General features: G+C 30.0%; 5 protein-coding genes across 8 annotated transcripts in view; all 5 read right to left on the bottom strand.

Moving 5' to 3' along the window:
• Positions 1-4,701, bottom strand: part of LOC105160894 (N-(5'-phosphoribosyl)anthranilate isomerase 1, chloroplastic) — a 7,331-nt gene extending 2,630 nt beyond the window's left edge. For 2 of the 4 annotated variants that reach the window (XM_020693087.1, XM_011078403.2), the window contains exons 1-4: positions 4,290-4,701; positions 3,961-4,017; positions 1,327-1,691; positions 1,086-1,249 (exon numbers count right to left, since the gene is read on the bottom strand). In XM_020693087.1, the coding sequence (XP_020548746.1) occupies positions 1,086-1,249; positions 1,327-1,691; positions 3,961-4,017; positions 4,290-4,299 (596 nt within the window). In that variant the 5' untranslated portion in view covers positions 4,300-4,701. Of the gene's footprint in view, positions 1-1,085; positions 1,250-1,326; positions 1,786-3,402; positions 3,435-3,960; positions 4,018-4,289 lie in introns of all 4 variants that reach the window. The other 2 variants (XM_020693088.1, XM_020693089.1) reach the window with 2 other exon arrangements.
• On the bottom strand, positions 8,863-11,753 carry LOC105160893 (zinc finger CCCH domain-containing protein 29-like). Its single transcript, XM_011078398.2, has 2 exons — positions 11,599-11,753; positions 8,863-11,195 (listed from the first exon to the last, which is right to left on the bottom strand). Exon 2 carries the CDS (start codon positions 11,187-11,189, stop codon positions 9,168-9,170), a length of 2,022 nt encoding a protein of 673 aa, XP_011076700.1. The 5' UTR covers positions 11,190-11,195; positions 11,599-11,753; the 3' UTR covers positions 8,863-9,167.
• Positions 30,605-37,968, bottom strand: LOC105160891 (probable 2-oxoglutarate-dependent dioxygenase At3g111800). Its single transcript, XM_011078397.2, has 3 exons — positions 37,169-37,968; positions 36,460-36,790; positions 30,605-31,067 (listed from the first exon to the last, which is right to left on the bottom strand). Exons 1-3 carry the CDS (start codon positions 37,651-37,653, stop codon positions 30,816-30,818), a joined length of 1,068 nt encoding a protein of 355 aa, XP_011076699.1. The 5' UTR covers positions 37,654-37,968; the 3' UTR covers positions 30,605-30,815.
• On the bottom strand, positions 47,383-49,236 carry LOC110011901 (protein DWARF 53-LIKE-like). The gene has a single exon (XM_020693504.1). It carries the CDS (start codon positions 49,234-49,236, stop codon positions 47,383-47,385), a length of 1,854 nt encoding a protein of 617 aa, XP_020549163.1.
• Positions 49,590-53,313, bottom strand: LOC105160981 (protein SMAX1-LIKE 7). The gene is made up of 2 exons (XM_020693305.1): positions 51,874-53,313; positions 49,590-49,773 (listed from the first exon to the last, which is right to left on the bottom strand). Exons 1-2 carry the CDS (start codon positions 53,085-53,087, stop codon positions 49,590-49,592), a joined length of 1,398 nt encoding a protein of 465 aa, XP_020548964.1. The 5' UTR covers positions 53,088-53,313.

Here is a 72,089-nt window from a genome sequence, read left to right as displayed (position 1 = left end):
ATAACTTCATTTGCGACAATGGTAGAGCAAAGATCATCATTGAGTGTTTTAAAAGGCGTATGACCTTGAATTTTATATTTTATATATTTAAAACTTAAATTATCATAAAGAATTTACCAGGAAATTAAACAACTAGGTAGAATTAATTGTCAAACAAAAATCTAGGATATAAGGCATGACATGCTGGAAATACGAAGAAACAAAGATTGGTGGCTCTTGAGATAATAGAAAATAAAATAAAGATTATTTCATTAATAAAAAGATCATGAGATCAATAGAAACAATTTTTAGAGGGATATATCATGATAGAAATTAGAGTTTTTTTTTTTTATTAACCTTCATATAAAACAAAGTTTGATAATATAAGCCATAAGGACCAGACAAACACAAGTTACATAAATAGTTAGCTTAGAACAGGACAAACCCTTTCTGAAAATTAATAGGATTGTGAGAATAGCTACAGCCAACAGGAAAAAAGGTCAAAAAACTCGAGAATAACAGAAGTAAGATATGTGCTACTTGTTTATATATTGGTCGGGTAAATTTTGAACATAAAATAGCTATTATCACAGATGAGGATGATTCCTTCTCAAGTTAGGAAAAAAATATCCATCTTCACTTTCCTTTGGAGCATATGCTTAGTGATTTCGGGAACTACAGGGAGTTGCATGCCCTAGTGTCTGACCTTATACCCTCGAATCCACGTATTACGCCCCATAAGACAAAGCCCCAAGTTTTATTGCTCTGAGGAAATCTTTTGAGCACCCCCCTCAAGGAGCTCACCATGACTGCCTTTTAAAACATTGTCTAGAAGGCAACTTATATTGAAATGTCGAGAGAGAGAAGATGAGCATGCAATCCTTCATACATAATAATAGTTACGTTTCATGTTTTAACAAAAGAGATCAGTTTAATGCCCTAAACCTCTAGGAAAAATGTTCAGCAAACCATGTAAGACTCCCATGGCTGCACAAAGCCATTTCCATGAGTATTTTCTGGGATTGAAAAAAGAGTTTTTTATTGCGAGACCAAAATTCAAAGGCGGATTGGGCGAATGAAGCTAACAACAATTAGGATTCTTGTACCTGCCACCTTTAGCACTATCAACAAGGATCCAATCAACTTCAGAGCATTCTTCATCAGAAATGGAATTCAAAAGATCCCCGTCTTCATTTGCATGTAGAACATATATTACTTGGTTTTCTTTCACTATGATCTTAAAAGCATCCCGAGAACCATTTCCATGAAGCTACATGGAAGCAAGAGAAGATATGCTTAAGCAAAAGATATTAAGAATAAAGATGATGGTGGTCAAGAAGCACTAACCTGCACATATCCAAGGTCTGCTTCATCAGAAGCTCTTAGTATTGTTTCTGCATCATCATCAACAAATACCCCAACAGGCTCAGCTCCATGTTCCTTTGCAACTTTTGAAATCTCTTTTGCAACAGAAAGAGAAATAGACCTTTTTGAATTGGGCCAAAGAATCATTCCAATAAAATTTGCACCGGCTTCTGCTGCCATAGCAGCATCTCTAGCTGATGTGATCCCGCACATTTTAACTAAAGGTTTATTTTCTTCATGTTCGTTGTGAACGATAGAAAATTCTGTTGCCTTATTTGATGCACATGTTATCTTCATCCTTTGAAAGTTTTGCCTCCCAGATAAAAGCACTTCATCCCACTTTATGCCTGTAGATTGGTGGCACGACAGACAGATCAATTTTACGTTCAATGCTAAAATCAAGCAACTTCCAAACTTCTGTCCACAAATTGCCTACATCCCCTGATACAAGGTTCCCAATAGCTCCATTAGTTATGCGTCTCTATGTCTTTGGCTAGATACTACCTAGGTTATCAAGAGAAGATTTTGTTGCTTGTGCAATCATTCTGGCTAATTGCAGATAAAAGTCAAAACAAAACACAGTTCTAACAAAAGAAAACTGCATATACTGTACTAGCTATGTTACAATATTATGGTTTCTAGCTGTATAAATGGGCTAAATTGCATATTTGGTACCACAAAGAAGGGTCAGTGCCCTTTTTGATCCCATGATTTACGGGAATTCATTTTTTATCCAAAACGTTAACAAAAGTTGCAGAGTTGGTCCTGTTAGCAACTTTCCGCTAATTTTTAACGGAAAGTTACAAAGTACCGTTAGTTTGTCAACTAACTCATTTTTTGGCTTTGCTGCACGTGGGGTGATGAATTAGAGGGAAACCAAAATGAGCCCCTCTCTCCCTTTTTTGCACTTTCTTTATTTTTGTGTTATTTTATAGTAATTTGTAATGTAAGGAAATATGAATATTTCAACCTGTTTTTCTTATAATAAAATGATGTGATGTTGTGCTTGAAATGAAAGTGCAGAAAATATAAACTGGTACAAAAAAAGAGTATCTGTGATTTTCAATATTATCCATAAAATAGAGCAACATGCTCAATACACATAGAAACACCCAAAAAGAAATAAACAATAGCACAGTCACCTAAACATACAATTGAGATCTGGGTATTGAGCATGCTACTCTATTTTGTGAATAATATTGGAAATCACAGATACTATTTTTTTACACCAGTCTATATTTTCTGTACTTTCATTTCACACAAAATATTACAACAGTTTATTATAAGAAAAACCGGTTGAAATATTCCTATTTCCTTACATTACAAATTATTACAAAAAAAAAGTAAATAAATAAAGTACAAAAGGGGAGAGAGGGAGCTCATTCTGATGGTAGATTTCCCTCCAATTCATCACCCCATGTGTAGCAAGGTCAAAAAAATGAGGCACTTTGCAACTTTCCGTTAAAAAATAACAGAAAGTTGTTAATGGGACCAATTTTGCAATTTTTCTTAACGTTTTGGGATAAAAAAAATGAATTTCCGTAAATCATGGGACCAAAAAGGGCAGCAACCCTTCTTTGTGGGACCAAATATGCAATTTAGCTTATATAAATAAATTCAGATATTCTTTCTCCTTTGATTAACTCTAAAAGCTTCCACTACGAACTTTTCTTAGATTGCACATCCAAGTAAAATGCATAAAATATTGTCGTTCACCAAACTAAATGAGGAGCTTGGCAATTAGCATCAATGAAACTTCTATCGTTCACTAGAAAAGCAATTACAAGTGTAAAGATAGTGGATACCGTTCGCATACATGCATGTAACTGTTTCCAATTCACATATAGCTATGAGGATTGCTATCTAGACAAACTGTTTGGATACCCAATCAAAGCATATACTATTTCTTTTTCTTTTTCTGTAAATCATTCATCTTCTAGGTCCAGTTGTGATTAAGAGTTTCTCTCTATAGTGAAACCATCAATTTTTTTCTTTTTCCCCATGAATGTGTATCCCGTTCTCCCAATTTAAGTACAACCCTGACCCACAATCTTGAACCTTCATTGAGTTTTCACTTTCCTGCTGCATTCCTGGGTAAAATAAGCATATATGTTAGCAGCTTCATGCTATAAATGCCAGAAGTTAGCAATTATGACCTGCTATAAAAGCCTCAAAAAACATCGAAATGTTTATTCGAGCTGCCACTGGACAATTATAATCAAGATTTGTGGTCGAATTCTAAGGATGAATTATCTACATCTCAGAATTTATACTCCAAGAGGGATGACCCAATAAAAGAAAAAGCAATACCAAACAAGATTGGAGGTACTATTTTCAACTTAAAATGACATTATCACATCTAGTGCGCATGTTCTTGAGCTTGGTTAGTAGCATCAATCAAGCCTCTTCAGATAAAACTTCTCAAAGATTTTCATTCTGCCTTATTATCCATTTTCTTCCTAATTTCAAAATAATCACTACCCTCATTCTTTCCATACTATATGACAGAAACAAATACAGTCATCAACGTACACCAAATACAACCATCAGAAACATTATAGGAAAAAGATCGACCAAGGAAAACACTTCATTGATGCCAATATTTTTCTGGAGTACCTGGACACTTATGCACACCGAGCATTTTAGGCTGAAGCTGGAGTCCCATATTTACACCTGTCAAAAAACCATATCAAAATTGTAAAATACAATCCAAAAAAGCATATCAAATTTACGCCCCGCAAGAAAATAGTAGCAATTATTTTCCGGGAATCAGCATAAAAGGCACAAAATCACTACTTCTCCACGTGACGAATTTTCACGAGCACCTGGTGCGCAAATACCAACACAACAACACCCGCGACAACATGCACGCAACGTACATTGCTCAATCGTACGAGTATATATACTTGTCACTTTCTGTCTATAGAGCAGAGAGAGAAAGGTACCTGAGAGCATATTTGTCGGCAGAGGCGGGCGACTGGATTGGCGGAGGGTGTTGGCTGTGTGGAGGGTACGCAGGCAGCCCGGGGCGGCGTGGGCCGGGGAGAGGGCGGCGGACTGTAGCACCGCAGCGGCAGGTGGTGGACCAGTGGTTGGTGGAGGAAGGACGAAAGAACGAAGAAGGAAAAAAAGATAGATTAGACAAAAAAAGAAATGGATTGTGGAGATCCGAACCCGTTACACCTTGTTACTAGGAGCTCGAGCTTTGCTATTTCAATTCATAACTTCATATTATGTCTACAACACTGAACCTACTCTGAATTGATGAATCATTGAGAAAATTTTGTTTATATGATAGTTGTCTTCTATTAAACTGCTATAATATTAATTTAGGCGTCGCATTGCTAATGTTTTTTTACAGCTTTCCTTTTAGAATTTATATTCGATTTAGCCCAACTTAAAAGATTGTTTAAATTTATTGAATCGGTACGTTTTTTAATCACCTCAATGTGTATCAATGAAAACTTATCAATAGAATTAATTTAATCAAAAGAGATTATCTTTAATTTGTGGGGAAAAAAAAATAGATACAATAAAGGGTATTTTCATCATTTTCTTGTTTTTTAATTATTTTCTTTATATTTCATTTTTAGTCTTCACATAATTGGCGATGTTTCTCAATGATAAAGAACTCTCTCTCTCTTCCCCCCCTCCTCCCACAATGTGTGTGTATAATTTGAAATATTTTTATTTGCTATTTAATTTTCTTACATTTGATAAGGGAAAATATTTAATTATTAATAATAAATTATTATAATTAAATAAAAAAAAGATTGCTCTTGATATTATATTTATTAAAAATATATTATTTTGAAATATTATAAATTATATGAATAAAAATAGCAACTGCAATTAACAAAAAAAATAATAAATATATATTTATATTAATATTCGACTGACATGAAAGTATATATATATATATCATATAGTTATATTACTTTGATGCAAAAGTTTAAGTAACAATTCTTCAATTTTTTATATCTATTAAAATTTTATTTAGAATTAAACTAATAAATAATATTTATGAAAGTATTTAGATATAAAATATATTAAAAAATAACTACTTACTTAATCCTAATAGTATGCATGTTTTTTATTCATTATCTTGTCAATAATTTTTTATTATATTTATAAATTTTAATTTTATTTTATTTCGACACTTTAAAAATATATATTTTGAATAAGATTAAATTTCTGATAAACTTATCAAATATTTTATACGATATTAAAATTTATAAGATGTTTTAAATAAGTTCAGACGTCGTACTTCTTTAATTGCTGTATTTTTTTATATATATATATATATAATTGAAAAGTTGAGGGTGAAAGAGGATAATGGGGAACATTAGATTAGATGTGTGTGGGGGAGGGATGAGAATAAAGCTGTGTAGGGCGGCTATGTAATAAAGCATTTATAACAATAATTTAAGGTGGGGAGGGGCTGGGCTTCTAGACGGGACCCACAGATTAAAAGCGATTTTTTTAATTTTATTATAATTATAATTATATATTTTTTATTATTTAAAAAATTATAAATACAGTTTAAATTAGCAGTTGTAGAACGAAAGACTCTAATTATTACGATGAGATATTTTCTAAATTAATATTAAAAATAAATTATAAAAAAATATTTATAATTACAACAAATTTTTCTAAAAATTATCGTAATTTATAAAAAAAAAAAATTAGTATGATTTTGATGGGCAGACAATCATGTCTTTCCTGCCACCGCCAACCCCCCAATTTTTAGTCAAATACCAACACCTAAGCTTTACAATGCAATTCCCCACAAAAATCATCTTCTCCTATTTAATTCATCATTTCTCATTTATAACATGAAATTGTCAATACATGAAATTATTCAAAATAATTTTAGGTTTATTTCAATAACTTCATAGAATTATGTATTCTATACAATTGTCCATGGAAACTGCACCTTTGTACACCAAAAAGGGCATAAATATCTTTTTAATGATATTTAGTAAAAAAAATCGGCCCGAGTTTACGTTATATTTATTATCCGCTCAACTTTGGACTGATTTGCATCCAAATATGGATGGTTTTACAGTGGTCCACAATCATTTTGGTCCACGTGTAATTCATACTTGTAGATGCTCGTCTCCCATGTCCCAAGTGCAACTTTTTTTACCTATAGTATTTGTTACAAAATCATGGGGCAATTCTTGCACAAACCTGAACCAATCACATGTTCAATTTAGAGAAATATAAACTTTCAAGAATTTTTCCAAATTCATGCTATCTCCCTTATAAAATTACTAATTTAAGCATCTGACAGCAATAACCAGGGTCTGTGTACTGTTCTCATGTACTCCTTTATTGCAAATCACTATGAGAACTCACTTAAGTATTTTATATATCTTTCTGTACAAATTCAACTTCTTAAATAACGTCCAAATCCGAACACATTAAAAATAATTATAATATTTTTGACATGAATTCATTTGAAATCCATTTCTCGAATCCATAGGTTGAGGTGTAGTATAAGTTGATCCAAATAAAATGCCAGTTTATGTAGCTAACAAGGTGGGTGAAAGTCACGAAAGAGCCATGCACCTAAAAGAACACAAGTGACAAAGGGAATGATCACAAAGCAGTTCAGAAAAGTAGGAGATTTGTGTTGATCAATATGCATGCTTTTGTGAGGCTTCTTCCTATTCACATCCCCTTTCACTCCATTTTGAGTGACTTCATCTCTCATCAGTATCATCATTAGGGTATGTTTCCAGAACATAAGTATTTTTTTTTATTTTATTTTTGTAAAGTACTTCATACATTAAGATAAATAAAAAAGTAAACAGAATTCTACAACATAGATGCTAGTTAATTTCGTCCACAAAAGGTAACAAAGTAGAATCAGAACTAATACGGGTATGTAGGAGATCAAGATCACCCATCAAGTGGTCCGAATCAAGCTGTTTGAGACCTGAGAAGAAAGAAGCTCGTTAGGCTCGTTGGGTTGCCCCAACAAAGGCCCTTCAATACTTAAATCTATTCGAGAGTTTGTGTGATAGGGAGGAAAGCTTATAAAATTAGTGAGAAAGTAATAAACGACATATCGTTATCTAATATGTTTGAGGGTAGTTATAGGGTCAACTATCCATACTCATACAGATCCATATGTCATCATCTTGAACTCTCAAGTACAACGCCATCAGACGATCCTAGTTCTGAATCGGGTTGAATCGATGTTCGACACAACCCAAATGAAAAGAACGCAGATCTTAGACCCTGCTGAGTATTTTTAGTTCTGGGTTGGGGGGTATTATAGCTTTTTTTTAGACCTTGCTGAAATATATATATCCCCATCAAGAAACCATGATAAAACTAAAAATAGAAAAAACAAAATCAGTAGAAATTAACCCAATCCAGTTTGAGTGATCAACCCTCTAAATGAGAGCATGAACAGTGACGTTTACTTACCTGCTGATATAAATAATCTTTCAAAAAGTTAAACACTATAACCATCTAATGAGAGTATTTATCAAGAAAGCCAACAAGTCTTAACTTGGAAGACCTGTTGTTGTTGCATTAGATAGTGACTTCCACTGCCACAGAGCATGGAGCATTTTTGCACTCTTAAGGCTACCACATTTTCACAATGCAAACATAGTATCCTTTTTGCATGTGTGTGTGTGTAATGACTATTATACAGTGAGAAAAAAATTTAAAAAAAAAAGATTTTATTTTCTTATGTTTCTTCTTCCAAGAAATGTGGAGTGAAAAAACCCCCCACATTCCCTTTTTAAAGGGGAAAGAAGCATACACTATAAAGTATAAACTCATCCAAATCAGTGTTAGGAATTGCTTTTAGTCTAATTGTGAATTATTTTTTTTAAATAATTGCAAATCACAATATTTAAATGTATTCTCTTACGTCCATAATTACTCAAAATCTGTTTTTATTATAATAGTTTCGTGTCAATTAAAATAAAATATTATTCTTTTACTATTTATACTATTAAAATACCTATAAGATATTTTAAAAGTTATAACTTTTTCTCAAATATAACGTTGGGACAAGTTATAGATTTCAAATATGGGGAGCAATGAATGCCACACCACAATATATATACATATATATATAATTCTTCACTGCAATCAACTATTATGGTCAAAGAAAAAATCATGACGAATACCAATTAATCACGGCCCCACAAGAAGCTATTAGCTGTTGTTCATATAAGTGACGTCAACATATCGGTTATAGATAAAATCATAACAAATATTCTGACTGCAACTAAAAACTATGGAAAATATTGCTTAATGATGAAAATTAAGTCACATTGACTTTGTTTGACTATGGTTAATACTATTGATTTATCATAATTTTTAAATCAAGAGCATCTATAATATAGTGAAAAATCATTTTTTTGCAATCTGTGCTGTTTGTGCACAGAAATGGAACATAAACAGTTGCAGAAAAAAACAAGAATAGATGAATGATATGACACCATGGAAACCATATCAATTCAAGATTTCATCTCTTCAGCAATCAGATATTAACATCAACATTCCATTGCAGAATACAAAGAGGAATAATAGATCAATAAAGCTACACAGGAAATGTAGAAATTCCTTCTATTTTATCTTGCATATGAGAATTACAGAAACTTTTTCCCAGAGGGAAGAACACCTGTTTTGAAAAATACAAAAAATAATTAAAAAATTCTTTCTTCAGTCAAATCTTTCTACCAATTCTTGAAGTTGAAGCATGTGAGATTAGTCGTTCATTGATATATCGTATCGACAAGAATATTGAAAGAATATCAAACTAAGTGAAGATTATCTTCAAGCAAAGCTGTTTAAGCCACCATCTGTTCCTGCTCCATGTACATTTGATCAGCCCAGTAAGGCATAATATCATGAACGCCTCCATGCTTCTGCTCTGCACTGAATAGCCGGGTGCGACCGGAAGGGACGTCTTTCACCAGCGAATTGACCCAAGACACGTCTGGATCATCAATGTTCGATGAGATCATGGCTGCCGGTGCAGCTGTGTTACCACTTCGTATACCAAACGAAGCTGACTTCCGGAGTTTGTTGGCCTCGTCACCGTTGAACCCCCAGTCTAACTTCCCATTGGGAGAGCTCCAATCCGAGAGTTTGGATGGCATTAGACTAGGGGAATTTGCGGAACCAGAGAGGCTGGGGCGATAGCTAACTCCAGCTCGGTCGACAAAGCTCTGGCTGCGTTTTGTGAAGGCAGTTGACCTTGAGTTCATGACAGCCGCAGCAACAGCTGCAGAGGTGTCGAACCCATATGCGGAAGGCTTTCTTGCCGGTGAGCTAGAGAGTGGCGGGTAGCTCGCTCGAAGTTGGTTCATGTTTTGGCGAATTTGAAGCCCAGTCGGAGATTGCAACTGGGAGCTGGTTGTGTTGTTGATAGTAGGCGAGAGACCCTGCATATGAGATAGTAATGAAGGATCGAGTGATCCAAATACATCATCAAGGTTAGTAGGTTTTAAATCCGTGATTCTGCTGTACGGGGAAGAGAGGTTAGCCATCTCCTCTGCCAACTGCTGCCTTTGGTGCTGTTGTTGGGTTCGGATTTTCTCCAATCCAAGCATTTCCATATCAAGCTCAACGTCCCTTGCGCTCAAAGTGGTCTTGAGACGGCTGCCCGGGAGCTGCAATGTTGGCGGTGTAAGGTTCACCTTGTTCTGCCACATGCTTCCACCCATAGGAGAAGAACAATTAACAGAAGGGGAAACTGGCGGTGTCGATGTATTGGACAGGATCAACGAAGATGAACCAAGAGACAACGGACTCAATGTCGTTAAATCCATAGAATTAGCTGAAAGGGACTTCGGAGAAGGCATTGCTGAACCTGTAGAAGCATACAACGGGCGCAACTCCTCAGGTTTGTGTGCAAAAAAGCACACTTTCCGCGAGCAACCAGTCTCGTCCTTGCAAAGCCGGGTACGATATTGGGCCGGATGCAGCCAGGATTCAAAAACACCATGAGCATATTCACAAGCATCACCCTTTGCACAATTCCCCTTCTTGAACTCAGGGCACGGCACGCAAGTGTAGTTAAACTTCCTGGGATCGCGCCTCCTTGCGTTCTCACCCGGATGGACAAAAGGGCATTCCGTCCAGTCATGGGAGTAAGCCCTCGAGCAAGGCTTCACCTTGAAATTATACATCCTGAACTCATCAGTTCCATATATTCCAGTGTTGATATCAGGCAAAGATACATCCACCGGATACTCTTTCTTCTCAGCCCCTTCTTTCACTGCCTGAGGAGTCTTGCTTCCTTCTTCTTCGTCACCCTCCTCAGCCCGGCTGCCGGTTCCATTCAAGAGCATCTCCAGCATTCTCCTCTTTGAATTGCTGGAAGACTTAACACAAGGAGCAATCAGGTCGCCAGGTTTCTTCCCACAGGCATCAACAGCGCTGATATCACCACAGGCATCAATCAAGAGCTCAACAATCTCAACCGACGACCACGACCCACCGGCCGCAGCACAGTGAAGGGCCGTAGCCCCATCCGAGCCACATGCTCTGTTCACATCAACCTTGCCAGTTCCAATAATATACTTCAAAACCTCTGTGCTTCCATACAAAGAAGCAATCATGATAGGGGTCCTCTCTTCAAACCCCATCCTCTTAGAACCAAAGCTTCTGCCATACCAGAAGCTCCCCTCATCAAAATCACAACCCCTCTCCTCTACTTCACAAACAAAACCAGCCAAATCATCTGTGGCTGCCAATTCAAGCAATTTTGAGCAATTCTTGTGCAGAAACACGCTTTTATCCTCTTGAAACCCAGCCTCCATCTCCAAATTAAAAGAGCAATCTTCACTCTTGGAACCACTGCACATCAAATCCTGAAAAACAGCCCAAGAACAAAGAAATTCAAGACTCAGATACACAGCAAACACCAAATTCCACAAATATATGTAAACACCAATTACCTAACCAGAAAATATACTAAATCATTACACCTCATTCCAGAGTTGTCATACCCCCAAAAAAACTACTCTTTTTTCCACTTAAAAATCAATATGGACTCTTTCCACCACATAGCCAGGGTGTCAAAAGAAGCACTCTTTCAACAAATTCTTGAAACTTTTAAAAAAACAAGAAGCCCAAAAACACGACTTAAATCAAAACCCACATCACAAAAACTATCAAATCTTTGACACATACAACAAACCAATTCAACACACACCACCCCCTCCCTCAAACCCCACTCATAAAAATCAAGTCTTTAGTGTGAAAAAAGCATACCTCTGTATTCAAAAGGATAATTCTTTGAAATTGCAAAGACTTTGAGTTGAGAGAATCAGTGGGTTGTGGTTTAAGTTGTGAAAGGTGGAGTCTTTGAGATACATATATATACGCGTATATATATATTGCCTAAAAATTTACATAAAGCATGTGTGTGAGGAGGAAGGGAGGAGGAAAGTGTGACTTTTCTTCTTGCTTCTTTCTTTTTTCTTTTTTAAATTTCTTTTCTTTATAATTTCATGCCTTTTTCAATTGGTCAAAGTCAAAGTTCAAAAGAAGGGGTCTCCGTCTCCAACCTCTCACACACACTTCTTCTGTGCCTTACTTACTACTGATTCCATTTCACAAGAATGCAAATGCAAATGTAAATTAAAGTGAAATGTAATGCAAATTCAAACTCAAATGCAAATGCAGAGCGGGTCCCACCTGAATAGTTCTGCGAATCCAATTCCGGACCGCCATAACGGGTTTCTTGAAAATTCCGGCTGGCAGCGAGTGACATCACGCTCCCCGCCTTGTTTTTGTTTTTCAAATAAAAATACAACTCTGGTGATATTACAACCAACAAATTATTTTTTATAATTAAAAAAATTAATAATTTACTCATATATCTTTTAAAATGAAATAATTTATTTTTCTAGATAGAGATAAATTATTTTATTATAATTAACACAAGAAATAAATTATTATTTTTTATAAAAGAATAATATTTATAATATCACATAAAATAAATTGCATTAAACCCTTCAAATAATAGTTGTTCTTACTACTACTTCCCTTGCCGAGTAAATGATTACTTGAAAGAAAATAATAATTGCTACATGGAACTAATGAGTGGTAGTATTTTTAAACAAATAAAATCCATAGTTTGATATTAGAGCGTAGAGTTCATTCTAATATTATATTCAAATTCAGTAATTGCGTATTTAGATTTGTACTGAGTTTTGATTTGTACTGAATTTTGTGTGGACTGATGCAAGGAATCACACTCCTCAAATGTTCGTACTTGTACGAATCTACATATTCGAATTTTTGCCTTCCAGATGTTTAATGATCAATAGTGATGATAACAAGTCATCAAGTTGAGCCGAAACGAGTGCGATTAAATTCAAATAAAATGCGTGAAATTTTAGTTCTATTTGAGTACATAAAATCCTAGGAATGATATATTTGTCCTTTAGATACCTTACTGCCTGGATCCCATCAATATTTAATGGCCTTATGTTTGAATAGATTGAATATTGTTTATTCAAGAATTTAATAATTATAATGTTTTAATTATTTTAGGATGTACGATTTTGTTGTTATGTCTGCTTTTGTCAATGTATAATTGAAGTGGGCTTCACTTTCCAGCACGCCATTATATTATGAGATTTATGGAATAAAATTCTTTTAATTTTGAATTATCTAAACAAATTCAAAAGTTTTCACTTTATTTCATATATAAGAAGTAAACAAAGTTTTTTTTAAAAAAAAAAATCTAGTTTTCATTCATAAAATGACTATTTTTTATCCAATTGCTATATTTTTAGATAATATTTTATTAAAATTACACCCTTTTGATTATATATATATACACTTTACACCCCTAAACTATGCATAAAATGCATTTACACCCCTAAACCATAAAACGTATAAAATAGCCCTTTGTTATAGACACTACTTTTTTTTTATAAAACTGCCTTATTATTTATACCCCTAAAATATCTCTATTACAACCATTCTTCTAAATATAATCTAAATTATTATAAATTTTTTATTTAAAACAAACACTACCCAAAATTTATGATTTTTATGCTAAGTATAGAATCTGTATAAACTCCATAAATTTATAATTTTTATATTTTTTTATATAACTGGTAAAATATTTACATAAATTTTGCTTGTGCTATTATATACATTGATTTTTCTTAAAAATAAATTATCAATACAAATTTAAAATATTACATCGAGCATATATATATACATATATTGTAAAATATGCAAATTTATAATATAATTAATATAATATTCTATATTTTTTAAGTAATGATATGATATACTTTTATTATGTGGACATGTAATTGAATAAAAATTTATAAGTTATATAACATACTTTTTCTATAATATTATTGTCTTATGCATTAACACATATTTACATGTACTTTTTACCATTATTTATTTACTTTGTAAAATAGATTTACATGTATTGAGCTTGTAAATATTTTTTGTGTTCCATAATTTATATAAAAATATAAATTATAAGAATTATTTTTAAAATAAAATGTGACTACAATTTTAAATTTTTAAAAATAATTTCAGGGAGATACTTTGATAAAAATATATTTTGAGAAATAAAATAAAATATACAGGGGTAAGTGAGAAGGGTATTTTTCTCTAAATTATTTTGTCATGGGTGTTTTTGTTTATCTTTTATACTTTAGGGGTGTAAATAAGATAAAATGCATAATTTAAGAGTGAAAAGCGTATTTAACCCTATATTATATTTACCGCCTTATAAATATAAAATTATTATATGAGAATGTCAAATAAGAGATAAAATTAAAAACTTATATACTTTTTTTTGCTGAACATCATCATTTTCATCTAAACCCTAACGGGCACTGATCAAGTATAAATAAAAAATTTTGGAGGGGGTATAAGTAGAAAATTTTAAATTTTTTCGAGAAAAAAATTGCAATTTGAATTTTTAAAGGGGGTCTACTTTGTATAATTAACCCTTACTTTTATTAATAAATTTTCAAGTTTAATTTTTTTAATAAATTTAACCTATTCATTCTTAATTCATATTATTTTCTGATACCAAACAAAATAAAATATTTACACTTCACTCCCCTTCTGCTAATATCAAATAACTGTAAGAAAATATATCTCTATATATGTGTATATTAATCTTCAGTTAAACCAAACAAATTCTTAGGATTCAGTGTTGACATCTATGGTATGACCTCATCAGCGAAAACGAAATCATTGGACAATAAAGAAAAAGACAGTGGAAGTAGTGGACGCGGTGGGAATTTCCAACGGATATGATTGATGCACGCGCTGTTGTGGGGTCCAGCGCCAGCCCCCCAACAGTTTATCACGTACGCGCATATTCACAGTACTATTTCCACTTTGGATCATCATATTCAATTTCTCCCACGTTTTCAATGCGTTTACTCCAAATACACTTCATTAGTGGATAACCTTGAAATTTAGGACAACCTCTGTTTTGTTTATTATGTTTACTACAACTAGAGTGTGTTGGCACGTTCAAACGAGTGTGCATAATTAAATAAAAAATATAGAAAATTAAAGTCAGTAAAAAATTAAAAAGAGTGGGCGATTTGAGGGTTTAGAAGAGCGAATTGAGATGTAGAAGAATGACTAGTTAACAAATAAATAAATTAAATATTTAAAAATATATAAATTAGCGTATCAGAGCATGCTCTTAAAACCAATGTATATTCATAAAATATTTATTAATACAGTCCTCAAGTTGGTAAAGAAAATTGAATTCTCAATCGTATGATAAGAAACGACTTATATTCTTACGAACTAATACCAACAAGTACGGCAGTAAATTCTCATATAAGACCCAATAGGTATTTTTCTGGTGAGGTGGTTTACAAGAAATATAACATTTGATCATGGCTAATTGAGATAGATAAATAGCCATAGCAAAGAGTTATTGATCACATTCACACAATGATTTTTGACCGTGGTTTTTGCGAGGGTGGCTAAAAGTCATGACAAATATTTTTACCATGACTCTTGACTATAGCAAATAATATTTTATAGTGGAAAAACTATTTTTTTTTCTTGGTTGTTTTACTTAATTATGGTTAACAATAGTTATTTATTACAACTTTTAACCATAATTTTCAGTATTATAGTTAATAGTATTTTTTTTTCTAATGATATAAAGAACATTATTTGGCGTGGTATGAGCTTTGGTAAGGTGCTACCTGGCCGTTAACAAACATATATTGATTTTGTGTCAAGAATTGGGACATTTATCATTGGATTTATGATGCAATGAGTGTGTCTTGCTTGACTTATTTCAAGAAAAGATCAAACTCTATTAATTGGAATGATTATTACATCATTAAATTAATATATCAATGATTAAGTTACTAGAACATTAGTTTATAGAGCATGTGCCCAAATACAGGAAACATAAATGGAATTAGCTAATTAAGTGTTCTCATGTGTAATGGACTAGCTAGAACCCATTTATATATATATACTAGTTGTTGTGGTACGTAATTTTTGCGTATATATCATAAAATAAAATTTTTATGCTTTAAAATATATTAACTCAATACATTACATTAATAAAAAAAAAGATAGAAAAAAATAATTTATCGATTAACGTAAAATTTGAAAAGTTGAATAAGTTAGTTATTTTATTATAAATAACATTTTCTTACGTCACAAAAAAATAGTGCAACGGTGTCATTAACCAAAAGACTTTTATTTTTATATTAATAGCTTTTCCAATTTGATTTTATAGATTTCCTCAATAAACTTGTTTCGTTTCACTGTGACAACTATTTCTATAATTTTATATTTTTAGAAATTATTATATCTCTTTGAGCTTTTTAATTCGCATCATTGGAATTGAATATCACGACAATTATTGATTGGGAGCAGTGCTTAAAGTTGGCAGGCTTTATGTCAAATAACACAATTGTGGGATATTTCATGAAAGAGACGTTGATAAGAGATGGAATTATTTTCTGGTATAATTTAATTAAGGAAAATTATATTCCCCTCCCTTAAAGTTTGGTGTAATTATACTTAATTTTTTTATAATTTGAAAAATTATATTTAGCATGCTTGATATTTGTTTTCATTTAACGAATGAGTCCCTCCGTTAGTCAAAATTTACCAAATTTGTTTATACTAATAAAAAAATCAGAAAAAATCTGTTAACCCCTGATTGACTTGTTATTGACTTGTCATATAAATTTTTTTATGATTAAATTACCCTTATATGCCTTCACGTGTCAATGCATTTGAAGAGGTATATCTTCACGTTTTAGACCGAAAAAAAATATTTGACCTGCAATAAGTCAGTTTTTTTTTTTTATTAATGTCAACAAATTTAGTGAACTTTGACTAACAGGAGAACTTATTTGTTAAATGAAACTAAACCTCAAGGGTGTCAAATGTAATTTTTCAAACTATAGAGGATCTACATATAATTAAACCAATCTCAGGGGATGAGAGTGCAATTATCCCTTTAATTAAAGATGAATTTTAATTTCTTGAATTTTTATTTAGAACTATAATCTTTTATGAAATTATGATAAATTTCAAATTTACTCAATGTAAAATTATTTGAAATCCTTTTTCTAATTTTTTCTGCTCAAATCCAAAAATTTCAATCTAAATATAGCATAAAGGAAGAGTACTCCCACTAATAGTGGGAAAAACTCATTATTTATTCAACCAATATCTACGCTATTAATAAAATATGGGTGGCTTTTTTGTGTGTTGTAATCTATATTAATATGACAAGAAATAGCCCTCACATTTATAAATGGTGGTTAATGACATCATTGCATTAATTTTTGTGAATTTGAAAATGCCCTTCAATTCATAAGATAATTAATTTATTCTACTTTTTAAAATTTACATTAACTGATAAATTAATTTTTTTCTTTTTTTAAATATAATGTATTGATTTATAGATTTTACTCTTATTTATGATATATTTTAAAATATAAAAGATTATTAATTATCTATATATCTATAAAAAAAAAAAAAACAATTTGGGTTGAATGCATATGTTCATTACAAACAGTATGGATGAAACAGGCCCAACTAAACTTGGGTTGGGCCTATTTTGGACAATCAGACAAATGGGCTCAAAACAAAAGTAGCCCCTTTTTTCCGTTGATAGTAGGGTAAATTGTAAACATTTTTGCCTTGTTCGTGTGAAAAATATCTCATGAGTTTGAGTTTCGGATGTGAGCTAGAGAACTAGCTTTGAACTGTCGTGAAAAACCAAACAAATTGTAAGCTCCCTTGTTAGTTTATTATCTAGGGTTAAATACATCGTGTATTTTGTTTTCTTGTTCGATTACTTTTTTCCCTTTTTGTCTATTTCTATGTTACGTGGAGGATTGTTGCATTTAGTCTTATGTTTTTGTGTCTTTCTAGATCTTCGGTAATATTCTTGTAAATTTGTAGTCTTACATGTTGTTTTTTATTGTTTAAATTGTTATTCTCTATTAGTATGTACGACACTTGATTTGGATCGAGGTTATATCTGAGCTAGTTAATGACATGGATAGGTAACCTCGATTAGGACATGGATGGTCGACATTTGAGAACAAAAAATCGTTACATTCAATAAGGTGGATAGCAGGCGATAACCCTTTAATACTTAAGTTAAATAAGTGCAATCAATAACGTACCATCTATCATGAATAAATACTGGTACTTATAGAAGGTCCTATATAATACAAATCCTCATGCAATATTTGTGCCTCCCATTGGAGGAGGCGTGATTTACGGTTCTCATAGCAGGCTGTCGGGCCAATTAAATTAAATGTGATCTGATCCGAATAAAAACACGCGGATTTTCTAACCTAATTTTTCATATTCTTATTCCCAAAGATTTTTTAGGGTATTTTTAATAATTTCAAGTTTATTTGTATCTTTAAAGATTTTTTTTATTTCAAGATTTCGCAAAATAGAATATGTTATATTATAATTTCCACAAAGTATAGTTTGGGTTTGAATCCAAAATAGAGGTAAAAAATCCGATCCGACCCGTTTGAGCCCAGCAACCGTAAACATTTCTCCGGATTCAATTGGGTTGGAATTGAAATGGGTCGAAATCATAAGGCAAAAACAACTTCTCCCCTTCTATGGGTTATTCGTACTAGTTATCGTAGCACGTCGTCTCTGTATATATAATAAATTATTTTAATATTTTAAAATATATTATAAATAAAAATAAAAATATAAATTAATATATTATATTTTTAAAAAGAGAAAGAAGAAAAAACCCAACTTAAGTGTATTATCAATATAATAAAAAAGTTGGTGTAGTAGTGCCACAACTGCCATTTGTGAATGAAAAATATCTTTTTTTTTATTTTTATTAACTAAAAGTTATGGCACTCCTTTCCCTGCATACATATAATAAATAAAATATATAAACCAACATATCATATTTTAATAAATAAATAAATAAAAGAAAATTAACTTAGGGATATTATTTACAAAAAAAAAAAAAAACATGGTGGGTAGGGAAAAACCACACCACCGTTTGTGAGTAAAGAGTAGGTGTGTAGGTTTTTTTTTTTTATATAATATTTTCAATTAAAATCCACATTTTTGTAATTTAGCTATATTTATATAGTGCTCATTCATAGTACAAATTAGACGAAATTAAACCCTACTACTTCATATCTTAGTAGCAACTAGCAAAGTCTAGAAATCCACACGGGTTTATCAAATCATCAGGGAAAAAAAAAAAAAAAACCCAGTAAATTACATCAATACCCTTTAAAATTAGCCCATATTACACAACCATAGGCACATCCCCTATAAAGGTATTAGTATAATGTACTACATAAGATGTTTGTGTAAAATTTCGTCACTGAATAAGATGTACTTTATAATTATAACTACAACCTCAAAAGGTATATTTCTAATTTTAAAAATAATAGAAAATATTTAGGGTTAACTACACGTAGACTCTCTCTAAAAATGTGAAATTAGAATTTTCCCCAAAAACATTTTGAAATTATACTTACACCCTTCGAAAATTCACTATTTACACTTGACTCTCTTTTGTTAAGATTTAGACAAAAAAAATGCTGATGTTAGCAAAGAATTGCATAAATTTTCAATTTTATCCATCATTTAATATTTTTATGTAATAATTTCATAAGGAAAAAATATAATGATGTTAACCCCACTCCAGGTATATTATATTTATCCCTTTCTAGGTACAAAAATATACATAAAACTATTAAATGAGGGACCAGAATTAAAAATTTATGTATTTTTCTATACTTTCATCAGTCATTTCCGTTCGAACCCTAATGAAAGGGATTTAGGTATAAATTGAGCATTTTTGAAAGGAATGTAAGTATAATTTCAAATTATTTTAGAAAAAAACATAATTGAACATTTTAAATGGCGTCTAAGTGTAATTATTTCTAATATTTATATAATTAGCCTTAAATTCAGGGGTGTTAATGCAATTTATTAAAAAATTTATCTATTTCAAAATTCAACCACATGTTGCAAATAGTCAACAAGAAGTTGTGTCCTGGAAACCATTTTGATAGCTGATGTCCCAATCAAAATAAACGCTTGACCTCTCACTCCACCAATTGTTATCCAGATCACAACCTTATCTTCCACGCACTGAAATAGACACTTTTATCACACTCACAGTTTTAAAATCAATGCTTTGTCCCCTCCATTCACCACTTCTGATTCGTGCTGCTGTAATTAGTGGCACGCTCGATGTACGTGTAAAAATATTTAAAAATTATATAAAAATTAATTTTGTATTAAAATTTCATTTACATGATTTTTTTTGTAAATAAAATTTTTTAATTGTTTATTTGTATGAAATACGAAAAACGAATATAATTTTAAATTGAATTTTGAGATAAAAATAAATAAATTTTTAAAGGAAAAATGTGAAAAAAATAGAGTAGAAGAGCGAATAAAGCAAAAACTAAATAAATATAAATAATTGAGGGAAAAGTTAAATTTTTTCGATTAAGTATTGTTGGAAGTTGAAAGGCGAGAGGAAAAAAAAAAAAAAAAGAATGCCGGATCTTTGGTCATCAAAATATCTCTTCAATTATTAAAAGAGTATAAATAAATATAAATTATTACCATATTTATGTTTTTCATATGTTATATATATATGTTAAAATATTATTATTTAATGATTAACAGCTTAAATTTTTAAATAATATAATCATTTAACTAAAACCGTTCTTTCTTTTCTTTTTTTTGTTTCTCACATCTCCAATTATTTGATATTTTTTCTCTTCTAGCTATATACACTTTTTAAATTATGGAATTTTTTTACTTATCATAATTTAATAAACACATCAAAATAATATAACTCACATTTATTAAAAAAAAAAAATCTCGATACTCACAACAATGGTTAATGACATTACTGCACTAATTTGTAAATATAACAATTATACTACTAATTAGATCCTTCTAAACTTATAATTATATATTTTATGTTTAACAAAAGTAACTGCACATTATTTTCTGATCCCATTATACCAAAAATTAATAATACCTTAAGTTATTTTTTAAAAATATAATTTATTAATTTATATATTTTATTTTTATTTATAATATATTTAAAATTATTAAAAAATATTTATTATACATAAATAAAAATAATATACGACGACAGCTAATTTTAAAAAATTTAAACACACACATTGAGGGCGACAATGACACTATCGCTAATAAAAGCTGAGGCAACCCACCCAACCACCGGAAAGCTCGTGGAGCACGTGCTGCTATACAATTTTAATTTAAAGCAGAGGCTGACTTTTTTCTGGTCCTCAAATTACCTCTTTATTCCTATTCGGCCCCTTTTTTGTTTAATTCTTCCACTTTTATTATTATTATTATTATTTTTGTCTTTTTTCCTCGTCACAAATGAGAATTTGGTTTTGTGATTAGTGATTTACAATCGAGGTTTCTCTTATATGGTAAGGTTGATATCTTGTAATTTTTTATTTAGTAAAAAAAATTGAGTTTAAATTCCATTTATTTGTTTATTTATACAATAGTTTATATTTTATTGTCACGTTGCTTTATTTATTATGAAATTATTGATGGATATGTATATATATATATATATATATGTCAGGATTTTTAATGTTTTTGATGTGAAGTATTATGTACTTGTGTTATATCGTGTGGGATATTATTTAATCTGATTTCATATGAGTTTTAAATTTTATCTTAAAAAAGACGTATTGTTAGGGAGATGAGGTTACAGGACTTTTGAGTTGTTTGAGCTTTTTGTTTGCTTGTGTGGGATGCGTGGAAGTATCGTACCACCCACCCCCACCCTCCTCCCCGGGCGAGAGGCTTTGGACGGGCGCATGGCGTTGTTCCCATATACAACATGCAACGTGGGATGCAATTAGTGTCCGTTGCGCGATGTACAGTTTTCTAATTTCGTATGAACACCAAAGGATTTTGTCCTGTAAGGAATAGGAAAAGGAGGTTTTTGAGTTTATATATCGTTTGTCTATGATCAATATAGGATGCACGACAACATTATCAAATTCGATAATGTGCCGTATGATTTAACTGATCGATTTTATTAAAAATAAAAGTGAAAATAAGATGTTTGTTGTATGCTCAATAATCACCATCATTAATCCACTTAATTAATCATTAGTCTTATCAGGGAAAAGAATCATTAATTTTCTACTTTTAGATTAGAGTGGGGTTAACTTTTTCAGGTGGATTTTCACTTTTGTAAGTCAGTCAAAGCAAAATAAATAATATTGACATTGTACCTAAATTTTTATTTGTTTGACAATGGGGGAATTCGAATATTTCATTTTTCTTCTTATATATATAGAAATATTATTTTTTAAAAACATTAAAATGCTTATTCGAAATTTTATTTCAAGAAAACTCGTCTGGTTTTTCTCACAAACTTAGACTTAAAATTAATTAATTTAATAAAATATAGCATATTCACTTAATAATATACTGATATGACACTATTGATAATCTAAAATAATATTAAATACAAATATTAGAATAAAGAGTATATTAATGAATGTGGCACCACTAATAATAAAACAAATACATTAAAATAACTGATGTAAACATATTAAAAAGAATAAAAAATCTCACTGTTGGTTTCACATGTTAGTTTTATTTATTACGATTTTCTCATATATATTACATCTTACAAGTTGAAATTTTTCCCCATGTTAGTCCCCACGTGCATAATTGTCCAATGATTGATAAAAAATGTATAGAAATGCTAACAATTTCGTTAATTATTGAACGAAAAATGCACGTGAGGGCTAAAAAACATTTCAAATTATGGAATGCCATATGAGAGAATTTTAACAGATGAGACTATAGAGTTTATTAAAAAAATATCTGATTTTCATGTCGGGTTTAGGAACAAAGCTCTTATCAAATAGACTCCTCTCCATACACGTAATTAATTCAACTAAAGTGAAACGAATAATGATATATGGCGCAACATGTTTCGGAAAAGTCTTATTAGCTTTTGCAACATTCGATCTTGAAAGTCAGCACGATTCATCTATACTAATATAAAAAGAAGAGGTCATATTCACTATCAATTTTTTGTAAAGTCAAAAATACCTCTGACTTATTCAGTTTACATTAACTAATTATAAAGTAATTTTGTTTTCTTTCAGAGATATAAAGCGAGTGCACCGAAAAAGAACGGGAACTGGGTCGATCTATTCTATGGCGAAGCATCCGAAGCATAACTGCACACTCACACGATCTTTGCCGAGAGATAGGAGCATTCGGCTTTTTGTAAGACCAACAATCCGGAGAAAAGGGAAAGTTGCACAATTCCAATTCAAGTTGACGAGGGACAGGGGCGATGAAAGAACTAAACTAGCTCCAAAGGCCTTCCATTGCTTTTTCTTTTTCAATATAATACATTGATATATATTTCATTCTTACTTATAATATATTTTAAAATATAAAAAATTATTTATTATATACACACAAAAACCAAGATTCGTATTTTAATTACGGGATGAAATGCATTCGAATCTGACCGTAGTCCCAATCACCCCATAAAATTGACCATTACCTATAAAATCAATAATTATGATCCACCCATATTTCTGTTGATGCTTCCGTCCAACATAATACTACGTAAATATCACATTGCACGACAACAACATTAAAGACACACGAATTCGTGTTCACATTTATAACTCTGTCCTGACGCCAGTGGTTGAAATATCACAATTCAAATGGAAAACATATGACATAATTGAGATGGTCCCTCTTAATTAAGTAATAAAAAAGTACGCAAAGAATGATCGCCACTTAGTGCTATATATGTTAGTTGGCAGAGTTGAGAGCTCGTAAGTATGTGATAGTAGGACTCAATTTTTACTTATATAATTCTCATATTTTATCATATAATTATAAGTCGTTAGTATCAAATTTATCAATACAAGACTAAATTTATCTAGAAAAAAGACTAAATATAAAATAATCAAGACTAAATTCATCAAGAAAAAGATTAGATGTGTAAATAGAGTAAGTTTTAGGATAAAAAAATGTTAATAACATATAATGTGTAAATTGAGCCGTGGATATAAATTGACAGTGGCCGTTTTCAAAGACTACATATAATGGTACGACTTTCTTGTTATCGAGTAGGATCCACATCATTAATATTTAATATCATTAATTTTAAAATAATTATGATCAATTAAAGAATTAAGAGGATTTGATATTTCCATTTTGAAAAATGATATCCCTACTCTACATTGACTTTGTACTTAAACAATTTACGGTATCGCCCATTACTTTATGAGATAATATAATTTATTAAATAACCACATTATTCAAAAATTTAAAACGATTAGAAAGAAAATTATTTAATATAAAGATAAACTACAACTATTTTTTCAAAATTTAATATAATTACGAATTTTCTCTTATTATTTGAAAAATTATAAATACCCTTCTCAAATAAAAAATAATTGTGTAGCTCTTAGACGGTGAAATGAACATTACTACTTTATCCTTGATGAAATATTTTAAAAATAAATATTGAGGGTAGGTAAAATAAATAATCTATAGGGAATATTAGTCCATATAATAATATTTTAAAAATTTATAATCCAAAGAGCATTTCGATCAATTGATCATATGAAAATTGGCTCGTCGTTAGATGAATATTAAAATTAGGAGAAATTCGTAATTTCTCAAACAACGAGTAGGTATTTGTAATCATGTCAAATCTTATAAGGGGAGGTGGTAGATAATTTACGCTTAATATGAATATCTTAACAAGAGATTCAAACTCAGTATCTCTTATTCGGTCTGGTTCTCATACCATATAAAATGAATATTTTATTTAAAAATTTAAATTGTTAAAAAAATCATTCTATATTAATATAATTGTAGAATTATGCAGCCGACCAAATTTAGCATTATTTAATGAATAGTCTTATATAGAGACTATGCAGTGAGTCATCATATTATCCGGATCTAAAAAAATATCCCAATTCCAGTCAATCATGATCATAACTATTCCAGTTACGATAGAAAATATATGAAATACTCAACGACTCATTATCATTGCAATTTCTGTTGTATTTTTAATTTTATTTCACATATACACTAAACAAAATATAACATTAATTAGTGATAAAATATTAAGTGACGATTTTTTTAAAATTATCACTAAAAATATGTATTAAGTGACTAATTTTAATCTTATTATTATATAATTATTAGTGACAACTGACAAAACTTGTACATAAAGTTGTCACTAAATACAATAAATACTTGTTGTATGTCGTCATTATATATGTGACACTAATTATATTTATGACAACTTTTCGTGCACATTTTTTTGTCACTAATTCTTTGTAACAACAGTTATTACAAAATAATAATAATTATTAAAATCTTAAAATTCATTATTGTGATAAAATAAATAATATCGTCACTAAATATATATAACTAGTGACTGTTAAAATTTTCATTTCGTATTTTTTCCCCCTAATTCTATTTTCTTGTAGGAATATACACGCCATGCACATGTACAAAATGTTTTCTAAATAAGTTTGATGACGTAATGTTTATACACATGATGCATACATATAAAATATAATAAAAGTCAAAATAGAAAATTCAATCCGCTGACAGCTTTCCTTTTGTGTAATTATATAGACGTACATTAATAACAAAGAGGCCACAGTATCCAACATGTGTTTCATAAGCATGTTTGTTTGTCCTCAATAATTATTGTAGTTGGGATTGACCTTAACGCATAAATAATAATAAATAAATAGAAAATATCATATAAAAATAAGTCATAATCGACGGTTGTTGTTGTTGTCAATTTTCTTACAATGTTTGTGATTAAAATAACATTAGTGGTAGTTAGAACAAGTTAAATAATTTATAGTACAATAGGAAAAGTTGAGCACGAAATTATATTACAGAACAAGACGGGCTTGATTTATGGCTTTTGTGAAAGTAATTATCCGAAGCATTTTGAATATTTGACAAATTAATTAACTTTATTTCACAAAATAAAATTCATGGTCATGTTATATTTGATTTACGATTTTTATTTCACGTTCAGTTACTAACATAAGAAATATGATTTTTTATTATGGTTAATTACTATGGTAAAATGTAAAATATTGTGCGGGCTATTAATTAATTACAGCTGCACAGTAACTGTTAATTGTTGTTTTGCAAAGGAGACCAAAAACATTTGATATAGTTAAAAATTGTGGCAAAATATTTCAATCATAGATAAAACTGTAGCGAATGTCGATTAAGAGTGGTCAAAATTTAATTATTCGTATCGAATTTGTTTGGTCATGATAAGTAGTATTGATTTACTACGATAGTGTAAGGGATAATCATTTTCTATTTTATTTTAATTTTTGTAGTGCACTCTCGACTAATCAAAATAAGAAAGAAAGGTTATCATCTCTTCAACTTAATATGCTGCGGGTTAAACAGTTAAAATGACACACAAAGACAAGGTTCAATGTCGTTTTTTTTCGCCCCGACAACTCTACTATTGCAATTATTGATTTTGAATCTAAGTATAGGCCTTGGAATACGTGGATCTATATATCCTCTGACACATTGACCCCTGCATTTACTAGGGACCTCCATAAAAAAAACGTGTGATTTATGATTGTGTATTCTTAAAAAAAACATATATATAATTATTAAGAAAACTTACTCAAATTCCCGAAGGTTTTCACCATGAAAATAACCACAACAAGCCTAACAACTGGTGATGCATGTTATTTCACTATCCAAATCCAGAAGGCATAGATCCCATGTCAGATAGCAGACATTTGGGTCACCAAGCAAAGTTATATATTTATTTCGATTGACTTGTTACTGAATTATTGGAAGTTAAATATTTCTTTTCTGACTAGGTGAAGATATACCTCTTCATATGTATTAATAAATCAAGATGTATAAGGATAATTTGATCATTAAATTTTTATTTAACCTACTATAAATTAATAATAAATCAATCGAGGGTAAATATTGATTTATAACCGATTTTTTTAAATTACTATCAATAAATTTGATAAATTTTAATTAATCAAGTGACTTATTTGTGGGATGAAAGCAAACATTAGGGTACTAGACATAATTTTTTAAATTACAAAGGGTTAGTTCGGTCCATATCCGATGTGGGCGTTAGAGCATTAAAAGGACCTTTCCCTAGTACGAGAGGACCGGAAAGGACGCACCTCTCCCTATATAAAATGCAAGGCGACTTTCGTAAACATGTTTTGGTACTATTATCCTCCTTAACAACCTGCAATTAGAATGTTTGCCTTCAATATTGACTCTAAGACATAATTATAATAAAACAAACTAATGAATAAATAACTCAATATTAAATTTTGTATAAATAAATATATTATTATAGACCGTTGATATTAAATTACGTCGTACTTTTATTTTAATTCAAAATTTAGAAAAATACTATAAAAAAATTATATTTTTCGTACATAGCACGAGTTTCATGCTAGTATTTAATAAATTTTTTTTTTACTGTGTTTATGATTAAAGTAATACTTTTTGGTCTTAGAATATATTAAAAAAAAATAATAATAACGTGAAAACAGGAAAAGTCGGACACGAAATTGCAAGAGACTCGACTCTTGATTGATGGCTTTTGTTAATGTTAATTATCCTCAAAAGCATTTGAAAATTTCGGAAATTAACTTTATTTCTTCAAGATTTTATTTTATTTTATGAAAATGGTGATTATATATTATATTAATATTAATAAGTTGAGAAATATATCAATTCAATTAATAAATTTATAGGCAATAAATATATATTAAGTGAGATAAACACCCGTACGTCTGATGAGACTAGAACACATGATCTTTAACTTATTTATGAGATTTCAATCTTAATTAATTTCTTAAGAATTTAGCGACTTTAATTAATTTCTTATAGTCAAAATCAGCTGAAAGAAAGATAGTCGATTTGTTTTACTTAATTTATGAGAAAAATGCAAGCAACCATCTGTGATATTGTAAATGAGCAAATTACCCTCCTATAAAAAGAAAATATCAACTTGACTCCTTGATTTTCTAAAATACAGCGATTTACCTTTTTAAATAGGGAGGTAAATTGTTCCATTTTAAAAAATAGAAGGGCATAAATTGCTATTCTTTTTTATAAAGGGATAATTTGCTCATATGCAATATCATAAGGGGATAAATTGTTATCACTCCTTAACTTATATTTGATTTGCATTATTAGTCGCAAAAAAGTTTTTTTTTTTTTTTTTTTTTTTTTTTTTTCTGATTGCATAAAAGATTATTGTTTTTTTTCTTTTATATTCATTTACCAATAAATATATGAACGATTTTAAAAATATTTGCATAGAATACTAAGAATAGTGCATTTCTTTTCTTTCGCATTCATACTTATTAATAAAAATAATATTTATTTATTTATATAGTGATACATTAAAAATACTAAAATATTTTTTTTCTTCTTAACAGATAAATGGGGAAAAAGCAAAATAATAAATACTTTAGTATCTAAGATAATAAATTAAAAAATAATATAATAACAATATGTCGTATAAGAATTAAAAAATAAGCAGGAAAAAAATCCAAAAAAAGACCAAAAAAAAAAAAGAAGAAAATATTTGAAGGACGAAAAAAAAAATTGTATTATATATGTGGTGTTGTCGTAATTTTCAATGTATTTAAGGGGTCAAAACGACATTGTTTTTGTTGATATATTTTATTCTATTTTTTAGATATTTTAAAATATAAAAAATTATTTATGATATGCAGATAGAGACAATGTGTTATATTAAAAAAATATAATAAAAATGGTTAATATACATTTTACTCTCTAAACTATTCTTTATGTAATATTTACCCCCTAAATTAATAAAAATAACACTTATCCCCTAATTAGATGAAATTGTCTCTCATGCCTTGAATAATTATATTATTCCTTATATTTTAGTATTTTATATATTAAATCATCACCAAATTATTTTCTAACTAAAAATATTTTTTAATAAGTGAAGAATTTAAATTAAAAGCGGAGTAATAAGTTATAGATCCGCAAAAAATTAATATAATACCTTTTGACAAGTATACTGTTAAAAAGAAATTGAGAATATATATACTTAACCAAAAGTTAAACACTTTAAGAATAAATTAATATTTTTTTCCATATTTTCTAAACATATATATTTAATATGATATGCTTTTCCATATTTTCTAAACATATATATTTAAGAAACATATATATAATTATTCATTTTTATATAAAAGATTAAATAGTTAATAACTTAATCTTATTACCAAATCAAGAAAATCTTTTACATGAAAGTTCTTTTTATGTATTTATTTGTACTCATTAATTCATTACTTAATTTGAGTATGTAAAATATAATAAAAATTGAACTATTTAATTAATAATTATATTGTATTTCATTATAATTAAAATATATTTTCTAAATTAAGAATATTTTAATTAAACATAAAATATATATATATATATAATATAAGGACAGTATTATTCAAATTTTTAATTGACGGGAGTAAATGTTATATTTATTATTTTAAAAATTAAATATTTTATCAAAAATAAATAAGAGGGCAAAATATATATTTAACTCCTAAAGAAAACTTTAGACGACATGCAACGTGTCTTTACGTCCTATCAAGCTAAGGCAAAAGCGACATCGTACTTGTTTGTTTCTGCTCATGATCCATGAACCATGTGATGATATTTAAAGTTCAGCTGCGCCCAAAATCTAAATTATGTCGACATCTGTTCAGATTATATTTAACTAGTTATTATTGTACGTGATTTTTTGAGTATATAAAAAGAATTTTGATGTGAAAAATATGATGAGAAATAAATGTAGAGTAGTGGGTAGTTAAATGGAAAAAAATATAATTATAAGATTATTAAAAAATATTAAAATTACTAATCGACAATAATAATTTTTGAGCAAAATAAATGCAAGAGACTGCACTGAAAAAATATTAATAGGCGAAACATTATCCTAAATAAATAAATAAACAGAACAATGAGATCCTTGTGAATTATTGAGGAGGAGACAGTGATCTTCTTTTTTTAAAAAATTTTGAAAATCATATTTTCGATCTGTTAGTATTTTCACATAAGGTAAAATGCAGTCCATCCATTTCTCAGTCGACATAGATTTGTGTTATGCTAAAAAGGCCCGCACGTGCGAACTTGTTGCTTGTTGAAGTTGACGTGGGGAATAGAACGTGAAATTTGTGTGGGATTTAAGTGTGGCGGAGAAGAGATTTGTGTGGGATTTAAGGTAAAATGCAGTCCATCCATTTCTCAGTCGACATAGATTTGTGTTATGCTAAAAAGGCCCGCACGTGCGAACTTGTTTCGTCCACACAAATTTGTATATAAATAGAGACCAGCAAATTTTCATTTGATATTATTAAGAATAATAATATATGTCTTTTTTTAAGGAATCATAATATATTTAGGATAATTATATTTACACCTCTTGATTTATAACTTATTTATATAAATTATTTTTATTTTTTGAATAATTACACATATACCCATTGAAAAAGTCGATTTCGTTTACACAAACCACTCATACTTTCTGAAAAATTACACACACGCACCCTCTAAAAACGTCAATGTTATTACACAAATTATTTTTGTTTTTTTGTTGTTAGAGGTGGTTTTTGTAATTATACAAAAGACAGAAACCATAGATCAGAATGTGTAAATATAATTATTTTACATAACTTTGTCGGGTTGGATCCGACGAACTAATATAGACGATGAGACTTTATAACTCTAATTTTCTTAATATGCATTAATTAGCCTCATGTTGGTACTAATCAATGTACAATTAGTTAAAATACAGCTATGTACTATAATAATACTCAATTAATTTAGGATGATGATCGAAATTAAAGTCGTCATCTTGAAGACTTTAACGACTCTCCTAATTGCGATTTTCCCCTAGGGCCCTTGGTCCTAATGTAAAGTCTATATTCATCAAAGGTCATGGCTGAGTACAGTGCGGGGCTGTCCGGTGTCACCAGTTCCTTCGCTGGCTTTATCAGTAAATCGCTCTTCGGATTGTAGAAATACGCCAGTGAAATGCGCTCTTGTGCTGAATTCACAATCACTCTGTGCTCCACGCTTTTGTAAGTCGCATTACTTAGTACCTGATTGCATTTGTTAAAAAGCAAAAATAAGTATATTAGTTCCACTATAAAAAATAATATATTATTCCCCACATTATAAATATCAACGAGTATACAAATTAATACAAAAATTTAAATTTTGACTATAGTTAATCAACATTCATTATGGTCAAAATATTTATCATGATTTTTAATTATGACTAATATTTTAGCCTTGATGGTAGAAACAACGGCTAGTACTCATTGCACAACTGTGATTAATTAATATTAATCATGATTTTTTTATTTAATTATAATAATTAATAATAACAAAAATTCATATTTCTTGTATAGGTGTAAGATTTAGATTAAAATTAAAAAAAAAAAACCAAAGTCAATTACAATCAAAGTATTCGCCTCTCGATAAAGAATTTATTAGATATATAGTATTTTAAATTATATTTTAAAAATTTCTAATTTGAACTTGATTCAATCAAATTCGATTAGTCAAATTCAAAAATAACTACTTGACTATTTTATAATTGATCATGCTCGTTCAAATATGAATCATCATACGATAAGTTCAGATTTTTACTTATTCTATGATAAATTTAGTCATGCCTAAATTTTTAATTAGAGAAATACTAATTAATTACATGTAAAAGTATTCCATCCCCACCTATCTTAATTATCAAATAAAATAATTATATCCCTACTATTGATTAATGTTTGTTATACCATACTAAAATCCCTTAATATTTAATGCCCACCAATTTTAATTGTTAGCAAACTATAGCCAATGAAGAAATTTTAACTTTGTTTAGTAAATAGTAATTGTTATTACACAAGTATTTCAATGGAATGAAACACATATCTCAAAAAAATCTGATTGGATTTTCTATTTCAAATTTTATTATATATTTATTTTATTTAATATATACGCTCGATCCCTGTATAAAATCTTTCTCTAAATAAAATAAGTTATGTAATCTTTGTGTACATGACTTGCATATATTAATTAGAATAAAAGATGCAATAGAATGATACAGAGAGAGATTACAAAATCGGCTATTTTTTAAAAATATTATCAAATAATACATCTAATTTTAAATAACATGAAATTATAAATTATAACATATTTTTAAATATTTATGATAATTTATATAGTCTAAACATATATAGGTATTTGTTAGCATTAAAAACAAAGTTATGATCTCCGTACTTCCTAATTTAATTAAAAAATTTATTATTCTTGTTACAATAATTAAATTAATAAATTCAACCTACCATTCTCTATATATATTTTCTCCAATTAAAATTAAATATATACTAATACCTTAAAAAAATAAAAACAAGAATCAATACATAACATCATTCCCTCTAATTATACATAGGATTGAAAGAAAATGAAAATTAATAGGATAAATGACAGCTACTTCCCTTGAGATTTTTGTATAATTATGAGTACCCTTTCATTGTTTTAAAAATTATAAATACGTTCTTTTTCAAATAAAAATAATCATAGCTCCTAAACAATGAAGTGAAAATTTACTATTCTACCCTTATTAAATTAAAAAAATATATAAAAAAAACTAACGTTGGCTAAAATAAATAATCTATAAGGTACATTCACTATAAAAAATACAACATTTAATCATAACTAATTGCCATGATTAAAAATAAAATAACCGCAATAAATAATCATTGACCACGATCATGCAACGGTTATTGGTTGTGGTATCTATAATGGTGGCTAAAACATTTGTCATGACCAAAAGCTATGGCAAAATTCTTTACCATGGCTCTTAGCATGGCAATAATTTTGTCTTGGTGGAAAATTTATATTTTTGCATTAATTTTATTTGATTGTAGTCAATAATAATTTTTTTCTAGTTTAATTCATAAAAATATTTAAAAAAAAAATTCTAAAATAGTATAAAAAATTATAATTAATTCACCATAAAAATTAGATAAACATCTAATCAAAATAAATCTGGCAATTAAACTTTAACAAATTATTTCTATAAATAATAAAAAAATATTTATAATTATTATTAAGATAGCATAAGTTAATATGAAATTTATTGCAAAGATTTGGAAGGTGTATGTTGGACCCACCACTTTTCTACTTGCAGCAGTTTTCCAAGATTTTAAGTTGTTAGAAGGAGAGACGTATCGTACCCGACAACTATTAAATCTCTCTCTCTCTCTCTCTATATCTATATATATATAAGCACGTTTTTATGGTGGGTTGATTTTTATCGCCCAACCACATTGATGCTCCTCACAACATGGTCCTTCGTATGCCTGTATTCCATGAATTCTATCATACCAAATTAAATTAAATACCTACAGCTGTTTGAATATTATTTTTTCAGTTAGAATTCATGGAACATAGGCACATGAAGACCCACTTTTGGACCATCTCACATGTGCATATATATATATATAAGTATGATAGTTACTTTACAATATATATATATATATATATATATATTATTGATGGGTTGGAGAAAAAAATGTATAAATATTTTAATATTGCAAGAAAGTTTTGATTTGAATTATTGTAAATTTAAGATTTTAATGTGTATGTTTAAAATAAGGGATCGAATATTTGTATGTTGACATTTATTTTGATGTCCTTTTGTTGGTGATAAGCTTATAGTATCATTAAATAATTGATTGTACTTTGAAAGTACTGTTTATATATTCATTTTGTATAGTGTTTTGTGGGTGTTAAATGTGACCGATAGATGAAAAATCTTTTAATTAAAAAATTACAACCCCTCGAATTTGGGAATAGTGAGCTTTATTTTAAGAAGTTCAGGACCGTGTTGTGTTTTTTATTTTATTTTTTTATCAAGAATTTTTTTTTATTTATTGGTATTTTTATCAAGGGTAGATTGCGTTTGATACTTAATTTTTTTTATTTTACTTCATATACTGACTTATATGTATAAAATTCACGTTGCCTGTATGTATATTTCAGGAAACTGTTTTATACACATTCTCAGTCCATTGAAGTAAAAATAAAATAAAAACACTAATTCGGGTATAGAATTATATATACATGATTATAGAAAAATAGGAAAAAAAAAAGGTACCTTTTTAGTCTCATTAAATAAGGATAGAATCTGTTTTGATATTACAATTATGGTAGGTATCGCTTTTAGTTCCATAAAATTCATAATCGTGTATTTTTAGTCCCAAAAAGTCGCGTGCATTGTGGTCTCGGAATTAAAATGGAGTTGGTTGGGATTAAAAATGCATTCTACTTTTGGGATTAAAAAGGCCCAAATCACATTTTTTGAAATTAAAAAGATATGGTTTGAGTTTTATGAAACTAAAAGTATCACCTGTCATAATTGTGGTACTGAAAGAAATTCTGCACTTATTTTATGGGATTAAAAAAATATTTTTCCTAAAAAGTACATCGTTAGTGACAATTATGCATGATCTAACTATTTTATTTTTGGTTAATTATTGATTTAAATTAATTAATTAAAGTGTAAAACTAGTCACATAAAATGAAAGATACGATTAATTAATAATAATAAAATGATTAATAATAGAAGGGGAGAGAAGAACAAGGACCTGGATTTGATCACCGATATTCACAATCAATGCATGCGGCGCCGGCTTCACCGTGATCCACCCGTCGCCACGGCGGACTTGGAGTCCCGGTACATGCTGATCCGGCAGAAGAAAGGTCATGCCACCCGGATCCGAATGCGAGGAGAGGCCCAACGTGAGGTCCGGCTGCGGGCATTTCGGGTAGAAATTAACCCGCAAACAAGCCCCGATATCCGACCCGCCAAACGCATTTTGCAGGAAGTTTTCACTCAACCCGAGATTTATCGACAGGATTTTCAGCAAGACCCCACCTAGTCTCACGATTTCAGCGGAATATTCAGCAATCACTTCCCTACAGTGCATCATTCATCAAACAATCTCAGTGTAATGATTGTTGTGTTTTCAATTAGTACTAAAAAGCGCACCACATTTCAGACAATGCGACATCGTTGTGTGCTGGCAGAACCGTACAGTTTTATTAAACATGTCAAATATATAAGACAAGAAAAATTGTTATGCATGTAACTTTTTTTTATTTTTAATAATTTATATATCAAACACACGATAAATAAATTTTTATCTAATAAATTACAGTTAAAAATTCGAAATTAATGAAAAACAAAAAGCTAACAGAGTATTAGAGTGGGGATGAGGATTATATAAAATGGAGCGAGCGTAGAAGAAAAGTGCGTGTAGTGTATAGGAAGGCCAGAGCAGTAGGTACAAATACCTGAGGTGATTGATATATATATATATATATATATTATTGATGGGTTGGAGAAAAAAATGTATAAATATTTTAATATTGCAAGAAAGTTTTGATTTGAATTATTGTAAATTTAAGATTTTAATGTGTATGTTTAAAATAAGGGATCGAATATTTGTATGTTGACATTTATTTTGATGTCCTTTTGTTGGTGATAAGCTTATAGTATCATTAAATAATTGATTGTACTTTGAAAGTACTGTTTATATATTCATTTTGTATAGTGTTTTGTGGGTGTTAAATGTGACCGATAGATGAAAAATCTTTTAATTAAAAAATTACAACCCCTCGAATTTGGGAATAGTGAGCTTTATTTTAAGAAGTTCAGGACCGTGTTGTGTTTTTTATTTTATTTTTTTATCAAGAATTTTTTTTTATTTATTGGTATTTTTATCAAGGGTAGATTGCGTTTGATACTTAATTTTTTTTATTTTACTTCATATACTGACTTATATGTATAAAATTCACGTTGCCTGTATGTATATTTCAGGAAACTGTTTTATACACATTCTCAGTCCATTGAAGTAAAAATAAAATAAAAACACTAATTCGGGTATAGAATTATATATACATGATTATAGAAAAATAGGAAAAAAAAAAGGTACCTTTTTAGTCTCATTAAATAAGGATAGAATCTGTTTTGATATTACAATTATGGTAGGTATCGCTTTTAGTTCCATAAAATTCATAATCGTGTATTTTTAGTCCCAAAAAGTCGCGTGCATTGTGGTCTCGGAATTAAAATGGAGTTGGTTGGGATTAAAAATGCATTCTACTTTTGGGATTAAAAAGGCCCAAATCACATTTTTTGAAATTAAAAAGATATGGTTTGAGTTTTATGAAACTAAAAGTATCACCTGTCATAATTGTGGTACTGAAAGAAATTCTGCACTTATTTTATGGGATTAAAAAAATATTTTTCCTAAAAAGTACATCGTTAGTGACAATTATGCATGATCTAACTATTTTATTTTTGGTTAATTATTGATTTAAATTAATTAATTAAAGTGTAAAACTAGTCACATAAAATGAAAGATACGATTAATTAATAATAATAAAATGATTAATAATAGAAGGGGAGAGAAGAACAAGGACCTGGATTTGATCACCGATATTCACAATCAATGCATGCGGCGCCGGCTTCACCGTGATCCACCCGTCGCCACGGCGGACTTGGAGTCCCGGTACATGCTGATCCGGCAGAAGAAAGGTCATGCCACCCGGATCCGAATGCGAGGAGAGGCCCAACGTGAGGTCCGGCTGCGGGCATTTCGGGTAGAAATTAACCCGCAAACAAGCCCCGATATCCGACCCGCCAAACGCATTTTGCAGGAAGTTTTCACTCAACCCGAGATTTATCGACAGGATTTTCAGCAAGACCCCACCTAGTCTCACGATTTCAGCGGAATATTCAGCAATCACTTCCCTACAGTGCATCATTCATCAAACAATCTCAGTGTAATGATTGTTGTGTTTTCAATTAGTACTAAAAAGCGCACCACATTTCAGACAATGCGACATCGTTGTGTGCTGGCAGAACCGTACAGTTTTATTAAACATGTCAAATATATAAGACAAGAAAAATTGTTATGCATGTAACTTTTTTTTATTTTTAATAATTTATATATCAAACACACGATAAATAAATTTTTATCTAATAAATTACAGTTAAAAATTCGAAATTAATGAAAAACAAAAAGCTAACAGAGTATTAGAGTGGGGATGAGGATTATATAAAATGGAGCGAGCGTAGAAGAAAAGTGCGTGTAGTGTATAGGAAGGCCAGAGCAGTAGGTACAAATACCTGAGGTGATTGGGGAGTGCAGGCCACTTGTTGAAATCCCTCAAGTTGCAAGGCAGGTAGTGAAGATAGTAGTAATCACTCCAGTCAAGAACTGCGCCCTTCTCCACCCCTAGCCGGCTGCCGTAGCCTTCGTAGGTCTTAGGCGAGTTGGCGTAGGCCTGCTTCACCTCCATCGGTTGGTGAAAGAATTGCCTCCAGACCTCCCGAGCACGGTCCAGCAGCTCGTCGCTGATCCCGTGGTTCACCACCATAAAGAATCCCCACTCACGACACGCCTCCGACACGTGCCCCAATGTTGCCTCTCGGAGGCTATCATCGTGTAGGCCTCCGAGGTCGATCAAGGGTATGTTGGCGTCAAGGGTTGACCCCAACAACGGCCTAGCCTCAGGGGGTTTGACATATCTCTCGGGAATCGCATCGTTGCAGCTTTCTGACAGTGATTGGACACGGACTATTGGCTCCGGCCAATCTCCGGGACAGTCCATAATTTGCGACGAATTGAGAGTTTCTTGATACGATAGAAAAGCGTCAGCTTTACACTATATATAATGAAAGTTGTGGTGTCTTTACGGTACTAGGTTGAGATGGGGTGGGGTGGACGGTGGTGGGTGGTGGGGGCTGGCTTTCCTTTTTTCTGGACAGTTGGGAAGTAAAGAGATACAAGGGAAAAACAGGGTAGGGTGGGGGTGGGAGTGGTGGTGTTGCTTGTTGAAGTTGACGTGGGGAATAGAACGTGAAATTTGTGTGGGATTTAAGTGTGGCGGAGAAGAGAGAATTAAGAGGGGTCTATGGATCATCATTATGTATATGTATATATATATATAATGTTCATTTCAATGTTGCTCATCGTGTATTGCAACACGCTATACCTATGATAATACGTACGTGTGTGCGTCATATATTCATGTATAGATAGCATCAGTGTATATATATGTATAGATAGTCTTTTGCGTTGAATTTTGAATTTATGCCTTTTTTTGTTTATTTAAATGAAGTTTATGATTTTACTTTCAATTTTATTATTATTATTATTATTATTTTGGTATAATGGGATTGGAAGATTGGAACAACCTGAATTTGAATTCAGGATTCTCTTATTTAAAAATGAGAGTGCTGCTAATTCAATCAATGAGTGGACTTCTAATTACGTGTACCAAAAGAGTCGATAAAACTAGTGAACAAAATAATTACTTAATTTTGGTTTGGTAATTAATTCTTAGTAAATATCAATCATTTAAATTGGAGTATATATATCTTTTGTAATATTAGTCCCTATACTATGATTCACGACTTTTAAAAATATAATTAATTAATATTATCCAACACGGTATAACAAAATCGAAGGGAAAACTTACACTATGTTTGGTTTCATATTTTGATATCTTTCGAAACAAGATAAAATACACTTGATGTTTGTTTTTGTGTTTTTACACATTATCTGTGTGGTTTTTTTGTTTTCAACTTTCTATATATAATATATATACACTTATATATATAATATAAAAGATACATGATTTGATAATGAACAGTGTTTTGTCTCCCAAAAATATAATATTAAACATACAATATTTATATATACATATTTATATTTAAAAGAATATATATAAAAGATATGACTTGACAATGAACAGTATATTTTGTCTTCCAAATCCCAACATCAAACCTACATCACTTATTTTAAAATATTTTAAATTATCCCAAAACATAAATCGAAACATACTATCTATCTCCAACACACATTTATTTATCTCTATTTTTCTCTCTCTATCTCTAAAACACCAAAACAAAACACTCAAAACATAAATCCAAACACTATGTTAAATTTTGGCGAGAGTTAATCAGCATTGGCTACAATTTTACATATCGCAAAAAAATATTTGCCATAGTTTTAATTGTAGCTAATGTTTTGGCCTCACTTATATGAATAATGATTAATATTCGTTGTGCAGTTATGATTAATTAGTATCGTCCATATTTTATTTATTTTTAACAATAGCATAATTGAGTATAAAAACAAAATTATATTTTTTTTAGCGTACAACACAAAATCCAAAGTAGTGATTAATAATAAAAAAAGATCAAATCCATAATATTGTCGGGTCATTGCTTAAGCAAAAGCATGAATTTTAAATGAAACTTATGATTTTCTCCTGTGTGTATTGCGGATGTTTTGGCATCTAATGCCTCTTTGATGCAACGAATGAAGTGGATTTTGTTTGTTTGTTTTTTTTTTTCAAAAGAGGGAGATTAATCGTCACAAAATAATAAATTATTTTTTATATTTTAAATTATCACAATTTAAAAAATATTATAAATCAATATTATTTATCTATATTAATATAAAAAGAAAAGTTCATCCACACTCATAAACAATGGTTAATGATACCGTCGCACCAATATTTTGTAAAGTAAAAAATGCTCTTCATTAAAAAATAACTAATCCATTCAACTTTTCAAATTTCACATTGACTGATAATTTTTTTTCTCTCTTTTTATTAATGTAATATATTAGTTTATATGTTTTACTCTTGTTTATAATATATTTTAATATATGAAATATTATTTAATATATGCACGCATGAAAGACGTACCACAATAGAATTGACTATAATTAATTAACATTTTTCATTATGTTACTTATTTTTTAACTGTAGCTAAAAATTTTGATATCGTTTGCAGAAACAATTTTTACGTTTCACATTTTTTAATCTCAAGTCTTATATAATTTGATTAAATTTCTAGCGGAAACAACATGTGTTTAATGAAATCTTGAAGAAAATCATGAACTCCTTTAAATCTAGAGGGGAATTAAGGTTTTAGAATACGGTTAATTATATTTTGTCATTCGAACTGTAATCACTTCTAGATTTTAGCATTCAAACTTTTTCTGTACCAACTTACAATCTCAACTTTACGAAATTTTGTAATCTGTCATTTATAACTATTTTTCAACCAAGTTTTTTTATCAAAAAATATTACATGTAGTGGACATGTGTTATTTAAGGATTATGTAATGTGATAGTTTCACATATGCATAACATGTAATATTTATCCAACAGAAAAATCAACAAACGGTCATATATGGCAAAGTGCAAATTTCATAAAATTGAGATGATAAATTGACAAAAAAAAAATCGATAACAAAATATAAAAAATAACATAGCTCAAATAACAAAATATAATTTATGCTTTTGAATACACCTTCATAATTTATTTTGGGCTGAATCAAGTTGGAAGTAAAACTTTTCTAGAATTAGGGTTTATATTTGACAGGTGGGAGCACTTAGAGTCTAACAATTAATTAAAGAGCACCATCATATAACTTCAATTCTTAGCGTTGAGAAAAAAAATTGGCTAATTATATAAATTAATACACTAAAATATGATAGTGATTTGAGGCCATTACGGCGCCGTGAACGAATTGATATTTCCGGTCGAGACAATGAAATTACACTAAAATGCCAGAGAAACCTGTAGACGTGGACTTCACAAGTTTAGTTCTCTATGAATTTATTTTAATATTTTTATTTTCTAATTTTTGAAAAAGTTTTACATTGAGAAAAAAATATAATCAAAATTTGTTAAAATAAAGACGAATACTAATTAAGCATGGTCGTGTGTAACGACTATTAGTCATTGTTTTTGCAAACGATTTCGAAACATGCTACAACCACTAGAAAAAAAAATGATAATTGCCTACAATTTTAATAGCTATGGACTAAAAACTGTGGTACATAATTTCTATTGACTACGGCTAAATAAAGCCGATACAAAAACATAGATTTACCACTAAGAAAAAACTATTTGCCATGACTAAAATCATGGTAAAAATATTTGTCATGGTCTTTAGCCATGATAAATATTTTAGCCACCCTTGCAGATACCACGGCCATCAACTGTTGCTTAGCTGTGGTTAATAACTATTTGCTACTGCTATTTTATTTTTAACCATGGCAATTAGCCGTGATTAAATATTGTATCTTTTGTAGTGGACTAAAAATTGGGGCAAATATTTTGGCCACAAATAAAATAATATTGAATGTTGATTAACGGTGATCAAAACTTAAATTTTTGCATCGATTTTATCTAACCGTGCATGATATATAGCATTCATTACCTACGATTTTTAAGCCGTAGCGATTTATAGTATAGGGAATAATCAAGTCTTTTGTAGTGGACAAAATTGTCAAAATAAATTTATATCAGAATTAATATTCCAATTTTTGCTAATAGATGGCTCGTCTCGCCGTGACCTTCTCTTGAATCCTCAAAACTTCTGTCGCTCCATCCCCGCAGGGGCAGAGAACCCGTCGTTGTCTCGACTGTGCTATCGGAAGCTCTGGGGAAGTCGGAATAGATGCTGGCAATATTCTAACTAAGAAATGTTTTCTGCTAGTGATATTTTTTCTCTTTTTTTTTGGAAAGAAATATTTCAATGTAGTTTATATTAGGGTTTTCTATCAACATTATTATTATTATTATTATTAATAAAAAAATAAAATTGACAAGTTGCATGTTATTTTAGAAGAGTGAAAAGGACGGGTTCCCTTGATGATGAGGATACATTCAATTAATTTAGCAGCACGTGATTAATATATAATAATATAAGGTGTACATTAGTGGACTTCTCAAACGTATGATATATATATATATATATATTTATGGATATATAGTAAATCGACTTTAGAAATATTTAAAAATATTGGACATGATTGTTGTAGTGTGACTTTTTTTTTTTAAATTATCTCTAAATAATTTCAAATATCCATCTGTTGAAAATAAGGAGTGATACTGCCAGACGTAGCATATATAATTTTAATATTTTAATAATATATACTCTCTCTCACTATATTTTCGAATATTTATATTATTTATTAAGTGTGAGTATCTTAATTAGAATAATTAAAATTTGTTGTGTTTTTTTACTATATGTATCGAAAAAATATATTTATTATTTTGCATAAAATAATTTGTTGACATACGTTCAAAGGTAAAGTATTTTAGTAATTTTGATAAGTCACACTAGAAAAAAAATAGGAAAAAATGCAAGCAACCCCCTTGTGATATCACAAATGAGCAAATTATCCCCTTATGAAAAAATAAATAGGGATTTACCTCCCTATATTTTTTAAAACAACAATTTATCCCCCTATGATTTTTAAAATAAAGCAATTTACCTCCTTGTATAATGAGGTAAATTGCTTCATTTTAAAAAGTAAAGGGGGGTAAATTGCTATATTTTTTTCATAAGAGGGTAATGTGCTCATTTTCAATATCACAGGGGGGTAAATTGCTATTCACCCAAAAAAAATTTATTGCCTATGATTTTATTAGTTGTGGATTAGAGCTAGGGTAAATAACTACTATTAATCACAGCTAAATGAAAATTAATGCAAAAAATAACTTATTCACCATGAAAATTATTTTTGTTATAACTTTTAGTCATAATAAATGCATTAGCCGCACTCGCAAAAACCACGACCAACAACTATTGCGTGGCCGTGCACAATAACTTTTTACTATAATTATTAATTTTTAATCATGGATAATAAATATTATATTTTTTGTAGTGTTATTCATTTTGATTTAATTAAATTAAAATAAATAAAAATTAAATTATGTATGTATATTGAGTGTGCTCTGCTTATTAGTAAGTGAACTAAACCTTAAAACATCATTTGATGTACATCTAACTTTTGAATATTAATTAAAATTATAACTCTTTAAATTTAATATATGAAAAGGTAAATGCTTGAAATATTATCGAATTCCATTAGAAGAAATATTACTTTTCAGGCAGAATTCTTTTTTGGTACTGTTAAAAAAAGGTCATTTCGTTTTTAGCACCACAATTATTGTGGGTTCGAGTTTTAGTACCATTAAACCTAAAACAAAACTCTTTGGTATCATAAAGTTATGTGCAGCGCATATGACTGTTGTGCTCCATTAACTGCCGTTAATCTCACTATTTTGCAGGGAGGAAAAAGACACGTAATGCTGCAAAAAAAGAGAAAAATTTGACATAAGTTAGGGCTTCCAACATCCCAATTTTATTTTCCTTCATTTTCTTTCCCCACTTCATTTTTTTCTCATCTTTTGACCAACTTTGGCCACAAACTATAAGAACCTTTTTATTTTTTTTAACAAAAATAAAAATATTAGAAATTTTTTGTTTTAATATATATAATAAATAGTTATAAAATTATAATTATTTTTATTTCAAATAATTTTTAGAATCTATTTTACTATTCTAAATTAAATTATAAAAATATATTGATATTTGAACATAAACTATAAAAATTAAAACTTATTTTTAATAAAAGTATTAGATAATTTTTCTATTAAATAATAAATTAATTTTAAATTATAGTTATTTACATTAGAGATAAATATTAGAAATAAAACTAAAATTCATTTCTTACTTTTTCTGGTCAAAATTTTATTGAAATATTTTTAGAATAAATAAAATTTAATTTTAAAAATAATTAAAATATGCTAGAATTTATCTAAATAAATAATTCTTAATTCTACAATTTATGTCGAACTAAATAATTTTAATTTTAAAATTAATTTATTATTTAATAATAAATATATCTTATACTTTTACTCAAAAAATAAATTTTAGTTTTTATAGTTTGTGATCAAATATTAATATATTTTCAGACCAAATAATAATTTAATTTCAAAAATAGTAAAAAAAGATCTAAATTATTTGAAATACAAATAATTATAATTTTAGAGCTATTTTATTATATAGAAAATAAAATTTTTCTAATATTTTTATTTTTGTAAAAATAAGAAAAATCTTATAATTTGTGTCAAAGTTGGTCAAAATATAATTTTTTTAATGGTACCCAAAAAAAAAAACACACGTGTTTTTATTATTTTGGTATCATAAAAACATGACCTTTAAAGTCAAAGTCATGTGAGTGAATAAGAGGTAATGGCCGTTAACACCCACGTGCGAGGTTCATAGCCTCTGCTATTAACTTGAGTCCAAAAAGGCGTACTTTTGGATTTAATAGTACCAAAATCCAAATCAGCAACAATTGGTACCAAGAACCAAAATGACATTTTTGGAAATATTGGAATATTTTTGAATTCTAGGTTCTATTAAAACTATTCTCTCTTTGCTTCAATTGCAATATTTCATCAAATTTAATCTTTCCTTTAATATTAAACATAAAAAGGGTCAGTTTTAACATGTAAATGGTCAGATCAATTTTTGTCCTCCATCTCCTAATCTAGGTCCTAATCTGTAAAAAAAAAAAAATTCAAAAAATTAAAATAACCATATAAAATACCTTGCAGGTTTAATGGATATATAATTAAAATATACCTTGAAAGTTCTAATACTTAAATCCTAAAATATGCACACATTTTATGAAAAAAAGTTAATCTTTCAATGACATTATTGTTTTCTATATTTATAAAGCTATCATTGTATATATTATTTTAAAATAATTTTTTTTAAAATCAAGTTCTATATTAATGAGAAGAGGAATATCTAGCTTTTGTCCCTTCTCCTAAGTTGAGTTGAATGTTTTTTGACATTTGGAATTGGAGGTTTCATAGACAACAAGGGAATGGTGGTCTAATAATGATTTGTTTGATGTATCTAGTTGATAAATCTGTTTGCAGCCTGCAGACATTTACAAGATTTGTCAATTTTATTTTTAATTATTTATTTATATATTCTAATTATAATAAAAATATTATTTTCGAATTAATTGTATTTCTATTCGAAAGGTTGTAATTTCTTAATGGCCGCAGTTTCTACCCTGCTAATAGTTTAGCGCATTCTTTATTGTTACTATGGGGTCCTGAAGCACAAGGAGATTTTACCCGTTGGTGTCAATTAGGCGGTCTGTGGACTTTTGTTGCTCTGCATGGCCCTTTCGGACTAATAGGTTTCATGTTACGTCAATTTGAACTTGCTCGATTTGAACTTCACTTCATTAAAATTAATCGTTGATTAATGAATAAACTAATTTTTTTTAACTATAATTCTGAAAATACCAAACTCTAATAAAAAGGGTATAGTTATAAACGGAGAATTTTTAGGGGATGCAAATGTAATTTTAAAAAATTATTTGAGTCAACTTAAAATCCATCTGAATGCTATCAATTTTGAATTTAATGTAATTTACTTCATGTGATATTAGCAAATTATCTTTTATAAAAAGAATAGCAACTTAACCTCCTATATTTTTTTTTTATAATGAAGCAATTTACTACCTGTCTAAGGAGGTAAATTACTTCATTTTGAAAAATACAGGAAGAGAAATTACTGTATTTTTAAAAATGTTATAAAAACCCTTTTACAATAATATCTAAATTTTATAGGATCTAAAAATTTATTTTTTTGTGATATTGTAAATAAACAAATTACTTTCTATAAAAAAATTTGACCCACGTACGCATGACTTTCATGTGTATTCTCCGTTGTTAGTTTTAACGTCCCTCGGTGTGGGTTTTTTTTTCTTTTTTTTGCAATATTTGATCTCTTTTTACAACTTTTAACAGGACATAGGGCTATATTTAAAATTTCGTAAAGCATTTAGTTAAGTTTGAAATTATCCTAAAGTATGGGATTAGTTTTGCAATTTTACCTCAAAATTTAATTGTTATTGAAAACTCATCAAATTTACCCACTCCCTGAAAATTAATATATATATTTATATAATCATAAGTTTCATAATTAGTTTTTATATATAAGCTTGTCTATATGTACTAAAAGACTTGAAAAAATTAATACGACGAAGCTAAAATGCATTTTATTTAATAAATAAAAAAAATACCAAAAGCAATACAAATTTTGAAAAGAATTATAATCTGAAATTGCAAAAATCACAAGATGAAGAATAAGAGTCATTATGTAGTTGAGCTCAATTATAATTATGTTGGGCCCATTATTATTTCAATTCGTGTGGGCTTAAGCTTTGAACCATAATCATATTGGGCCCTATCAAATTTCAGGCTGTTTAGTCTCTCTCTTTCTCTTTATATATATATATATAAGAAATGGGCCAAACATAGTCGACAACATGGGCTTGGCACTGAGGGACAAAAGTATGACAAAATATTTTCAGTTTTTGTCATACTATAACAATTCCTACTTTGTTAAAATTTTCAACTTTGTATTTATATTTGATGTTATGCGTAATAATTACGGTAGAAAATATGGAATATTCTTCCTAAAAGAAAAATAAGCATTTTGAATAATCATATAGAACTGTGAAAGATTAAATTTTGATGAATCCAATAATACCTAAATCAATCCGTTTTCAATCTGATCTATATCTAACCCATATATTTAAACTCGTTTTGAACCCGTCCCATTATAAACCCAACCCACCGACCTATTTGCTAACTCTTGTTAGAACTAAAATTTGAGTTAGAATGAAACTTATTTCTTTTAACATGCCTTTGTTATGATTAGACAATCATTTTGGTAGTAATTATTTTTGTATGCCTTTGTTATCGAGTGTATTTCAACCACTGGCATAATATAAATATGCCACAAAGTTAATTGGTGGAAATAGCAATTGTTATTCCTACTCTCTTCTCTTTATTACAGAAATCTGTGATATTATGTTTGGATTAATGTATTTGGAGTTAAAAATTTCAAGTCAATAATAATAAATCCACAATACTTGCTTTGATATAATTCTATAATGTTTCAAACGTTTTGAAATCTTTAGTACTCATTTTGAGACATTTTTATTAACTTTGTAATGAATTTCAAATACATTTTAATACTGAATTTTTTAAACTCTTTTTTCAGAATCTCTCGTTCAAATTTAAATTCATCCATCCAAACAAAACCCTCAAGAACTGTCGTCGTAGACCATTTTCAAGTCAAAAATGCAAAAAAAAAAAAAGAAAACATTTCTAGTACTGAATTTATCTGAAAATGCTAGTTCTCTTATTCATCATTATGATGTTAAAAACACAACCTAAGCTAACTGCAAATAATCTTACAAGAAAAGTACATCTGCAACAAGGATAACAAAGACAATGTATCCTAGAAAAATACAACTGTTTCTAGATGCAAATCCATATGAACTACCCAAACACAACCTGCATAACCCAATAAAATATGGACCAAAAGGCTGAATAACTGAGATTGCCTATGTTTAGATGATATATAGTGTATATATATATATATATATATATAATATACTTACAAGAATAATCTAATTTATTCGAATCTACTTCATCATAATTGTGGCTGGAAGTAGACCTTCAGGTTGCTCTTCAGGAAGACTGCCATTGTATGTAACAAGTTTTACAAAGGAACCAGCGTTGAGGCTGAACTTTCCGATGGCTTCCATAAACCCCCGACCAAGAACGTGCTGAATCCAATCTTCCACCCTCTTGTATCCGAATAAGTATGCAGCCGCAAGAAGCTGAAGCATGACCTTTGGTTCTATTCCCAACGAGCATTCAGAGCCAACCACGTTTTGCAAACATTCGTTCATGTTCTTGAACAGTTTCTCAGCAAGTGTGTCGAAATCAAATGGCTTGAAAACTACGATTTTATGGATTTGTCCTTCAAACTCGTCTAGCCATGACCTGGAATTTTCGGAACTGGAATCAGAGTCAGACTCACCAGAGCAAGTGTTGCATATTTCACTTCCTTCGGCAGGAAGGTTCAAGTCCAGGTAGGAATTCGGTGCCTTGTGTGCTCTTTTTGGGGACTCCAAACTTCCATGCAGGTCCATGCTTCTGCTCCCTGCAACAAGCTTCCTTTTGTTCATTAAAAACAGGTCAGAAAGCCCTTTTCTTGTGGCGTCCGGAGGATGTAAGTTTTCACTAGTGGGACTATCATTAAGATCGAATCTGATGGACATCTTAATTGAACTTCCCTTTGCATTTAATACATCTTCCTCGGTGTGTTGAGACGACTCCTTGCCAGGGGAAATACTTGGGCTACTTTCAATCGACCGTGTAGCTCCCAGAAAGATACAATTGCTAATATTTACTTCTCTTCCACGTAAGTCTGTTAATCGACCGGTCTTCACAGCCTGAGACAAGCTATTCTGAACGACAAGATCAGCCTTATCGATATTCTCAAGGAAGACAACGGATGGCTTTTTACACAGCTTTTCTACTAAGTAGTCAACAACAGTACCTCTCATTGTTAAGTCATATTTATTTGTCACTTGGGAATTGAATAGAGCATCTGTGTGCATCATCTCATCCTGGAAACTTAGGTCCACGTAGATAAGACCTTCTCTGCTTCCATACAATAGTTCAGCCAGCGCCAAAGCGAGCTTTTTCTTGCCCAATCTATCAGGTCCTCGAATATTAATCCATATATTTCTACGGCTAATACCATGGAGACCAGTACCTTTTGTTTGGGATTCAGTTATTGTTTGGACAACAGCACTGATAGCTTCTTCTTGCTGACCAACTCTTTTTACAAGTGCTCTGTAAAGTGATTTGGGATCTTTCACATCAGAGTGCATAAGACTATCGTGGTAGAAACATGAAGATGATTGAGATGGGCAGTTTGAGATGGACGGGGTGAGCTTCTCCAAGTTTTCCGGAGATAAGTCCTGAACAAGATCCAAACGAGATTGATCCTCCGGTTCTCGGCTTGCAGACGCAGAAATAATCCCCAAGCCTAAATCAGTAGTCACTGAAGTAACCGAAGTTGGAGAAGTGTGACTATTATTTATGCTGGCACTCAAAGAATCGAAATGATGAGATTTGACACCACCTGGCTCTCCTTTTGAGTCGGAAGGAATTTCACCAGACTTCGGCAAAATACTCAGATTGGCCTTCGACAGCATATCTGATGAATTAACACCTTTCAATGAAGAACTCTGTCGTAAATCAGTGGACAAACTTGATGACATGGTCTTGTTTCCCCGTTCATTTGATGGCTCATTTGAATGGTTGCTAAGGTTATAGCTCACATTTTCTTTCCTGTCTTCAGCTGCTTGGAACCCCATGACACGTGGAAATTGATAACCGAACTGGTTAGTATATCCTTTGGAAAAAGTTTGATTGAAGTGATTCTGCTGGCAGATACTGTCCCATTTCTTCTGGATAGCCATAGTTTTTGCATTCAGTAACAATCTATCATCTTTACACTGCACTGAAAAAATTAAAAATCAAGTTGCTATGATTTGTTACAGAACAAGTAAACAAAACTGCTGTTATTCAGGCCTTCTGGGTGCAGTAGAATGAGGCTTTTGAAGAAATGAATCACCATGTCAAAAAAATTGTTATACATTCCTAACAAATTCACTGTACTCTTTCTGCTTCAAAAATTCTTGAATGACCAGAGATGAGGAGACAATAATAGGGTGAGACAGATGTCTGTCTTATTTCACAAAGCAACCAATTGAGTAAGATAAATATTTCGCTATTTTAGGAGCACGAGAAAGATTTTCATATAAACACACCTTTACGGATACTCTTCTGCAACGGAAGCAGAAGCTCCTCCTTTTGAAAGTGCAGCTACTTCTTGCTCGTACTTCTCATTGCATAGGTGACAGCGGACCACATATTGACATGCGTTGGATGAGGGACTTTTCGTCTCGGGTGGCATTGAGAAAAACCCTCCCAGTGGAACAAAGGACTCCATCAAGCTGTAAGTTGTCGTGAAAATCAACCATGAGATACATACATGAATAAAGATAAAAATATCAATATTCAACCCAATATAGAAATCATCAGAAGATAGTTAACATAATGTATCAGTAGTTCCTATATTCCTATTTGGGTTTCACGAACCTTCTAGATAATTCAGAATATGTAACATATGATGACACTGAGCATAACAAAAACAGAAGAATGGTATGAATAAATATCCTTGATGTCGAAACTGAACAAAAGTTTCACATATAGCTGCTAAATTTAGTTCATCGGCTAGTTTTTCCGACTTAGTTCAGCAGAGAACTTACCTGAAGCAAATTAAAACACTAACGTAATCCAGATGATGGAACAGGTAATGCATTTTGAACAGTGAACCAATATAGACTGAGTAAATAAAGATCCAGTGATAAAAACATCAAAATCATGATTTAGTCCATGGACAAGGTAAATTGATTATGTATTCACCTTCTTATTCTTCATAAAAGTTTCAAGTATGTACCTCTGTTCACTATTGTTTCTAGTACCAGCTCATAAGCATCTAAATGTGAAAAAACCAAGTACATGGCACAAATACAACTCCTAAGAAAAATATAGTTCTTGGTGTGTCATTTTTAAAACAATATTTTAATATTTTTTCTTTTTTTCCAAAAAAAATTCTGTTGATTGATTTCTCATGTACAGAGTATTTTTGCAGCCCCAAAATTGCAAGTCCTTTAACAATTATATATTTTGTTTGATAATTTCCTATTAATATAGTCAAGAATTCTGAGAAAAACTTGAGTATTGAGCAAGTTCTCATGAACTACCACCAAAAACTTCTTTAGACTGTAGTGGAAATGTGGGTACAAGAAATCATTCAAAAACAATAACTCTGATATGATGAAGATACAAATCAATTTCATAGCAATGAGTGAAATTTGGAAAGATTTTCTTAAACCAAACTTGTAGTTGACAGCATCTTTCTTTTCAGTTCCGTAAGGTGTTTGTTTCGATTGACAGCTCCGGCAGGTGGGATAGGATGAGAAATTATTGACAGTATTCTGTCACACAATTTGGTACGTTTTTGGTTGGTGAAGAGTACTGAATGCCCTCTATGCCTCATTTTCTTCTGGAGGTGAAATTTTGGTCCAGAAAAAAGATCAACCCACTTCTCTCTGTACTAATCTATTCTCTGTGAGTATGATTAAAGGGAGGAAAAATACTACATTACTCAACGGGAGTATATCTTAATTTGCTGTCATTATCTGGAAATCTTGCAAACTGGAACACTGTTTGGCATATATCACTATGTTATGCCACTTAACTCCGTCAGAACTTAACAAGGCATGCTGCAAGTTGATGCCATAATTGTTATAACAACAACCAAAATGACTTGAGATTGGCAAGTCCAGTGCCCACTTGGGAAATGCAAGTATGGTCGACCGGATAGGGAGTAGTTTTTTATGGATGAAAAAGCTGACAAGTCTGATTCTCCCTAAAATATTATCCGAAGAACCTTAACAAGTTGTGCCAATAATAACACATGTTTTTAGGACATTAGATATATGAATCAATACCTAAAATCTAACTAAGACATATGCAGATCAATAACTCAGGGGATTCCTAGATTCTTCACGCTTGCTTATCTATGAAGCCAAGACAATAGTCAGCAAACGCGTAATGTTTCCTAGCTCTATCTGCAACCAACTATAGTCAGGCAATAGTGACATGGCTATATTGATGGATAACAAGTTAATAATCACTTAAAATTCAAATCTTCAGTTTAACAGAACTCCACCAGATGAACAGCTAGACCAATAGGCGAAGCAAATCTACGGCAATGACCCTCATCCCATATTAATCAATCATGCTCTAGCAATTCTAATTAACATTTAACCTCTCCTATGATGTTGCAATCACCATTCCTAAACCTAAAAAATGCATCCAAATTCTGTTTAACTTTAAACTGCACAGAATGAATCAGCTATCAGGTTGATTCACAATTCTGCACTAAGTATATGTACTGAAAAAGGATAAACATTCAAATCATAACTACATGGACAGGAAGCATGATAGAATTAAAAGCTACAACAGGACGTATAAATTGAACATACCGGGATCTGGGGTGTGATCCTCCCACAGAAAACTTAAAGGAAGTTATAGGCAAAACTTCTAGGTCCCAGTCTTCCTCAACGGTGGGCAACTTGTTCAAAATCTTGAAATAAACTTCATACGTAGCTGCCGCTCCAATCAACCACAGTTTTCTACCATGAACCTCAAGCAACCTAGCCAAACTACTCACCAGATATCTCAACCTATCAATAGTAACATCATCCCCAGCCAAAGCCTTCAAGTCACCAAAATTCACCACCACCCCGGCTCCCGTAACACTCTCCACCTTTTTCTCTACCTCCACAAACCTCAATTTCAATTGCCCTTCATCACAATCCCCATTCAAGTACCTCAAAATCTCATCTTTAACACAAACCACACTCAGCCCACTTAGCCCCTCAGGCAGAACACCTTCAATATTCCGTTGCACTGTTTCCAAGAAACTTCTCAAGGCATCAGCAGCAGAAACCCCCAAAAGCAGTGGGCTCCTCTTTTTGGCCCTCAACATAATCTCACCAATCCTCCTTGAATTCTCATCCCCAGAAAAACAACCCATAAAAGGAAAGCTAAAACCCTTACCCCCCACCTCCCTGAAACTCTCACAACTAGTCAAATTACCCAAAAACAAAGGTGGGATTGGCCGCTTGTACCTTGAAGAATAACCAAACAGATGGTGTGGATGATAACTATTCCCCGGTCTCAGTGTAGCAATCTTTATATCACAGCTCCTGAAACCCGCCTCCCCAAAAACTCTACTCACCAAAGGGTCATCAAGAATTGAGAGAATCAAATTCTGCAGCTCCACTTTCACAACAGGAACAGAAGAAGAATACTGCTGCTGCTGTTGCTGGTAAAAGGTGAAGTTCTCGGGCTGCCTTCTCTGGTTAGCCTGCGATCTTTTTATGGCCGCCATCAGAGAATTCGAAACCGGAGGCTCCTCAGTTTTACTCGCCTGCGAAGAGGGCAACCGGTCTAACGAAACGCTCAGAGACAGCTCGAGAGCTTTGAACTGAACCCGCGCAGAGTAAGCATTGTTTCGCGTCCGCGTGCATGCTTCACGTAAAGAAGAACTGGGAAGCGACAGCAGCGATGACACCATGTGTAGTGACGTCGTCTGCGCGTGGCCACGGCGTCGTGCCACCGCCACAGCCTCGTCGAGGACTGCTGCTGCCTCCTGCGTTAGGCATTGCCTGGCAGCGGTGACAGGCGTCGGCATGAACGGCAAATTGCGGGCTCAGCAAGAAAGATCTTGATAGGATGGTTAAATTTGAGGAAAAACAAAAGGGTGAATTAATTAATGGTTGTTATCAAGAAGACATTGATAGCTTACAGCGACCATATTCTTTCAATCTCCATAACAATAAATATATAAAATCAGTATATTTTGTTGTTTGTAGGCATCAGAAGTTGAGACGAGGCTTTTCAGCGATTTGGGCTTTTCAATTTTTGGGGGGGGGGGGGGGGGGGGGGGTGGGGGTGGTTGATGCTCCTGCTGCTTGCTGGTAATCAAAGTGTATACTGTTGGTGGTGGGGGGACTGTGGACGTGTGAAGTTATGTGTGGGGTCTAAGGCATTTTGGGTGAACAAGAAGATAGGTCGATGGTGAGTATAGATTCTGTATGTAAATTTCATCTTTCTCTTATTGCTTGCTTCATGAAAAACTCTAACCAAATTCCCATGTCGTACAACTTGAATCAATTATATAAAAATAATAATATATTTATTATATAATTAATATACAAATTAAAAAAATAAACAATTATATAACAAATATATTACTAATTTAGTTTGAAAAAATCTAATTTAAATAAGAATTTCTCTTGCTTCATTCACTCTTTCTCTTCCTACTTTTGCTTCTTTATGGATCTTTTTTCATACTTTCGTATTATTATGTTGACGTGTGATCACACGTGTTTCTTTTAAAATTAAAAAATATATTTAAATTAAATTATAATATAAAATATTATTGCATTTGATATACACAAGGACGTAACAAAAGTGCGCCATATAAAAATGTAATAGAAGATGCTTGAGGCCTCGGATTCAAGATCTTTTATCCTAATTTTGGTGTTATGTCGCCGTGTCACATCCATATTTCATAGAGCAATAGTATCATACCAATTGCGCATAGTTTAATTTAAGATTTAAATGTAATTTTCATCCTATATTTTATATATTTTGATGTTTTAATCATTTATTTTTATAGTATAAAGCAAATAGGTCCTATAATTTTTTATTTTTTTAAATATTTAGTTCTTCAGTCATTGAAGGTTGCAAATATTGTCGGATTTTTTTTTAAATTTGGGGCTTTTGTTCTCATTGATCAAATTTTGCAAACAAAAAAGCAAATTTTTGGTTATGTATTTTTTGCATTTTGGCGTTTTCATCTTTTATGTTTATAGGGTAGCAAAATAGATCATGTACGTTTTAATATTTTGGAATTTGATCCATTAAATTGATCAATGGGAACAAAGTCTCAAATTATTAAAAAAGAAAAAGAACACGTGAGATGTACATGTTTTTTTTTTTATTTTTCAGCAACATTAGCAAACTCCGATGATTAAAGAACTAAAATCGCGAAAAATTAAAAAGTTATAAAACCTATTACTGCCCTAAAAGATAAATGACTAAAACGCTAAAATACAAAAGATGCAGAATAAAAATTGCATTTAATCTTTTATAATTTAATTATAAATTTTAATTCTTAAAAAAACACATTGATCGAATACTAATACGTGATATGAAGGTGTGATTCCCAACAGGTATACATCCTTATTTTTAAATTATAATTTTATTTATTTAAAAAGAATTAAATTAAAAAAAAATATATGTGTCAATCACAAATTAACAAAAAATATAAGTGTCAATCACACATTTATATAATATGAAAATATCATAATCTTGTGGTATTGTAATTTACAACGCTAGCATCTTTTGCTCCGACTATAAGTTGGGGCGCGGAGTTGATGTGCTCTAAATATGGAAATTAAGTCTGGTAGAATTTTGGGTTGCGTTTAACATATTTAGTGCAAATTGAATTTTTTATTTTTAAATTATATTATATCTTTTTAAGGATAATTATATTTATATTTTTTTATTTATAGTCTTTTTGACAAACCACTCTTTAGGGATAGTTATATTTATATTTTTTTATTTATAGTCTTTTTGACAAACCACTCTTGTCTTTTTAAAAATTACAGAAATCACCTCTGGCAGTTTTTAAAATTCGAAAATGATCCTGTTGATCCGATCATACTTTAATTTACTTTTTCAATGACAAAAATGCCCTGAGGGCGAATCTATAGTTACCAAAATGTAAAGGGGGTGTCAAAGTAATGTATACGGGACGAATGATATGACATGATATTAATATTTTATTACATTTTTCTTTTTTGATTCTTTGTATAAAATTAGACCTCTTAATAATTGAAATGTTAAATTATTCAATTAATATATTAATAAATATTAGTTACTAGGTTAATTTAAACTAAAAAACTATTTTTATAAATTATTTTAAATTCTTAAAATTAAAAGATTTCTTTTTTATTTATATTTATAACTAAATTTTATAAAAATTAATAAATTATACATATATGTATATATATTTATACAATATAAATATATTAATATGCATATACTTTGACATATTTATGTGTATATATTTGAGAGTGAGGATGACCATAGGGTTGGGGAAAAAGAAATATTTTTTTTAAAAAAATAATTTAATAATTTAAAATACTTTTTTACTAAATAAATAATTTTTTACTAATTCTAATGTGATATATATAAACTACATAAATTATTTTAAATTATTATTTATTAATTTTAATAAAATTATAAATAAAAATAGACGATAATTAATCTTTTAACTTTAATATTTTTAAATAATTTATAAAAGTGTGATAACTTTTTAATTTAAACTTATAAACTAATTATTAATTTTATTAATATATTAATTGAATAATTTAATATTTCAATTTTTAAAAAAGGTTAACAAAATAATTTAAACTTAAATTAATAATATTACTATAAATGATAAAAAATTATATGGGATCATATTACTAATCCCTATATACATTATTTTGATACTCCCTCTACCTTTTGGTAATCACAAGAACACCCCTAAGGGCATTTCTATTTTTGAAAAATCAAATTTAAATTTGAAATTATTAATTTTATTAATATATTAATTGAATAATTTAATATTTCAATTTTTAAAAAAGGTTAACAAAATAATTTAAACTTAAATTAATAATATTACTATAAATGATAAAAAATTATATGGGATCATATTACTAATCCCTATATACATTATTTTGATACTCCCTCTACCTTTTGGTAATCACAAGAACACCCCTAAGGGCATTTCTATTTTTGAAAAATCAAATTAAAATTTGATAAGGTCAAGAGAGGCATTTTTGGATTTTAAAAGCTGTTAATTAGGGATGATTTTTGTTATTTTATAAAAGGCAATGGTGGTTTGTGTAAAAATACAATAGGTGAAGAAGTATAAATGTAATTATTCTTATTTTTTTATTTCATTTATTAATATATATATATATATATAAACATCATACATACAAAAATTACATTATTTATTATATCGTTTTTTATTTTTTAAAATTTTATAAACATTGTGTGTATGTGTGTTACATGGAATTGAAAATGTACTAGTCCAATCAACTTAAACTGAGACGGATTTTGAAACTATAAATAAGGTTCCATAATTAGAAAAATTATGGGTTCGAATCCCACAAATTTGGTTACATCGATAGTAGATTCTTACTGTTTTTTTCTATTGAACGTATTCATTTATTTGAATTTTTTTATATAGTGAATGGATTTATGAAGACTAAGAGTAATTTTGTCTATAACGAGAGTAATTAACAGTAAGATATTTCAAAATAAAAAGTTATCGAATGAATTTTGGGATTAAAACATTTTTATTATGGACTTTTCATATCTGAAAAGAATTATTTTAAGGGGCTAATAATTTTCCATACATATTATATATTCACATAATAGGGTAGTTATTGATTACAATAATAAGCAATAAGTCGATTTGATCATTACATCATTATATTAAAAATAAGTAGATAAATTACAATAAATTCATATAAAGTAGGATAAATACCCACACATTTGATGGGACTTGAGCCTATGATCTCAAAATTGGAACATCCGTACATTGATTTAAGAATAACTATTTTTTTTTTTATACCGCTAGAAGATATATAATTTTTCGCAACAGTTAATTACTATGATTAAAAGAAAAGAAAAAAATCGCGGCAGATCAAATTAACCACGGCTCCACAACGATCATTAGTAATTATTTTAGCGAGGCCAAAGCTATAGCTAAAACTATGACAAATATTAATTAATTGTCATAAAAATTTTAATTTTTATATTGATTTTATTTGATCGTTGTTAATAAGTTAATTTTCTATGAGTTGTAAACTGTAGCCATTTACAGTGTAAAGACAAATCAATACTTTTCTATAGAACAATATTTCTCCCATGTCTAAAATGTTACAACCACTACCCGAGAGAGAGAGAGAGAGAGGGGAGGGAGAGGGAGAGAGAGAGTGATGATAATTTTAATATTATAAGTAATTATATATATTTAGTGAGAATTTTTATTTTATCATAATAATAAGTTTTATGATTTTAATAGTTATTATATTTTTGTCTAAATTATTATTAGCAAAAATTAGCGACAGAAATAGTATATAAAATTATTGCTAAATACAATTAGTGACACATATATAATGACGATCTATTGAAAAAAAAAAAAATGATGCATTGATCGCTATATTGGGTTGTCGGTACTAGACATGTGTCACTAATTACATTCAGTGACAACTTTATACTTGTCACTAATAATTATATTACGACAAAATAAAAATTATCACTTAATATATACTTTTAGTGACAGTTCTAAAATTGTCATTTTAATATTTTTTATCACTACTATTATATTTTCTTGCCGTGAATGTTGACATTATATATTCGCAAACCCGCCCCAGACCAACCTTCTTGACGTGTCTTCAATTCGTAAAGGTAGGAGTGCGACAGATGAAGAAAGGCAACGACCACCACCACCACCATCACCACCACACACTACAACATATCATTTTATCTTGGCTTGGAGAGATGAGTCTCCGTCGCGGTGGACCACCTCCTCCCCGGCCCCCGCCCCCGCCCCTCCTCTTCAGCCCATATTATTGTTATTATTCATTACAAGAGAGAGAAAGAGGGGGGCTCCAAAAAGTTGTTTGATTTGATATGTTCCTTTGTTTTCATGTATTTGTTCACTTTTGCAACCTTTTCATCTACTTTTTCTCTTACTGCACCCCAACAGTTCCTATTTCCTCCGATTCTATTGGAGCCCATCACCACACATGCATCACTCTCTCTTATTATTTACTTTTTAAAATATAATCGAATTTATTTTCCTATGATTCAAGAATTTATGTTCGTCCCCGTAACATATGAATGAAAGTTGAAGCTTTTTCTTGTCACAATGTCTTGATTAGGGTTTTAAAGATATGTACTAACCACCATAGTTCGAGCATGTACGATTCAAAACCGTCATAATTATTGCATATTCTTTGAGCGCATAAAATTATAAAATTTGGCCAAAAGTACTCTCTTCTTGAAAAGTATACATTTAGTAGTTTTTTAGTTACGACTTTATATATTTGGATATTTTGAAAATATGCAAATGGCTCAAACGGTCGGGACATACGATTTGGTTAGCTCGTAAGCCTGATATTTTGAAGCTGCGAGTTGAATTCAGTACCTCTCGACACCTTATTTTGATGGAGTCAGAGTCAAAATCGACAGCCCTAAATACGAATTTACGTAGGTAAAAAGTTAATTAAAGAGGGTTTTGATGGTGGGTTAAAATCTCCCCCTCAATCATTTTCAAAGAACATTTGATATGGCCTCTCCACTTGCAAAGGGGCAAAGAAGTGGTCCCTCAACAGAAGAATCTGGAAGTGGAAGATCTCTTTGGTGTGGATTCTTTTCTTAATTGGCTTTTGAATGAATAATTTTGCTCAAAGGGGAATAATTTTTCCCCCTTTTTCCAGCAATTCAGTCACTTCACAACTTGGTGTTTGCTGCTTCACAAAACCTCCCAAACACACCATTGTCACCCACTCTCTCTCCCTATATATATACAGATACTATTTCACCCAAACATGAGCACCCAATAATACTAGTCTGACATATTTATACAGATCCACAAAAATTGTAATTTTAATTCTCTAAGTGTGGAAATTATCAATCTTAATTCTATACGAATTTGTTTCGATAAAATTTTATGATTTTTAAAAGTACTCCGCATTGAGGATAAAAGTGGCTGGAATTTCCCACATTGGGTGCACTTTTCCAGCATTTTTAGCAAATTTCGGTCATTTTTATCTTCGATGTGCGAAACTTTTGAATTACAGAATAAAATTATTAAAGTGAATTCCTACAAGATTAAAGTTGTCATTTGCATACTTACAAGACTAAAATTGTAATTTTTCTATACAAAATAATTTCAATTTATTCCTTGTGAAAATATTGTTAGGCAGATAATCCCCCTAAATAAAAAAATTATGAGAAGACGTCTTTGAAAAAGAAGCTCACTGACTCCCGAATGAGGAGATTGTGTTGCGTTTTCGTTTGTAAAGTTCGCATTGCTCTTTCTTTTATTTTTTGGTATATTATTATTTTTACAGGGATATTTGAAGCATTACACCCAAATCTATACATATATACGTATATACGTGTATATATACAAATAATACACATTCATATGCAAACACATAGACGTATATATGCGTCTATATACACGCGTATATACACATATTACATGTGTATACAGAGAAGAATACATATATGCTTTATTCGGTGGTGGCCACACTTGGCAAGTTGCTGCCTTATGTTGAAAAATGCCAAAGGTACAACCGTTAGAGCTTTAAATGCTTGTACGTGAGGTTGATGTTTGCAGAATCTCGTGTAGGATCTCTTAGGGTGGATGGCTGATTAATTAGATTGTGTAGTGATAGTAGTGAAATTGTTTCATACGATAATATGTATATATATATATATATATTCTTTGTGCTGATTTACCAATGAGGATATCAATATTTCAGTTTTTCTAAAATACTAATTATATAATTAGGTACATATGTAATATTTGAGTGCTGTTGGAAATACTAATTTGTAATTTTCAAGAGCATTAATATAAATTACTTACATCAGTCAATTTTCTTTAATGTGATTGTTGCGTTGACGGGTAATTTTATAGATATTCAAATAAATGATGTACGATTTTTAAATTCATACTGACGCGTAAGTTGTAATGGTGAACAAAATTGATGTCACTCAAATATAGTGATGTTGGGAGATCACCTAAAAGTCGTGAACAGACCAAATGTCCCCAACTCTTTTATTAATTATGAAACGGGCGATGATCCGCCCCTTTTCATATGAGGTCATTTCGGTCGGACCCCGAATATGATGGACTCATGATGACTACATATATGTGGTGTTCACGTGTGATCAGAAATTTTATGATTACTAGGTCCCCACGCCGCAAGTACAACATTTCCCACCGACACATTCTTACAATCTTATATATTTTTATATACGACCTTACTGACTTATAGGTATCGGGAGTTTATAACCCAAAACATTCTTAATGTAGTTCTTACCGTTTCTGCCTTATAGGTCTTTTAATACGAGGAATCCAAATTTACCTAAGTTATATTAAAATCTCGTTACGAACTTGACAGAAACGAATTTAAGAATAAAGTATGCGCATAGTACAATATTTGCACTGCATGATTGGATATTAATTTGGTATTTTGATCTTGAGGCCAACTATATATATACAAACCTTTATGTTCCCATCATAAGATTTTCAGTTTCAATTTAAAGCTTACAAAATATTACAATCTACCAAAAGTTGGAATATTTAATATTTTCTGACTTTTTAAAAAGATGTATAAAAGTAGCATTGAGATCTTTTTTATAATGCCAAAAGTCAATATACTTTTAGGGAGCGGGCATCTTCGATCAAGATCAAGTGATACAACTTTTTTTGCATAACTAGCATGTGATTATTTTCACTAACATTTCTAAGATATTTATTGAAATAATACAGCTTTTGAGTCTGACTTTATATTCGTTTCGTGATGGACTGTGATGCTGGCACCAATGACGTCTTAATCTAGTGTTTGAGACCGAAATTTTATGAATAAATTTAAAATTATGGATTTGAATTTCGTTAATCGTATGTGTATTTATCTTATTTTATCTGCATAATTTATTTTAATCAGTATTTACCTCACCTAATACGAGTTTACTGATTGAGTCCACTCTGTATTTATCAATTTATTGATATTGATGTAAGCATGTAATCAACCGATTTTACAAAAAAAAAAGAAGAAGAAGAAGAAGAAGAAGAGAAAGAGAAAAAGGATTGTGATGCTGGCAGAATTTTTATTCAAATCAGATTTAATAACAATTGTTATACTTTAACGTATAATTTTAATTGATTATAGTTGAACCCAATTCTAATAAAACTTTCCCTTCAATCAATGATATCTTAGTCTAGTTGTTAAAGTTAATGTCTCATAAATAAGTTGTCATGGACACGAGTCCCACCTAATGTGTAGTGGTTTGTATCACTTTATGTGAATTTATTGTAATTTATTTCTCGGTTCTTATTCAGATTGATGCAGGGAGAAATGAGAGGTATGCGGAAATTGTGTATTATGAAGTCGAAGTAAGAGTTAAACTATTTATCTTTAAGACAATAATTGTCCCCTTCTGATGCTAACAATAAAGGCAATTTGTCTCCTAAGATTCAACAGCTTACAATATCAAAGTAGCAGTACTACGAATTTTGAGAAACGACAAACGAAACAATATTTTGGAACTTTCTTACTAAAACTGTACTTGCAAAATATTTTTATTGCATAAAAGTCCTATGAAAATCGAATTGAATAGGGGAAACTATTTAAAAAAGTTGGAAATGTATCATCCAATGTACATGTCTAATCAGAAAAGATATCTTTGAAAGATTATAACCTTTTATCCGAACGAACACATTATTTCATCCTAGGACATACTATTTCACTCAAATGAACGCATCATTTCATCCAAAAGGTTTTACCTAATAGATACATCATTTCAATCAAATGACCCACCTATTTGGTTGATTAAATACGGTTAGATGATGATTGGGTGTCATCAACTATCATCCACATATCATGAACTTGTTATGCATCGCACATTATAACTAATCACTTGTTAAGATTTAATCTAAGCAAAATAAATTTATTTTTTCATTTGTCATTCACCATTTTCCAACAATCCCCGACATGAATAGAAATTAATGCATATGAACATGCAGACACTTAAGAGAGTTTCAAATGAGAAATTATTGCATCAGGAAAGGTAGCTTGTGGCTTTGAACCTTCCTTAGAGAAATACCATCGAATTTACTTGGCTAATCAATGAACATTATGTCTTGAACTGTTAAGTCGTTGGTGTAAAACAAGACAATAGTACCCCCACAATACCTGCTCTAATATCTTTGATTCTCGCGATTGAGTCCATTTTGGCCTTGGCATCATTTTGGATTCATAAGTGTTTTTCATTTGAAGCGACCCGTCTTTACACTTACATAGATGATCTCCTGTACTGTACTTGACTTAACATAGGAATCATTAAAACTTATAGCTTGTCCTCTACCCTTTGGTTAACATCACTAAACGTCATAGGAACAGAAAGGAGTAAAACTCCAAGTGGTTTTCACAATCTTTATAACTTAGTTGTCTCATTGAACCAAGATCTTGGGATCTCCAACCAATAAGGTTGGGTTACCGCTATAAAGATTTAATTTGTCAGGTTTTAATCACATGCCCCTCGACAAACAGTATACTTTATCTCTATAAAGGTTTTTCATTAATGAATCAACTCGATTCTTTTAACTTGATATAGTCAATGAATATGAGAGATCTACTGTTTTATGGTATTATACATTCAACATATATGTCAAAATCTACTATTATACTATGCTTTGTGCCCATTTTATAGCCGACTGACAATCACAAAATATCACAATTACATGCACTTGCTTTGTCCAACAAGAAATGTCTTCCAAAATCCAATCAGCTTCTTCTCCAACTTTATTTAAAACTATAAACTCTGATTCCATATTGAAGTGAGCTATACAAGTTTATTTTAAATACTTTCACAACACTGCACCACCTCTAATGGTGAATACATAAACATTTGAGGACTTAGTGTTTTTGGTATCAGATATCCAAATTTGGCATCAATTTATGGATTGGATAGGCATTATCATCATGAGTGTATTTTATGATTCAAATTAATCTACTAGTCGTTCTTGAATATTCAATTTGACATTCTCTTTTACCTTGGTTCTTTACTAAGTATAGATTTTGATCCACGAGAGTCTTAGCAGGTGGATTGTCATAAATATTAAATTTCTAAGAACAGTCCCAATATAATAAGACTATGATAAGGCAAGTTATTAGAGGTTTTAGAGATCTTAATCTCTAATACTGTGTCGGTTAAACCTTACGTCTTTCATATCCAAATATTTTGTCAATACTTTTTTTGGTAGCCAAAATAATGTCATTTTCTCTTTACAACATGTCATCTACATATGGATAGACTTGTGACAAAGGAGTTCGAGGTGCCATTAATATAGACACATTTATTACACTCGTTGACCTTAAGCTATTTGATAATATTATTTTGTCAAATTTTTCATACCATTGCTTAGAGTTTGTTTAAGCCTTTACAATAACTTTACAAACCTTCTTTTCTTGGCCAGGAATGACAACCCTTCAGGTTATTCCATATAGATATCTTAATCTAACTTGCCATTTAAAAATGATAACTTACGTCCATTTGTAGTTTTTCTCTAAGGATTCCCAAAAAAAAACTTTTGCAGTCTTTGTTGGGCAATATACGTTGTTCAACGTATCATACATGTCATTGAGGTTGTGGTTTCTATAAAGAAAAATCCTTGTGTCCCCATACATTTAAAGCAACATTCTTTTGAGCATTAGTTTTCCTTTAAGAAATAATCGGGGTTTTCTTCACTTTAAGAATCTCACTAGGTTCAAATGTAGTGAGGTACAATGACATCTTTTGATGCGATCACTTAAGTCGCCATAGGTGAATTTCTCCGGCCTCTACACTTGATTAGTAATTGGCTATACCATGGCTGGTTGGACAAGTGCAGTAACTGAATTAACAATCACCAATTTAAAAACTTCTTAATACACAATAGCGAATAATTGTCTTAAACTTATAGGGAGAAATGAGGGATATGTGGGAATTGTGTATTATGAAGACAAGAGTTAGACTCTTTATCTTTTAGACAATTATTGCTCGGCTCTGGTGCTAATGAAAACGGCAATTTATCTCCTAAGATTCAACGACTTACAATTTCAAGGTAGCAGCACAACAAACTTTGAGAAATGGCGAACCAAACAAAATTTATGAAACTCTCTTACTAAAACTATACTTACAAAATGCTTTTATCGCTTAAGAATGCTATGAAAATCGAATTGAATAGGGGAACCTATTTATAGAAGTTGGAAAAATATCATCCATAGACATGTCAAATCAGAAAAGATGCATTTGAAAGGTTATAAAACCTTTTATCCGAATGACGCATTATTTCATCCAAATAACATATCATTTCACTCAAATGGACGCATCGTTTTATCCAAAAGGTTTCACCTAATGGATACATCAATGAAATGACACACTTATTCGGTTGATTAAACAGGGTTAAATGATGATTGGGCTTCATCCACCATCATCCATATGTCATGAGATTGTTATGCGTCGCACATCTTAACCAATCAAATTTTACGATTTAATTTAATCGAAATAAATTTATTTGATAAGTTTATTCTTTAGTTTATATCATTCACCAATTTTTCAATAATTAATGTATTGATCAAATTAATAATGTATTACTCAATTGTCCAATTTATTAACATATTGATATAATAATATAATTATTGTTTCTAACAAAAATAAAAATTTCCCTTCACGTTGATAGTCAACATTAATTTTTTTATTAGCAATTCCTTTACTAAATAGAATAAGAATTTATTCACACGAAGACTGATTTTGACGACCATCCGTTATGCAATCTGCATTATGATACCACACCTTCGTCATAATTCTGAGGAAATTTAAATAATTAATTAATTTACATTACAATAAAGTTCCAAATAATAATTTTAAAATTATTATTAAAAATATATATTGAGTGATAATAATTTTTATTTCGTCACTAAATAATTTTTTGTAACAAAAATTGTGCATAAAATTACTACTATAAATAATTAATGGCACTTTTACATTGACAATACAATATATTAACAACAATTATTTGTTGTCTCTTAGGTAACCGTTATATATGTCATTAATAATTTTTAGTGACAACTTTATGCATCATTTTTTGTCATTAATTTTTGCTAATGATAACTTTTATAAAATAATAAAAAAAATATTCGAACCATATTCACATAATGTGACAAAATAAATATTTTTGTCACTAAATATATTAAGAAAAGATTAAAATTTAGTCATGTAACATAAGGAGTGGCAGTTTTAGGCTGCACGAATTGATTTTGTAATTTAGTCTTGTAATTTTAAAATTATGCACTTTTAGTCCTTTTCTAGTCATTTTGGTCGAAAAATTGCATGTGACTTGTAAATGATCCAATTAAATTATAATTTTTTTAATTCTGTAAATCGATTCTCGTATGAACCAAAAATACCATATGTCATATTTTTAAGTTATAGGATTAAAATTATATTTTTTTTTTAATTTTTTAATTATTGGAGTACTCTCCGTCCACATGATCAAATCCGGCTCAAATCCAAGAGCTCTAAAATAGCATGATACGTTGACGGATCTCTTGAAAATCTCTTAAAAGAGAATAATTATATAGTATCGAATCGAATTATAAAAATTCCAAAAAATAAATAATCCTCAAAGAATAATACAAATAAATAACCCTTTTCAATTATCATTATTTAAAAAACTGAATTCCCACTTATATTCCACACAAGACCTCCTTGTGCTTGCTTTATGGTGCAAACAAATGCTAATGTCATGATGCCCTGTGGGGACTGTTAACTAGAAAAAGAACATCTGAATTCTCGCTAATATTAAAGATAAGAATTAGGACCAACCATGTCTTAATCTATCAGTTAAAAGTTGAAATTTTATCAACAAATTACAGGTCATGAGTTTGAGTCCCGTCAAATATATAGATATTGTTATAATTTATTTTATTATTCTTAGTTATATTAATGCATTAATTGAATCGACGTATTCTTTAATTTATTGAGATAGTTTACATAATCATGTAGAGAAAATCAAATTGACGTATTCCTCAATTTATGGAATTTGTGGTTGAGACTAAAATTGCAAATTTATGTTACTTATGGGACTAAATCTGGTGAGTACTAAAATAATAAGACCAAGATCACGATAAATATAAGTTATAGAACGTAAATTACAATTTTTCCTTATCATGTACGTAACACTTAAAAAAAAAAAAAAAAGCGCAAAGAATTAGGGTGTTGGGGGACCAAAGACAAATGCAATTTCTTCTGTTTCTGATGTACTGCCACTACAACATTGGAACATATTCAACAATGCTTTCGACTTTTGCAGTTGAAAACTGCCTCCACCATTAGTGAATGTGAACCCCTTTTTTTCCCTATAAAGTTTGATGGGATTTGACTTTACTATTTTTTTTCTATGAATAATGGGCAATATCTGCCTTTCCCCTCTTTTTCTATTTATTTATTTATTTTTATATTCTCACCTCGACTTTAAGATTATTTTGCGACGGTCAAAGTTAGGGACGGAATAAATATGAGTATTATTTATTTAATATTAATTTATATTTTTTGTGATTTACGGGAAGCAATAAAATAAAGAGAATAATTAAAAACTCGTCTCTAATCCTCTAAGAACTCTAGTTTGTTTTGGAATAATTTTCATAATAGAGTTTGTAGGTATTTAAAAGAACGAGCCATAAGGCTAAACATGCCTCAAACAAGCTAAATTATGAGCTGATCTTAAAAAATTATGAAATTTGGCTAAAACATTTCGTAACTTCAGACAATGATTTGGTAAAATATGAGACACAAGCAACTACAAAATAATATAAGAATTAACTGAATTCAACTAAAAAGTACGAAAATTTAAAGGAACACTCGGACTATGGCCCCTGTGTAGGAGTTAGGTTGGCTTCAAAAAGAGGAATCAATAGGTAGATTGTCTCATAACTCTGGAATCAAACGTTATAGCCGTTTTAAGTTCTGCTGTCAAACCACACTTAAAACGTCATGCTTTCGACTTTGTCGCTAAAAACACTCCCAAAAATACATTTGACTCTTATTTGAATTATTTTAATTCATTTTCATGTAGTCTTGGATTTGTCATTATTGATGTATTATTTAATTAATTTTTAATATTTGAATGTAATAGGGTGATTTAAAGATCAGTAGTCATAAAAAGAAAAGTCAGAGACGGAATATTTCGTGGCTAATTCTTGTCTAAATTAAGTGTTGAGGTGGTAAGTTTAGTTAAATGCGTCATTAGTGGGTGGGCATGTGTGATTAATTAGTTGTCCTCTCTCGATTGTTGTAAGAAAGTTGAGTTGTAGTAATTATGAATCACTAGTTTCTGAATGATGGTTTGCGACGGGGAAATAACTGTTTCCTCCACTTATCCGTCTCCAACTTGCACTTGTGCTGGTAATCAGGTGTGTGTTAAAATTATATGTAAGCAAGTGAAATGTCTTCTCTACCCTTGTCGAATCCACAAATTTGAATAATTAATAATAAATTCTTTTGATTATTTGGATATTTTAGAAAATGATTTGAAATTATTCAAATATACTTTTGAACTATATTTTGTTTAATGTTAATGGAATTCAAATATTCTTTTGGCATGGAATTATCCGAGATCCTTTCTCTAAATTATTTCTTCAAACTCAACTGCAGTCAAAGAGAAAAAAGAAATAAATTAGTCGAGCTTTGAGTTGATGAGATCCGTCGCTGGGAGTTCTGTTGAGTTTAATATAATATTAAGTACAATCACTTGTTTTTGGGTTATTCGAATCCAATTTATATATATATTCAGCTTTCCGCCCTTTGCTGAGAATCCCACAACTGATGGGACAAAAAGTATACTAGATCTAAAATACGGAATGAAAAATGTAAATTTCCCATAAAGCAAGCAAATTTTAAATCTAATCGTAATTTTTATACATATAACGTATTATATATTAGATGAATTAAAAAATACAATAATATTTTAAAAAATACAAAATCAAGCCTTTCGCCCAACCTTGTGGCATCACTATCGCCAAGTCTTTAACCCTATATCATCGAAAAATTACCTAATATACGTACTCATAAATACATGTGAATGAAAAATCAACAGCGAATAATCACAAAAGAAATTCGAAAACGACCCATTTTGAATTATTTATTCCTCACAAAAAGAATTATTAAAAATTATAAGGAAAAGATAAATAATAGTGGAGAAAGTGCCACTTCGTAAGCACAAGGGTTGGGTCTATTTTGGGACCAACACTTTGATAGTAACTACGAAATGGAAATGTTCAAAGATATCAAACATGTTTTTATTTCTTTTTTAGATAATAATTATTATATTAATAAATATAAAACTACAATTGGGACGATTATAAAACCGTCGCTATTCGTGGCCATGATGATATTCAACATTCCTTTCAATTTTTGGCTGGAAGAAAATTGTTTGGCACCTAACAGTGCATCCACGTTTGTCGCCTAAGGAGTATTTGCTTATGTACCCTTTAGGTTCCATCATATTACACAATCAGCCCCTCAATTATTAGAAATTATATATGAATCCCCTGTTGTATATGTTTATATCGTCTACTTCTACATATGATAATTTCTAGTTTATATATTGTCCATTTGATGTATATTTTATAGGATAGAGTTAATTATATTTATATCCTCTTTAAAAACGTAAAATTATATTTTTTTTAAATAAAATTGAAATTAAATTTTTGTACCCCTATGAAATTTCTGGTTTATTACTGTACCCTTATGTTACAGTTTCGATAACTTCTAATTTTACACCTAATTCAATATTTTGTATAAATTATTGATCATTTTATTAGTTTGTCATTCATCAATAACTACATTTTACCCAATGGTAATAATTTAAAAATAATATTTTATTAATAATTACACCCTTTTAATTTTATATGTATTACGATTTATCTCCTCGCAAAATATAAAAATATTTGTATCCTTTTTACTAATAAATTATATCAAATGTTAAATGATGGGTAAATAAATAAAACAGCTACCAACTTCTACCATAGTAAAATTAAAACTTTGAGATTTCTTGAACTAAATAACTCCTTATCTTTTTCAATAGTGTCCATTGTGGCATTCATATACAGCTTCTAAATTCACTATTAAATAAAATGAATTATTTTTTATATTATAAATTACTATAATTTTATACTTATGATAAATTAAAATTTATCTACCACGACTAAATAAAATCAATATTATAGTTAATCAATATTCATCATGATTTTATCTATGGCCAAAACATTACCATAATTTTTAGTTGTGGCTAATATTTTGATCTTACTCCCAAAAATAATGATTAATAGTCATTGCGTAGTCGTCTTTAATTAATAACCCAAGAAAGTTACAGAACGAAAAGTGCTAATCACCTAAAGTTACAGGACTAAAAATATAATTTTGACTTAACAAAATTGACTCCATATTTTTTTAACACCAATACACCAATTCTTTTGTTGTATCAATAATACCTAAAATTAATTTTCTTTTCTTTTTTTAAATATAATTTATATATTTTATTTTTATTTATAATATATTTTAAAATACAAAAAAATTATTTATTATATACATACAAAAATAATGTGCCACGACATCTAAATCCTGAAAACGGGCACTCAATTATATGATACGACACTAGAGAAAGGATTCTCTCTGGTGGGGATTAATCGCATTTTTCTTCTTCTTAAAATAGGAAAACGATATTTTCCGATCTTGTGGTAATAAGGATTTACAATTAAGAACATTATTGTTAGTTAATACAAATTCGCGTATAAATTTTGCTGGAAAATTATACAATTGACTGAGACATGATTTTTTTTTTTTGAGAATTTTGGATTTTCCAATCAAAACATACTAAATGGACTTACAAAGGATTAACAAAATGCAGTTTTGGTCGCATAACTTAAATTATTTATTATTTTCGTCTTTTAACTCTTTTAAAATAGTATTTTTGGTCCTATATTTTTTCAATTTTTTTTTCGTCGGAGTTCACTCTTCTTACCGGAAGAATGCAAGCATTAGGATTACTGTTCCTATTGACTCATTCTTTTTTCAGTATTTTTGTCATTTACCTCTTGGAGTAGTATTTTGGTCCTGTATCATTTTAATTTTTATGATTTCGATCATTTTCTTCGCTAGAGTTCACCCTTCTTGTCGGTGGAGATAAACTCCTGCAAATTGATGATGTCACGCCTCTTACATAAATTGCAGACGAAGAATTTGTACGGCATATAAAGTTTAGACTTTCTCAATTTAACGAGTTGATTTTTCAAAAACAAACTTCTAAAGGAGGAATTCCTCCTTTGTAAAAGTAACAGAAAAGGTGTTAGTATGTTGCAGGCCAACCCCATTTATGCAACAAAATATGTTCTTTATCTCCAAAATTTTCATCCACATCATTAACAAAGAAATATTATTAAACTTATTTTCCTATAGTGGCAATGAAATTAAATTAAAAATGAACAAAAAATGACTTACTATAAAAAAACCCTCATGGAATAATAGAGCCTACAATTGTATTAAAAGTTCCAAAATTTTTTATGTGCTAGTGGGAAGTGGAGGGCCAATAGTGAAAATATCTATTCTTCTGTGGTCCCTTTTTATATATTTCAAAATTTGAATGAATTCCACATGTTAAATTCAAAGGGCAATCATACAAGAAAGGTCCATCAAGGCCTAAATAGGAAGAAACATAGCAAATTAGGGTTAGATGGTGCTATCCACCAATGACCACCTTACACAACTTGTACACATTAATCATTCCACTTTTACATTATTTCCCTATATAGCACCAAAAAAAGCACAGGATTTCAAATAGATCTACTTGTTTATAATTCAATTTTTCCTAGGAGGAAAAAAACAAAAAGTTAAAAAGTAAAGATATAAAAACAAAAGTAAGGTCAATATTCTTTTTATTTTCTTTTTCCTGATAAAAATGCGTGGGTATTTATACTTTTGGTCCTTTATTCGATTCGTTTGTTCAATTATATACCTATTTTTCAGTTCTCAATGAAATTTATTCTTGACATTTTAATCTTCCGTCGATGATGCTAACACATATGCCGAGTGCTGATGAAACTGCATATTGACGACGGAGGTGAGGAATTGAAATAAAAATTAAGGGACCACAATCACGAGAACTTTGAACATAAGGGACCACCCTTTTAATATTTCCAAACTAGTTACATGGTAATATAAACCCTCAAAAGTATATGAAAACATGAAAAATTACGTTGACTAGGATCAGAACTCGTGATTAAGTGAAGCACGGAAACAATAATTAACTCGATAGATGTTTAATTCTTTTAAACATACATACAAAAAGATAGTTTCTCTAACAACGTAATAAATACTCAACAATCATATGCATTTAAGACGTACATGTCAATATTTTTTTTGGAAAAAAATAATGAACTACCTAAGATTTAAATTAAGAAAAAAATAATAATATCATGTCACGAGTCATATGTAACGCTAATCATGCATGTAAGAACCAAAATATGAAATGAACATGTGGGGAAGCCTGTGTTCTTGGAGGTAGATAAATGCGTGTCTCAACGTACATTTTTGGTCCCAATTTCTTAAATAAAAACCCTTTAATTGGGGGCAAAAAAGCTTCTTTTATTTCAAGCTTTTCCCACTTAAAAGAAACAATAATTGAGGTGTGGAGAAGAAAAAGGTGAAGTGAAGGTGAGTTGATATTATTAGCATAGAGTGGGTGAGTGTGTAACTTGTCTCTCCCTTGGACTTTACCATAAATAGGAACCTT

This window comes from Sesamum indicum, linkage group LG4, assembly GCF_000512975.1.
Source record: "Sesamum indicum cultivar Zhongzhi No. 13 linkage group LG4, S_indicum_v1.0, whole genome shotgun sequence".
In the NCBI taxonomy this organism is placed as follows: domain Eukaryota; kingdom Viridiplantae; phylum Streptophyta; class Magnoliopsida; order Lamiales; family Pedaliaceae; genus Sesamum; species Sesamum indicum.
The sequence above is the reverse complement of the archived record's forward strand: the minus strand, read 5'-3'. Positions and strand labels throughout refer to the sequence as shown.

Excerpts from the sequence above, each read along its gene's own strand:
- LOC110011901 (XM_020693504.1), bottom strand. The coding sequence starts at position 49,236 with ATGGCTATCCAGAAGAAATGGGACAGTATCTGCCAGCAGAATCACTTC.
- LOC105160891 (XM_011078397.2), bottom strand. The coding sequence starts at position 37,653 with ATGGACTGTCCCGGAGATTGGCCGGAGCCAATAGTCCGTGTCCAATCA. Across the intron at positions 36,791-37,168 it reads GCACTCCCCAATCACCTCAG|GGAAGTGATTGCTGAATATT; the intron begins GTATTTGTACCT and ends GATGCACTGTAG. Across the intron at positions 31,068-36,459 it reads ATATCGGTGATCAAATCCAG|GTACTAAGTAATGCGACTTA; the intron begins GTCCTTGTTCTT and ends AAATGCAATCAG.
- LOC105160981 (XM_020693305.1), bottom strand. The coding sequence starts at position 53,087 with ATGCCGACGCCTGTCACCGCTGCCAGGCAATGCCTAACGCAGGAGGCA. Across the intron at positions 49,774-51,873 it reads GGATCACACCCCAGATCCCG|CTTGATGGAGTCCTTTGTTC; the intron begins GTATGTTCAATT and ends GACAACTTACAG.
- LOC105160893 (XM_011078398.2), bottom strand. The coding sequence starts at position 11,189 with ATGTGCAGTGGTTCCAAGAGTGAAGATTGCTCTTTTAATTTGGAGATG.